A 72,089-nucleotide genomic window follows, 5' to 3' on the forward strand; every position below is an offset into this window, starting at 1 on the left:
TATTCTATCCAATAATATCTAAAAAAAATCAACTTAAAATATTTTTATCTAATAATATCTATCAACTCAAAATATTTTTACCCAATAATATTCACAAAAATTACCTCAAGATATTTCTTTTTATCTAATAATATCTACAGTTTTGAACAGACGTTTTGTCCGAAAATATGAAAAAATGTTATTACGCCATAAGACTTTAAATAACCCTCCGAGTCTAATGACACAAACTATAATACATTTTGACACTTCTAACTATCTCCAATAATCAAAAATACACTTATGATACCATAGTAAATAATAACACTAACTATATAGTTAGACAAAAACCTATACGATAAATGGAATCGTGAAAACTTATGAGGTTTTCACGAGATTCCTAAAGTTAATAGAAATTTCACAATTGAATTTCTAGCGGGCTGTTACAATCTCCCCTCCTAAAAAAAAGATTTCGTCCTCGAAATCGAATTAAATAAGAAATAGCAATTTAATGAGGAGGTGTTGCTTACCAACCTACTGTCTATCTCGTATATATTTGCCTTTGAGATTATGTCATTCCTTAACTCTCTTACTTTAATCAACAATTAGATTATACTTCTTTGCACAAGGTTGGCCAAGTCGTAACGACATACTCTCCAAACCTAAAACTTTAAGTAAATAATCTTCCGAAACTCTTCTTTAGAAAAGCATAGGTGATATACTTTAAATGTTCTTGTAAATACCATAGTTAGTAAAGAATTTATCAAAATTAAACCGTTAACCTCTCTCTTTTTAACAAAATCGGTGGCACTCTGTTTTAGACCAGACAACTCTGATCCGCGTGATTTTTATAGGTCTTCTGTAGTTGTCAGGCGCCGCATAGCTACGACACTACTTTGTTCTTCTGTAATTGTCAGGCACCGCAGCTATGATACTACATTGCTCTTGTCTCTTGTAGAGAAATGATTCACGAGAGGTGATTCGTCATAATTTTCTCTATAAAAGAATTATTCAGTTCATCTTCTTTTTCATCTCATCTTCTTCACTTTTCTGAAATTAATCTGCATTCTTACTCTGCAATCTCTTTCTGCTTACTCACTTTGCAATGGCTCAGCAATCTTCTCATTGCCAAAACATGAGGTATTCTGCACCTCGTTCCCCAGTTGTTTCTGCTTCTTCCGTAGGTGCTATTATGCAATCAAATAATGATTTGACTAATAAGTCAGAAAATGAACTTATCTACGAGCTTGTGAGTCTCGGTACTCGATACTCGTCAGCCATTGTCGCATATTCTCAGAGACTGCAATCCAGGACTGGTGGGGTTGACAAACTCCACGAGAGTATTTCTCTGCTTCAGAGGCTTCTTATGGAATCCAACATGAAGATAGAAGCAGTAAAGCGAGAGAACAGAGATTTAAAATCTTTGCTTAACTCTTCTTTTCGAGTGGCTACTCCTTTAGATAGGAGAGGCATGCAGATTTTTGAAGAGCAAGAACGTTTAAAGATTGAGGCAAAGAGTCTCAAATTTCTGTAATTTTGCTTTATGATAATAAAATAATACTTCACAAATATTCATATTTGTGTTTTTATCTTCTGGTATATGTTTTATGTACTCAATTTTATTTCTTTCAGGGATTTTCATATATATGACATGATCCAATGACTCATATAAATATGCATTTAATCATGCATATCCAAACTCTCAGTAATCTTCAAGTTAATAAAACCCTCAAGGAGTTCTACTGGTCTAGGACTAACTTACTTCTTTATAATCGCAACAATCAGTCATCTTCCTAGGTGGTACTTTGATAACTGACCAGTTAATAACTTAAACTTGAAACTTTCTCTCTTATGATTGTCATAACTCTTCTATCCATCATAAGTTATCAATTATTCTAACTCTAAATGATTTGTTCCTAATGTTCACATAAATCCTCAAGACCAAGATTTTACTCTCCATATAATAGTCTTCAAAAGAAGATCGATCTATGTATCCATAAAGATAGTGCTTTGCCAGAAATCATTTACTGGCGGCGTGGTAATACTATTATCATAAATGAATCCTACTAAGGCTAAAGCTTCTCCTAATCAAATTACTCTTCCAAACACAATTTTTATCGTATTTTTAGAATCAAAACAATTCTCCAAATATGTGGAATACCATTCATCAATCCTACATATCCTTTCTCATATTACTAAAATGTATTCTATATCTACATTGGTATGAACAATAATACTTCTAATGAAAATTGTTACTCTTACCACTAGGGTAACAATTCAACTTCCAAGCTGAATTCTCAAGCACCACAATTAATAGAAACAATGACTCGTTTGAATCAAACAATGTACAATTTACCAACCCCAATGACTTGACTTACTCCAAAATAACAATAATGCAATACTACCATCAATTACAATCAGATCAACGTTAACTATGTTTACCTCAACTAATTCTTTATCCATCGGAAAATTCTGATCCTTTTGATTGTTATCTCCCTTAAGATTCCGAGGTATTCTATCACGAGTCATGTGTCCCTTCTTGAAACACACGAGTATATATATATTAAAACCACATACTACCCTTCATACCTTAAGAAATTCAAGCCTACTGACGACTAAAATTTCAAGCCTAATGTTTGGTGCATTTCCTAAGGACATGTGGATTTACTGCCCAGAGACGTATTGCTCTGATACCACCTTGTGACGCCCCCAAATTCCGTTTGGGATTGGACGGACATTTGAAGCGTCGAGACATGCAACACAAGGTTACCTGCCCCCGTTCATGACATATAAGATGCAATAATCCTAACATGCATCTAACATTATGCAATATTCGCAGCGGATAATTTTTTTCTTTAGCAATACTATGCACCAAATTGAAAATATCCCAAATGCTTAAAACATACTTCATACATAAAAATCCATTGAACAACTAAGATCACAACACTAGTCCAAAATGGTTATGATCCAAAAAGTAGTAGAGATGCAACTCAATCGTACAACTAGTAATTTACGTTAATTACTATATCAACATTTATGTCGCACCGTCACTTAGTCAACTGTGTCTAGTTGATCAGCTCCTGATTCTTCTTCAGGTCCTGTAACAAGATCTACCATTCGGGGGGAATGGTAGTTGGGACTACCAAAGTGAGATTTGATTACAAATCTCAGTAAGTTAACAAAAAACTTCCACACAGACTAATGATGCATGGATGTCAGTAAAAGCATAAATGCATAATCAAATTCGTAAGAAATTAAAGCATAACTTGGAGTACAACATAGCATAATTGACATAACTTAAATTGAAACATGAACTGAACTTGACTTGCAACTTGACTTAGCATGAACTTGCTCTGAAACTTGAATTAACATGAAAATACATACTCCACAGTTGTTGTGGCCCCATGTATTCTACACAAACTTGAATTAACATGAAAAATACATACTCCACAGTTGTTGTGGCCCCATGTATTCTATACAAACTTGACTTAACAAAAAAAATACATACTCCACAGTTGTTGTGGCCCCATGTATTCTATGTGTAAATACATACTCCACAGTTGTTGTGGCCCCATGCATTCTACACATCACAATGCAGTTAAATACATACTCCACAGTTGTTGTGGCCCCATGTATTCTACATAAACTTGACTTAACATTAAAAATACATACTCCACAGTTGTTATGGCCCCATGTATTCTATGTGTAAATACATACTCCACAGTTGTTGTGGCCCCATGTATTTTACGCATCACATTTGTAGTTAAATACATACTCCACAGTTGTTGTGGCCCCATGTATTCTACATAAACTGAATATACTCAAGATGAAACGTGACTGGAATATGAAAGGACTGAAGCCCTGACGTAACATAACGTGACTTGAACATAATTTGAAATACATAACCAACTTGAGATAGTAACATTTCGTAACATGGCATAACATATAACAAACAACATATTTAGCATGACATATTTGTAATGTATAGTAATACATGACAGAATATATTGTGTAACAGATAAAAATTGATGACAGAATAAATTCTGTATAATAGACAATTACATGATAACTTGGCATGGCATGACATATATGATAACATACATACATACACTGTAATTCTTTTACTTAGCACACATACACAGTAGACTGCTAGTAAGTTAAAAGTTAACTTACTTCGATCTCCGCGTTTCTTATAAAACTTCAAGTGCGATCACGAGAAACTGTAATTAGTGATTCTAAAAGTTAGAACTAAATCACTAATAATTTAAAATATGGAAAATACTAACTTAAAGAGTAAAATTTTCATTTTACTCTCTACATGTGGGAAAATGACCGTTTTACCCATAACTTAAGGATTTTGCATACTAACTCCAAAAGTTTCCAAAATTTACATTCCTCATGTAAATCTTGTCCTAAACTTAAATATCAACTCAGAAAAATTTAAAACAAAACACAACTATGAAGAACACACTATGGTCGAAACATCCATAGGCCATTTCCCTTTATTTTTTATTGCAATTCCTTCCAACTTCAAAACTCATGCTTAAACCAAAATTTTGCAACAAACATCTTCCAATCCTAAGTTCAAAACCATACTTAAAACATCCATTTAGAAAAAGCTAATAATCAACACCAAACTTTTTTGTAAAAAGATCCAAGCACTTGAATCACAAGTTTTGACCTTAAATCAAAACATCTCCAAGAATTTCAAAAAATCAAATCTTACTTCTAACATATTCATAATATCATCCTAACATCAACCATGCTTTAAATCATCAAACTAAAGTCACCAAAATCACAAAATAACATTTGGAGTTTTTGGTTTTACACTTAGTCCAAAAACATAAACTTTTCTCTCAACTAGTTTTGATAAATCTCTTGATCTATGACTTATAAATATATGATCTTCAAACCAAACCATCACATGGTTTAAAAAGATGTCCTAAAACATATATAAGCTTCTAATTCAAGATCATATAGTTAGAAATTAACCAAAACATAAATTTAGCCAAGAATATCCACACTTTGACTTATTTGAATATCTCTTTGCATAAAATTTCATATCTTTGAAACTAACATCAAATATCTTCAAAATAATAATATAACATGTATATAAGATGTTTAGGATCCTCCAATAAAATTATCAAAGTCATTAGAATAGGTTTAGACCACTAAAGAGTTAAACTTTCTCAAAACAGAAACTGTTTTTCCTCTTCCAGTTTCTAAGTTTCTAAATCTAAGAACATCTTTCATCAAAACCTTTAATCATGCAAAAATCCTCAACCAATAGTCACATATACATGTTAACAATACTCCATAAAAATTTCGGACCAATATCTATCCATTAGCTTGGTCAAAAACTCCAAACTATAACATACTCTCCAGATTCACGCCCAGAATGACCTTTCCATGGTTAAAAATACTTTTGACTGACCAAATGATCATGGAATGATACGAAAAATACATCTACGGAAACTAGACTCAAAGAGGAACAACTTATATGAAGGAGACTTTATGATAAAACACTTACAAAAGCTTCGAAATGGGTGTGCAAAAGAACTCCTAAAAGCTGTCCGAGAGAGAGTGTTTGGTATTCTTTCAATGGAAAGCATAAATGAAGATAATTTCGTGGGGAGGGGTGGCTGGAGATACTTGTGGATAAGATATGGAAGAGATGAGGCTGGAGTGAGAGTTAAGTGTAGTTTTCTCCTACCCAAAAAAAATCTATAAATGATTATCTTATAATATTCTATCCAATAATATCTAAAAAAAATCAACTTAAAATATTTTTATCTAATAATATCTATCAACTCAAAATATTTTTACCCAATAATATTCACAAAAATTACCTCAAGATATTTCTTTTTATCTAATAATATCTACAGTTTTGAACAGACGTTTTGTCCGAAAATATGAAAAAATGTTATTACGCCATAAGACTTTAAATAACCCTCCGAGTCTAATGACACAAACTATAATACATTTTGACACTTCTAACTATCTCCAATAATCAAAAATACACTTATGATACCATAGTAAATAATAACACTAACTATATAGTTAGACAAAAACCTATACGATAAATGGAATCGTGAAAACTTATGAGGTTTTCACGAGATTCCTAAAGTTAATAGAAATTTCACAATTGAATTTCTAGCGGGCTGTTACACTATTAGTATAGCTATATATTAGTATTAATTATGGTGATTTAGTATAACTATATTAGTATTATAAATAGACTTAAAGTATATTACCAATAGTAATATTTTTTTGACAGAAGTTACAGCTGTGACTAATAAAACAGGAAAACCCTGATTACAAGCCAAACTAATCACCTATTTGGAGCTTCCCCGCACACAAATTCTTTGTGGCAGACATTGTTTAGAACTTCAAATAACTCTCTAGAGACAAGGTTTTCTGAGATGCGAGCCTCTATAAACAACAGATATGTACGTCCATCTCGCCTTGTCAGAGAAAACACTACCAGGACCCCACCCTACAAGGGAGAGCAGGAGAATAAAACCTCAACCTCCAAAGGAGGTGAGGGGGGAAAACCCTCCACCTCTAAAAAGAGATGACCCTCATTCTCCAAAGGAGAAAAGGGACCAGCCTACTAAGACTATTACTTTTTATTTAACCTAAACTATATTCCTATATTAAGCATAAAGCAATAAAACAAAAGATTACACGTGGGCCCGGCTAGGGTTTCTTCTCTAATACCCGCCGCCCCCTTGTTTCTTCTATATTACTGTGCAGCATAAACTGCTACGCTGCCGACCAACACCACAAGGCACAGGAAGTACCATGATGCCCAGATACGCCCGTCAAACCGTCGGCCAAAACTAGATAGAAATAAGGCCAACAGTCCATGACTCCATTGCTTGTATCGATGCTCTATTATGAAACAGAGCACCGAGCCTCTTGCCTTTGAGCCGCCCCGCTGTAGCCTCGCCGCACCTTAATCCATCGCCGTCAACCTTGTGTCAACAAAACAGGGTAGCCAACCTCTCACCCATCTAGATCCACCAATCTATTACGCCCCGCCGTAGCCTCGCCACGCATCTCCTTTGCACTAAGCCACCTCGCAGGGTTGCTCTTGGGACCTTTACAAGTGGTCCTCGCTTCAAGATGACGCTGTAACTAGGGGCCAAGGGCTAAGCCACCATAACCGCAAGAGCCAACTGAGAAACTAACGAAACAGAAGCCAAAACAACAGACTAAACTGGAATAAAAGAAGCAGAAATAAACTAAAGACAAGAAGCTAAAAGGAGGAGGGAGGGGGGGAGGAGCCGAGGCTCCCACCAACCTCTAGGGCAATTTCCGATAAGTTTTCTCTCTGCAGAGGGGGGAGAGCTTCTCTCTCCAAAAAAAAATGTCACTAATAGTAATATTGTATTAGACTATTAATATCATTATAAATATTAGTATTAATTATAGTGATTAGAATAACTATATATTAGTATTTGTTAATTGTTATAGTGAGTTTAATTTATTATAACAATATTATTGATAGACTATATTGATAGTATTAGTATTACTATATCATTATTTTATATGTGATTATTTAGTATTATGATTTATATACTAATTTATACATAGACTTTAAGTATAATACTAATAGTAATATAATATTAGATTATTAGTATTTAGTATTAGGTCATAAAATTTAAATTGTATTAATATATATATATATATAATAGACTAATAGACTACATAGTTTTTTTTTTTTTTTAAACATGGTAACTTATATTCCATAAAACCATCAAAGAAGATCATGAATACAGTGAGGATAATCCTCTATAAGAATGTTCTGCTCAGGAAATTCAAAGGCACTCTTAGCTAGACAATGAGCAACAATATTGGACTCTCTGGGCACATGACTAATAGACCACGCCGGAACTGTGTTAACAGCTTCCTAGTGTCATGAAGAAGTAAACCAGTTGAGCTCCAATCATCTTCATTGTTTCTAATAGCCTTGACTACCTGCAAAGAATCTCCCTCTAGAATGATGTTGGAAGACAGGCCCAATTCAAGGCAAAAGGAGATGGCTCTTAAGGTTGCAGCAGCGTCGCCCAAAAATGGATCGGGGAAGAGGTCACGGGAAACTCTCAAAGTGCCAATCACATTGCCTTTCTAGTCTTTGATTATCAAGCCTATACCTATCTTACAATAAGCTTTGTCGATGGTTGCATCCGAGTTGAGTTTGAAGAAGTTGATAGGAGGTTTGCACCATGGTACAGGAACTTCAACTATTGAGACTTTCCTCAAGTGCAACTGCATCTGCTTGTTCTCCTCATATAGACGTAGTTCTGAGAGACTAGAGCCTATTGAGTGGATGGCCTGCTGAGGAGAGGCAAAGTGAGACTCAAAAACCCACTTGTTCCTTCTCTGCCAAATAAATTTGATTGCATAGGCAAACTCTACACTTTCTTCTACTGACAAGGCGGAGAATATGTGATTTAAAACATCATTGAATGGTCCCTCCATAACTAAGTACTTTTGGATCTTTCTCGAGCATTCCCCCCAAATGGCTTGGGCTGCCTTGCATGACCATAAGGTGATTATTTCTGGATGAGAGAGGGAGATAGGACATTCAAAGGTTCCCAAGACTTTCTTTTGAGTAGGTTGACCTTAGTGGGAAGTATGTCTTTGGCTACTTTCCATAGAAGCGTCCTTACTAAATGAGGAATCTTGAGCTTCCAAATGTTATCCCATAAGACAGCAAGGGTTACTGGCCTGGATGATTGACCTGAGTTTAGTGCAGAGATAGAACCTTGAAGATGGTATGCAGATCTGACAAAAAACTTGCCATTTTTTTAGCACCTCTAGGACAGCTAATCTGGGCTTCTACAAAGACTAATAGGTATTTTGGTTATGGTAGCAGTCTCTGGTTCATTAAAAATTTCATTCACCAGATTTAACTTCCAAGTGAGAGTGTCCTAATCTATAAGGGAAGAGACTTTGGCCCTGGATTTAAAAGTTTTGGGGGAGATTGGACTTTGAAAGAAGAGGGTTGAGGGAGCCATTTGTCTTCCTAGATCTTAATCGATTCTTCATTTCCTACTTGCCATAAGAGACCCTTAAAAATGAGAGGCTTAGCAGCCATGATGCTTTGCCACACAAAGGAATGACCCCCTTTTAGGTTGGCTTCTGAAAAGTCAGTACATGGGTGATACTTGGTCTGTAAAACTCGAGCAGCCAAGGATGAAGGGAATTGAATTAGCCTCTACCCTTACTTTGCAAGTAAAGCTAGATTGAAGGCCTCAAATTCTCTGAAGCCAAGACCCCCAAACTTTTTTGCCATCCCTAGAGCCTTCCAACTCTTCCAATGCAATTTATCTTTTTGTTCAGTTTGTCCCCACCAATATGATTGCATAAGCTTATTGATGCTTTTGAGGATGGCCTTTGGGATCTTGAAAATTCCCATATTGTATGTGGGGAGAGCTTGAATGACTAACTTGAGAAGGACCTCCTTGCCTGCTTGAGAGAGTAAGTTAGTTTTCCAGCTACCCAACTTGGCCTTGATCCTGTCCAAGATATGATTGAAAGCTCTGGATCTATGCCTGCCAACAAAGGAAGATAAGCCAAGGTATCTGTCAAAAGGGCCTGAGGCACGTATCCTGCTATAACTAGAATTGCTTGTTGGATCTCCAGATTGGTGTTCTTACTGAAAAAAAATGGAGGTCTTCTCCAAGTTTAACCTCTGACCCGAGGCTACCTCAAAGGCCTTAAGGATACCATGCAATATGTTCCATTCAGTGGGAAGAGCCTTACAAAAAACAAGATTGTCATTGGCAAAATATAAATGGTTTAAAAGAAAAAGAACCCTTCGCAATAGGAAAACCTGTAATCTTGCCCTTTTTTCTACTTAGTTTAGAGCTTGACTAAGAATTTCAGAGCAGAGGATGAATAAGTAGGGAGAGAGGGATCTCCTTGTCTTATACCTCTAGAAGGTTTGAATGAGACTTGAGGGGAACCATTTTACAAAATAGAGTAAAAGACAGTACCAACAGATTGCATGATTAGCTCAGTCCACTCTCTATCAAAACTCATTTTACTTAACACAGCTTGAAGAAAGGACCACCTATCATAGACCTTACTCATGTCGAGTTTCAAGGCCACAAAACCTTCCTTTTGCCTTCTTAACTTGTTTTGCATTGAATGAAGGACTTCATAAGCCACTATGGTATTGTCAGAAGTCAACCTACTCGGGACAAAAGCACTTTGGGTTGGTGCAATCAGCTTAGGCAAGATGCCTTTGAGTATACATAATAAACTATTAGTATTAATACTATAAGTCTATATTAGACTATTAGTATAACTATATATTAGTATTAGTTATAGTGATTTAGTATAACTATATTAATATAAGTATAACTATAGTCTATATTAGAATAATAGTATTAATATATATGTGATTATTTTATACGTAATTATTTAGTATGGTGATCTATATACTAATTTATAAATAGACTTAAAATATATTACCAATAGTAATATTGTATTAGACTATTAGTATCATTACAAATATTAGTATTAATTATGTTGATTATAATAACTATATATTAGTATTTGTTAATGTTTAATTGTTATAGTGAGTTTAGTTTATTATCACTATATTATTGATAGACCATAGTGATTATTTTATATGTGATTATTTAGTATAGTGATTTACATACTATATAGATATTAGGATTAATTATAGTGATTAGAATAACTATATATTAATATTTTTTTAATTATTATAGTGAGTTTAGCTTATTATAACTATATTATTGATAGACTATATTGACAGTATTAGTACAGTAATTTAGTATTAGTATTAGTATATCATTATTTTATATGTGATTATTTAGTATAATGATTTATATACTAATTTATACATAGACTTAAAGTATAATACTAATAGTAAATATAGTATTAGACTATTAGTATTTAGTATTAGGTCATAAAATGTAAATTGTATTAATATAAATTATATATTAATATATATAATTTATATTTATCTACTAATATCTTATGTACTTATCAAAAAAAATATTGAGAATTTTAAGTTTATTAGGCCATCAAAATTTAGTGATAATATTTAAATGATTTTCTTTCCTTTTTGGTTCTCACTTATGATAAAATGTTATTAATAAATAATATATATTTATAATATTATATATTTACAACATATGATCAATTAAATTTTCATATTTAAGATTAAACTTTTATTTTATAAATTATAATGACATTATCTTATATATAATTATAATTTATATTAATATATATTATATAAAAATAATATTAAAATAAATAATATATATTAAACAGTACCGGTTCGGTCCGGGCCCAATATGACCGGAATCGAAATCAAACCGATTTCGGCCGGTTTTCTATGTCTGGAAACTGGTTCCAAACCAAACCAATCCAAAACTGAAACAATCGAGCAGGTCCTGGCTGGTTTTCTAGTTTGTCGGGGTTTTTTTACACCCCTACCTAGAAAGCATCTACTTGGTGAACCAACTCAAAGATATCACACACAATATGCCCGAGATATTCTCCTTCGCATCTATCAAGTGAGGCTAATACGAAAATATTTCACCCCAATCATCACAAGGCATTTTCCTTGGAAATGACCTTGGGAATCCTCAACTCGTCCATGATGATTGAAGCACGACAAGATTCACACACACCTAAAATCACTACATTACCAATCTGAATCAATCACATCTTAAATCAAGGCCTCAAAGTCATGATGTAAATATATTTATAAATATAATGAAAAAAACATTATTTATTTCACGAACAAAAAGGAGAGAAGTTACAGAATATGCAATGCAAACCCCACAAAGCTAACCTACCAGAAAATACTACAACAGCGCTGGCATTGCTCTCTGTCACACCTTTGAGGTTGCTTGCTTCCCTTGAAGGTTCTGGCTCCAAAGAAAATTCAACACTTTACGATCTCAAACGTGAGAGTTTGAATTTTTTATCTTAAGCTATTTATAGAGTGGGATCATCAGATGTCCTTATAAAATCCTTATAACTACTAATATACTTGAATATGAGTCCTTTAGTCTTAGTCGTCCATCTGCAAGATAACAAATAGACTAATTGGACAAGGCACGCACATTCTGCAACTTGCCTTGCATTCAATCTACAGTCCTTTTTTAAGTACAGGTCTCCCACGTGGCGTTAGACTATACCTTTGGGTTTAGACAATATGGCTTGTAGAGTCATAAGCTTTTTCCTGTAGAGACACTCTAGATGTGACCTTTCAAATGGAGTGTAGGCTTATATGTATGGCATTACTGCCCTTTGAGCATTTTTGTGTTATTTCGGAAAGTTCATATATCCGAATGGGTCTTGTCCTTGACCGTTGCTTACCTTAGACTCATACCTTGCCCTTCATCCGAGCTATTAGCCTCTTCAGCTCCTCTTTCTCACCTTCTGCACCAGTCTTTCCCGCCTTCAGGTTTGCTTGCTCGATAGGATGAAATGTACTTTGTTACACCATGTGTTGAGATGTGTCTGACAGGCTTTCTACATGGTGCCGATCGTCCTTTCTTTAGACTAGCTATACTCTACAAACCTTGTTTCCTCATTTTTCATCAAACCATTGAAAGAAGATCATCTTTGCCTTACACTTGCCAAAAGAAGGCTCTTTTCTTCACCTTCACTTTGTCCTTGGAAGGTGGTCTACCCATTTACATTGGTGCGATCCTCACACGTATCCTCCAGTACTAAATGTGGACTATGAGGCACCAGGAAAAATGTGAGTGACTAACACATCATGTGCTACCTCAACAAGGAAAGGGAAATTAACCGCAATATTAATCCTCCACCAATCTAAAATATCAAAATGAAGCCATTTCTTTACACACCCCTTGGATAGATACTTATCTAGCACTAATCAATCTAAAATCCACATCCTCAAGGAAGTTGTCTAACAAAATATCAAATCTACATGGGAGTGGTGCTAGCTCATTACCAATATTTGTAGAAGTAGTACTTGGCCTTTTTTGAGCCACATTAGAATTCCCCCCTCTAATCTCAAAATGTATTGTATTGCTCAATCAAACAGCCTCAAAGGAGTTTAAACTTGATCTCCATGCTATCATCCAACTCTTCCCCTTTGCACTTTTTCAACCAAAAGCTCAAAGACTTCTTATTGTATCGTGGATCAAGCATAAAAGCATCAAGTTGAACCTATCTGTGCTATATTTTTTATTTTTTTTCCTTGGTATTAATGATAATATCATCATTTATACACAAATTATTTAATACGTCTTCAATTATGGACAATTTCAGAAAATACACATTAACAATCACATATAAAGAAATAGAAATGTTCAATATAACATCATAAAAAAATATCAGCAATTTTATGAAAATTCATACATTCATTTTCTCAATCACTACAAATAAGGTTCATGTACTGAGCCTCTTCATAAACATATTGTTCAAATTCTTTTCATGTTTTTTAGTAGTACTCAACATCAAAGATGTGGAGTTCTATTTAGTACGAACATCCAATTAAATCGTCCTCCAACCAATCATTTCTTGTGCCAGACAAGGCTTGAAATTAGCAAATCTTGCAGTTGAAGAGTTCACATGTCTAACAACATTCTTAAATCTTTATACAAAATCATCCAACAATATTCCTATTTCTTGTTACAAAGTCGTAAGCATCTTTCAATCCATTAGTAATAATCAAGTACTATATATGTGTAGGACATTGCATATGATGAAATTCATTCTCAAATATTTTACAATGCTTATCATTTATCCTCTTCGTTATGTAATCAATGACAAGAACATTAGAGGGGATGTTATCAATGGTGATAGTTAAAGTTTTATTCATGCTCCATTCTTTCAATACCAAGTCTAACACCCTCCTAATAGTTTTGCACTTACGGCTAAGAATTTAGTAAAAATTAAGAATTTTCTTATCCAATCTCCAATTATAATCAATAAAATGTGTGCAATGCGTATGTAGTTTATATTTTACACCAATGTCCAAGTATTAGTGGTAAGAAAAATATTTTGACCACTCAACAACTTATTTAGCTTTATCTTCTTATTGTTTTACAACTTAACACATTTCCTTTTTGAAGCGTTTGAGGATGTCATTGTAAATTTAGACTCCAAATCAACCACATTCTATAAATTCAATGTGCTTTACAACCCTAAAAAGTAATTCACACCTAATGAAAATATAGCAGTTGACACCTTAAATTTTTCTTAATCATACTTTACAAACCCTAGTGGACTACACACTCTTCCCTCAGCATCCCTTTTAACACTCAAGGTATGGATTTTTTTCAACTCTTTCAAGTCTAAGAGGAAACCTCTCACACTCATTGTGGAGATGGTGCACCAAGGATGAAGTACCATCCTTATAGTGACAATTTAATAGTTTAGTACAATAATTGTACTAAGGTTTGAGGTTGTCATGGTCAATAAGCTCCACTCATAGCTTAATACCACCTATTAGGAGCACACTAGTGCAAGGGGATAGACCATCAATCAAGTGTGAGTTAATGTCAAACATGATAAACATTTCATTGGTTTGGTGAAAAATAAATGCAGCTGCAGCTAGTCCAGCACATGGGCAAGCAAATACTTTGTAGAAAGTTGGGCAGACACATCCCAATGCAAGGTAAACAAAGACTTTTCACCTTATAGTAGGCAAGTTAGAAAAGCCACCTAACACTTGAAGTGAAAAATAAGGAGCTAAAGAGACTGGTAGCTTGGGTGAGAAAGAGAGTTACTTGCCCAAGGCAAGTAACAATCAAAGAAGGATTTGGACATATATGAGAGCTTTTTAAAATAACACGTAAATGCTCAAAAGATAGTAGTGTCATACGCAAAAGTCCGCAATCCCTCTAAATAGTCATATCTAGAGTGAGTCTACATTAAAGATTTTGACTTAGTAGATCATATCATATAACCTAGAAATTTAGTCCAACACCATGTGGGAGATCCTCACTCAATGAGAGACTGAGGACTAGAGGTAAGGCATGCCATAAGGACCTGTGAACGATGTCCTGCTAGTCTATCTCTGTCATCCTGCAGTAGAATGATAGTCCTTTTCAAGCATGCCTAGAGTCAGAAGTACATCAGAACAACATCTAATGGTCCCACCCTATAAATGACAAAATCCCACCTTTAAGATTGCATACACCTGAGTGTCCTTGGAGTCAAATTTTTGGTGGAAACAAAAGACTTCAAATGAGACAAATAAAAGAGCAATGCAACGTCGCCGTGGTAATTTCAAGTTGTGATGTAGGTTAGCTTATAAGACAGTGCTGGATAATGTGGGATAAATGCATGAGAGTATATGAAAGAGACATATGCATACTATATAATCTCCCTCTTTCTGATCATGAAATAATAAATATTTTTGTAATTATGTATATGAATATTTTTACTTCTTGTTTTTTGAGATCTTGAATATTATTGGATTTAGATTAATTTTTTGTGATATTCGGGTGTGTGTAACTTTATTGTGTGTTGATCATCATGGACTAGTAGAGAGAGTCTTTAGACCATTTCTGCAGTGCATTGTCACGAGCTTCATATGAATAGAGAGAGTCTCCATGATGATTGGAGTGGAACAATGTCTTGTTGGCCTCACCTAATGGATGGGAAGGAGAATACCACAGACATATCACTTGCGGTGTCTTAGAGTTGATTGGCCAAGTAGATGTTTTCCAGTGCAACATGTATATCTATGTGTGAATGTCAACATGTATGGGACTGGCGAGTTGGCTTGCACGTTGGTCAGGTGGGAGTGACTCCCCCAATTTTGAATGGTGAGGTGGCTTCCTCTGTTGCCATTTCTAACAACAGATGTCTATGCGATGAAGTTTCTGTATGATGATTATTATGAGTTTTATGTGTTGAAGAAGATGTTGCTTCCTCACCTCAATGATACTTATAATTAATGGTGTTTTACACAGAGCGTAACTCCTTATAGGGTGATTCCTCACCATGCTTATATACTTATATTTTACTAAGAGAGTGATTCTCATCATGTTTATGAATATATGTGTTTATGCTTAAGACGGTGATTCCTCACCACACACCAACACATGTGCTCATTCATTTGTTACATGAAATTATTACCATGCATCTTCACGAGCATTATCTCTCATTAGTGGTTTTGTCATAGCTGTCTAACCTAGGTATGGTTTCAATATCGGAACCAAACTTTGATGCAATAAACCCAAAAGCAATACCTGAGAAGGAAGAGTCAATCTCGCCCAAACCATAGTTAGGGAGGCTTATCTTTGTTGCACACATTGTATATATTTGGAAGTTGTACATATCTTTCATTTGGACGACCACTTGTACTTGGTTTACCTCATTTTGGATGTATGAACAAAGTTTTTGGACACGTGTGTATTTATTTGAAGAAATGGAGTAACTTGTGAATGTTGCATGAATTTATAAATGGTCTAGACTTATTGTACTATAGTTTTTAGCCTTCGTAGTAAACCTCTAATTTTCCACCTCAATTCAATATCCATATCCTTACATGTGCACTTCCATATGAACGATGCACACTTGACCCAATTCAAATCTTGGGTGTTACTGACTGGCTAGCACCCTTGGAACCATGGGCACTTGACAGGTCTTTTACCAGAGAATGGGGCGCTAAACCACGATTAATTGCTAGTTTTTTTTTTTTTTTTATCATAGCTAAAGGTGGGAGGAAATAGGTAAGGATCATGCTCCTCCATATCCACTGGAATGGAAAAAGAGTCACTACCAACCCCTACTATACCCATGTGTTGCACCAATTTTCCAGCTCAAGATATCTCAAGGTATCTTCTTTAATTTGTCATTGAATAATAAATATAAAAAACTATCATATAGTAAAAAGAAGAAACATAAAACGAAAATGAAAATGATTAGTTAAGCACAAGATAATTACATAAGAAAAAACAAGCAGTACTATAATTTATGAAAACTAAAATGCTTCTCAATGGTATCTAAGGATTTGGTTTTAGTTTTGTATTGTCACCTTTCCTATTTAAGTAAATTTAGTTATCCAGAAAAATATTATGGAAACAATTTATTGTTAACATGACACACATAAGAAAATTCATGAGATTCATCAATCAAATTCTTCATGGGAAGAACTCAATGATTAGAAATTGTGACATCATTTTTTATTAACTCAATCCTCCTCTCAGACACATATTATGGAAATAGGAAAACAAACTTGATAATTTAGGTAGCCAAAAGGAGCTCGTACAGAATTATGAAGTGAAACTAGAAATACCAAGAAATATTATGAGACAGATAATGTATAATAACAAGAACAACCTTTGACTATAGTACTATTGTGATCGACGATTCAACGAATACTTGGAGGTATCTATGAAGAAAATGGTGGCAAAGGCTTGACCTTGAGAGAGAGAGAGAGAGAGAGAGAGAGAGAGAGAGAGAGAGAGAAATCTGAAGTTGAAGTGCAAAAAGGGATTGGCGTGGTGGAACTTGACATTTACAAAATAGTTTCGTTTTAAACACCAAAATGATGTATCCATTGGTATGCTACATTGACCAATGCCCTATCATTGCCTCATAATCTATAGGACTATCAATATTTCCTAGAGTTCTCATAGACTCTAAATGCATGGAGTTAAAGAGATCTAAGTATAATATATGTGTCTTGCAACCTTTCTTGCTCATTTTATCTCTCGAGCAACATAAGATGTTGTGGATCATAATCTGTGATTATTTAGATTTAAAAAAAATCCTTTGGTTCAAGGGATTGGAGATCAAAATCTCCCATATACAACTAGTATATTATTTTTAAAAAAAAAATCTATGCATGTTTTTTTATATAAATTAATTTTATTTAAAGATGCTCTGTTTATTTATGAATCAATTTTTTGTGAATATATTTTTTTTTTCTTTTCTTAGGGGTGAAACAATTTCTATCATGTCAGCTTGACCAAATAAGACAATGCACAACCTAAACATATAAATGGATCATGGCGGGGAAAAATATATATCTTTTACGGACTAATGTGACTAAACTGTTTAATTATTTAGAATGGGTTGGTGATTACTCAAAAATCATCTAAACCTAAATGATTTGTTGGGTACCAGACATGACATGACCTAATTGATAACTCCAATTTATTATTTGTCCATTTGTAGCTTTTGGTAGATTTTGCATCAAATTCAATGAAGGCATCTAGGGATGTAATCAGTCCAATTTGATTGGTCTATGGGGGAATTTTTGGACTGGACCAAAAATTTCAAACTACCATTTTCCATCTTCACACCGGACTAACTACCCTTATAGATCAAATCAGACATTATCTATTGGTCTGATTGGTCCACTCAGTTCAATTTATCCCAAGCTAGTACAAAATGGGCCAAACAAAAAATAAAAAGATCCCAAAATCACTTTTAATGTATATTTTCAGCCCAACTATACAAAAATAAAAAATAAAAATAAAATAAAATTTTTCAATTTTGAATATCAACTATTTAACTTAATTTGCCCATTTCATTTATGAGAGAATAGCCTAAAAAGAGTTGGAAAAATTATCAAATTTATCCATATCCATTCATGAGAATTAGCAATAATCATAATAAAGTTAAAGACAAAAAGTAAAGAAAAAGAATTTGAGAAATGCAATATCATCCAAATTTCTAATAAAATGAAATATATATATATATATATATATATATATAAGAAATGAAAAATATACATAAAAATTATCCATATCTATTCATGAAGGTTAGCAATCATCATAAGAAAATTTAAAAAAAAAATAGATAAAAAGAAATTTAAAAATGCAATATCATCCAAACTCCAAATAAAAGAAACAAACTAAAAAAGAAAAAGACAAAATATACGTAAAAATTATTGCAATCCAACTAGTCATAAACCACTTAATTACTCCACAACTAAAATGAGATGAAATGTATCAAACCACCTCCTAAATAACCAAAAGAAAATCAACATAATGAAATGATCACAATCATCAACTTTCCACCAGCCTCCACGAGTCCACAACTCCAACTCTCCAAAATGTGCAATAAACAATCAAATGATTTTACTACAAAAACATAACAGTCAAATGACAAATATCCTAGTTTCAAATTTCAATATTTTTTCTTGTAATCAAAATAACTAGTATGGTAGTATATTCTTCTCACTTCAACCATCTTCAACAAGTGTAGACATTGTATTCGACACCTTTGTAGAATTCTCAACCTCTCCCAAAAGTTCTATACATAAAAAACAAAACAAAACAAAATATATAAATTTACATAACAAATAAATAGTAAAAGGATATAAAAGGAAACATTTTTATTACATACCCATATCCATCTTTTCAAAATCTTCCACATCATCCATTAAAGTCTTAAGGTTAATTGGAGTAAAAGAAGAATGAAGTCAATTCTGTGCACAAATGAGACCCTCTATCATAATCAAAGAAAAATTACTTCGAAAGGGATTACGTACAAGACCTACCATCCTAAATGTAGATACAAATGCCACTGTAGATATTGACATTGCAAGAACATTACATTCAACTTTTAAAAGTACGCGATATCTAACGTAATTAACCTTTCATCAAGATAAAATGTCAAATTTCTCGTTATCTACCTTACAGTTTTTGGCTAGGTATCTAGCCTCTAACTTACTTTCCAAAGATTTCTCCAATTGCAACCATTACTTAAACTTAGCCAACCTCAGTGCCTTCCTATCGTCAAGTCTACTATCTATAGTAGTTACATCATCAGTTGGAGAACTTGTACGCTGTTGTTGTGGACCAGAATTATTCCCTTCTTTAAAGCACTTTTCACCTTCAACTTCAACTCAACCGCTTTTGAGGAATCATAAGCATACATTGTTTCCAATGGAAACTCAAGATATCGCATCTTGTAATGAGGATCAAGAATAAGCCTAACATACAAAATATTCATATCATTAAAGTTACCCCAATAATTATCAAATTGTTTCTTCATATATAGTGCTATTAATCTCACCACAAGTCCTTATTCTTCACACTCCATGTCAATTGTATATTGAATTGTAACTAGCTACATAAAAAAAGAGTTGCAAACTACATATTGACAATTCGAAATGCAAAGTTGTATCATAAAATAAATAGTTTAAGAAATCCCACAAAAATCTTCCCTTCTCCCAACCATCCTTGTTGGGAGGCTCTAACTTCTTTGGTGGTGTTCACCCAATCATCACCGTCATCATCATCACCTCCATCTCTAATACAGTTAAGAATCCCAGATCTTCTTCCTCCAACCATTTAAATGCCTCTAACAAAATTTCAGTCATTTCCAATATAAGATAGGTGGAGTTCCACCTAGTTTGTACATTCAGGCATATATGAATTTTGCAAGTAATCTTTTCAAATTGTATACACAACTTAAATGCACTCTCTTTTTATGAAGAGTATTTAACAATATATTTGAGAACACTTCTCACCTTGACAATAGAATCATCATATTCTTTGAATCCCTCATGAACAATCAAATTTAAGATGTAAGCACAACATCTCACATGTAAGATGGTATGTTTCAAAATGGTGTCTTTTCTATACTTGGTTTTCTTTTTAAGAAAGTAACTACTCCATTATTCAAATTTACATTATCAAGAGTCATTACAAGTATTTTTGGCCGCCTCCAATCAAGCAAGCACATCTCTATGGTCCTACTAAGTGTATCAGCCTTGTAATTTTCAACTAAACAAAAAAGAAAGGATCCTCCTATGTAGTGTCTAATCATCATCAATGAAATGTGTAGTAAGACACATGATTTTCCCTTGAAGAGTATTTCTCAACTCATGTTTTTCCCTCAAATATATATGACTACAATCCTCGGCAACTGTAACACAAGATGAGATCCCTACCTAAATAGCTTGAACAAGCATAAATCATTTAGAACCCTCCCCTTCGACAAATTTAAATGGCAACTCATCAAAAATAATCATTTTTCCTAGGTCTTGTCTACAAGCATCAACACTAAAGGCTATTGGAATAAGCCCCAACTACTACTTCCTTCATCCTTGACCTTCCAACCCATGGTAACTTGGGACTTTTTCGTCATATATTTCAAACAAACATCTCTTACATTGATGTTCAATGTGATACTTCATGGATTTTGTACCATTTATCTTCATATCACATGCATAATCGGCATCACAGTAATTACATGTAGCCCTAGGTTTACTGTTGAACTCAAGGTTTTAAGTTTTGTGTAATTAGATATCTACACATGGATTTTGATGATAACAAATGAATTCAAAGAATAGAGGAGTCACAAGCTCAAGTTGTCTACACAATGGAGTCAAACACATCAAGGAAACAAGCATGAGCAAGAAGAGAATAAGTTCACATTAAAGTTATAAAGTAATGTTGTAAATCTCTTAAAAATTTGAATTAGGATTAAGGTTCAAAATTAATATTTTATCATAAAGAACTAAAATACATTTTCTATATGTGCATGAATATTTTGAAAATTAAATTTGAAAATATTAAAAATGATTGATTATCATCTTTCACATGTGCATGTTTTATTTGAATATTTTCAAAAGTGATTGATACTTTTTTTGACTTATGCAAAAGGTAGATGTTTTTGTTTGAAAATTTTAAAAAGTAAAGTGTGTTCCCTTTGTCATATGCAAAAAGTAAAAAGATTAGATTTGAATTTTTTGAAAAGTAAAATGTGCTCCTTTTGTCATATGCAAAAAGTAAAAGATTATGTTTGAATTTTTTGAAAGGTAAAGTGTGCTCATTTTGTCATGCCAAAAGTAAAATATTAGATTTGAAGTATTTGAAAAATGAATGATGTTGTCTTTGACAATTGAAAAAGAAGAACCTTTTATTTGATTTTTTTTCAAAAAGTGAATGATGTTGTCTTTGACATGTGAATCTTTTTAAAATTTGAATATGAAGTCTTATATGCCTATAAATAGATCATTTAAGAGCTTCACATTTACATATCTAGAGCATACAACATTCATTCAATGCCTTCATTCTCTCTTTTCTAAGCATTGAGCCTTAATCCTTATTCATTTTGAGAGATATAGTTTGCGCTATATTGTTCTTATTTCACTCATTGAGAAGTGTTTTCTAATAACCTACCCACTATCAGCTCTTGTATCAGTAAAAGGGTATGTATAACCCTTGTGCGTGTAGAAAGTGTTCTACACAGGAAATAGTTGAATCACCACATATAAAGTGATTGCAAGTGTAGAGCGTGTTCTACATAGATCCTTTGTAGTGGTATTGTTCAAAGGTGTAATAGGTTTCTATCTCCACCTGAAGGAGGTTGAATAGTGAATTTGGGATCCTCAAGTGGTAGCTTGAGGCGAGAACGTAGGCAGTGGGGCCGAATTTCGTTAACATACTGAGTTTGCTTTTCTTTTACCCTTACTCTTTATATTTATTGCTGTTTTGTATTTTGTTTATATTTTATATTGTATATTTGATTTATAATTGTTATTTTTTTAAAATACAACTCAATTCACCCCCTCTTGTATTAGTCATCTGGGCAACATTTACTTAAATCACATTTTGGTATTCTTGTGAAGTAATCCCAAACCATTAACCTAGTGCTACACCTACCATTAGGTCCACTACTACTCGATTTAATACTTACATTGGGTGGGAGTAGAGGAATGCCTTACTCTTGTGTTGAATCTTTAGCATTATCCATGGTAGAATCTCCCATAAGCATTTCTTTTAAATTATCCATTTAGAAAATAATCAAACTTAAATTAATTAAGCAAGCATTGTAAAATAATGCTACAATTTACTAAAATAATGCTCTTTATTAAACACAAATTTCCCAAGTCAAGCCAAACTATATAATATAAGCTCAATTCTCATGAAGCTAGTGCCCTAGCTTCTTATGTAGATTAAGAGCCATTCCATGAATGAATGCATTTGGGGTTCAATTCTTGCTGGCTAAAAATATGGTATAATCTATTAATCTATAGAAGCTAGCCCATGAATGAATGCCCAAGTAGCAAAAATTAGAACTAAATGCTCAACCACCCATGTTGCACCTCAAACACCCACACAGAAGTAAGTCTCAATCATTTTTTTTTTAAAACACCCACAACCGCAAGTCTCAACTAGTGCTGCAATCGCAACGACCTAGTCCAAGGATCATTTACGAGAATTACAAAATATCCTTAATTATTTTCAACTCTCATATGTATATATCACTCACTCATTTTTATTCTTTCTATATCTTAGATATAGTGGTAACATGGGGCGTAGTTTTTTGGTGGAGCCAATGACTACAGCATCATGCTAAAGGGCTGGAAGCTTTGATGGAGGGGGGGTTGGAGAGGGAGGGAACACATCTATGCTGCTAGAGTGTCTGAATTCAACCATAAGGAACTATTAGAATAAAACAAACTTAATATGGAAGACCCAAAAAAGAAGGTGTAAAACTCACCGTTTTTTTCTTTTTCCTCTTGTTTCTTCCCCAATACCCCAAAGCCCTACTTTCTCCCTTTTTTGCAGCCCCCTCCCCCCCCCCCCCCGCGCGCCACCTTTTCTCCAACTAGTTCCTTTCTCTTCGTTGTGGTTGCCACTCAATTAGGTCATCGTTCACGCTTCCAATGTTAGGTCATCAAAATTCATCCATCTGTTTTGCTCTACAAGAACTTAGCCCATGTTGTCTTCCTTGTCATTTCGTCCTCTCCAAGTAGCAATGCCATGCCAGTCATTAACTCTCTCTCTCTCTCTCTCTCTCTCTCTCTCTCTCTCTCTCTCTCTCTCTCTCTCTCTCTCTCTCTCTCTCTCTCTCCATTGTGAGTGTTGCTATACTCCATGCCACAACACCACCAACGTAAGCCCATATTTATACCTATTTACTCTTTTGTAGTACCTCACTCAGTCTGATTTTGTGCTTTTGCCATGTGCCACCTCATCATTATCGGAGTTTTGATGTATTTTCAATATCACAAAACATCCCAAGCATCAATAGACAATGCAATCACACCATCGAACCTAACCGATTACTACTCCGAGAGTTGGAAATGTACTCTCGAGCTTTGGCCTTGTTACCATCATTAAATTAGTATCTCTTGTAATTGTGCCCATTGGAAGTTTGGGTTGCCCCATTTTATATGTGTAGTTGAATGAGTTCATGATTTATTGGCAATTAGAGGTTCCTTGTTTATGATTGTGGTGGTCAGATGAGGGAAAGAATGTATATTGTGATGTGCATTAGGGTAAAATTTCAATGAATCCGAGTTGGTGAAGTGATGCACTGGATGTTGTGCTTGGGCCTTAATAAAACCAAGACACCATGATGGACTATTTTGATTTATGGGTTGTTTATTAGGCTCAAATTGAACTATAATTTAGACTTTAGAATTTTATTTGTAGTATGACTCTATGTTAATATGAGATTCTTATATATTAGTGATATTCTGGATTAGGTTGGGATACCGGTTCTGTTCAAGCTCAAAGCTTAGATAGTATACTGCAAAAGTCATGCAAGCAATATTCTTATGCTAAATTCTGCCTAATACTGATTGAAGTTGATTTTGTGAAAACTTGCATATTTTGTTACGAAAACAACCTCAGTTATTTTTCACACTAATCTATTCTGAACTTTGACATCTAACATTTTATTATGACTAGTGTAGACATGAGCAAACTTTTACATTATGTTTCTCTATTGCATAAACTATGAATATGGAATCTGAAATAGTTTTCTGATTGTATGATATTGTCTTATTAGTATTCTATTCCATTTTGGTTACGATCCTGGTTTATAATTTTGGCTTATGATGTCTGACCTTACCATAGGTGTAAAATGGTGGCCTCCGATATCTAACCTTGCGATGGGTGTAAAACAATGGCCTTTGATGTCTGACCTCGCCACAGGTGTAAAATGGTGATCTTTGATTTTTTAGTGCAATCGCTTTTCTAACTTAGTGATTTATGTTTTGTTTGGCTATCCATAGAATGCACAACCCTACCATAGGGTAAATATGGCCTCTGTTCTATTGCTAATGTTGTTTCAATATAATTGTGCCGAAGGTCTCTTTATGCAATGTTTCTAGAAATATTTCCACTATTTTGATAATTGTATGTCTTATACATTTTGTAAATGACTCATGTTTACATATTAGTATAGGAGCGTTGTTTACTAAGTTGTTGATAATCTCATCTTTTTATCTCTAATATTTTTCAAATGACTCTGCAGTGCCAGCTAAAAATCAGAAATATGAAACATGGGTGGAACTAGTTGAGCGTAGAGTAATAAGTGCTTGAAAGGCACAAGTGGGTTACCAGTTTTGAGTATGTGCCAAAGGATACAAGAGACTATTGGAATATATCGTAAAGAGATTAATTATTTACTATGTTGGTATTTTGAGTTATTGGTGTATTATTTAAGACTTGTGAGTTGCAGTTTTTTTTTTTTTTTATGTTTACACTTTTTTTTTTATAAGAGATCTTATCTCATTAAAAAACCAGAAATATAGTGTAACAGATGACTCTATGGTACATACAAGCATAGAGTACTACAATTACATCATTTCTTGGGTTACCACTAACATAATACATGATGGACAAATTTCAATATCAAAAACATCATCTGTGCAGCCTAGTGCATCTTGTGACAACTGGTGAGCTGCCTTGTTTGCTTCATGAGGAACATGTGAAATGCTCTATCTTGCACACGAATTCAGTATTTTCCTTGCATCTTCAATAAGGCATCCTCCCATACTCCAGTCCAAACCTTGTTTTGTTGTCAAGTCCACCACTTGTTTTGAGTCTCCTTTTATGCAGACCTGTTGTATTCCTATCTCTTTGATGAACACCGCTGCTAGCAGTAAGCCATAAGCCTCTACATCAAAAGGCCTCTCCCTAAAGGATCTTTGAGCATGAACAGCACCAGCAACTTGACCTGTGTGATCTCTAATTATGACATCTATGCCAATTTTTCCTTCCCCTGATCTTACAGTCGTGTCCCAATTGACCTTGAATTGATTCTCAGCTGGCTTTTTCCACTTGTGTGATCTTCCCTAAGACTTGGAGTCTATCTTTGTATGAAGTCAGTTCTACTAGTGCTTGTTGATATACCTTGGTGGGATGCTTGAAATTCTTGACATGAAGGAGTTCATTCCTCCTGTTCTATATTCCTTTTGAAATACCAGCCACTTTCCCAAGTTCATTGGTGTCCAACACCTCCACTAGAGTAGACTAGATATCAAAAAATAGGTCACTATGGCATGTCATTTCTTGAATCTTCTTACTGATTTGGTTCCAAACATCCTGCACAGCTACACAACCCCATAATGCATGACTTGATGTCTCAAGAAACTGTTTGCAGATAGTATATGAGTTGTCTACAACTCTTCTTCTTTTCAAGTTTGCCAAGGTAGGGAGAGCCTTACTACATGCTCTCCATATAAACATCTTGATTGCTGGTGTGTTCTTGAGCTTCCATATTGTCTTCCACACTTGTTTATCTCGCACTCTACAGGATGGTTCCCCTTCTAGTTCAGCTTGCATTGACCTGTGCAAGTGGTAACAACTTTTAACTAAGAATTGACCATTATTGGTGGGTTGCCAAATCATTTTGTCTTCTCCATCCACAAGGCATATGGGGATTGCTTTGATTGCCTCTATTTCTTGTGTAGAGAATAATTCCTAGAGTAGAGAGTCCTTCCATTTTCTACATGGGGTAAGGACCTTGTTGAGGGGCAGGGATGGAATCCAACTGGCTAACCAGATGTTCACATTATGGCCATTTCCTATTCTCCACAACAGTCCTTTTCTAAGAACCTCCAGGCCTGCATGTATACCTCTCCAAGTAAAAGATGGTCTCAAGCCCAGTTGTGCTTCTAATAGGTCACCTTGTCCAAAATACTTCTGTTTGTTAACCATAGCCACCTTGTCCAAAATATCAGTAATAGGTCACCTTGTCCAAAATAATAAAAGAACAAAGAATGATTGTATTTGTTTATAAAATTGTTTGCTTTTTAGATTTTTAATCTTTACACTTTTTATTTTGTTTTTAGATTTTATAGATTTTTAAGGTATCTATTCATACTTATTTTAGCACTTTTAGTTCCATACTTTCAGTGTGCCATTTTTCTTTTTATTGAAATTTTCCTGCATATGAAATAATGCAAGGGGGAAGAAAAAGGTTAAGACCAAATTAACCCGGTTACAATCCAGATAACCGGTTTTTGCTTATAATCTAAAACCGGCTATCTGATTGGGTTGTAACCAGTTTTACCCAAACAGGTATCCACCAATTTTTAAAAAATCTTGATGGGGATGTAGATGCACAACTCTTAAGACTATTTCAATTTTAATAGTTTAAAGTTTTCTATCAAAAAAATAAAAAATTAGTTTAAAGTTTAAACCATAAAAATATATGATCATAATTTAATGGTGTGGAGTGTACTTTTGCCTTAAACAAGGGATGCATGATTATCACACTGGCCACTGTTGTTAGCTTTCAAAGTTGCAATTAGTATAAGCTTATGTGAGAGCCATTAAATCCATCAGTAGTTAGATATATTGGATAGGATTATTGATAAATAAATAGATGTTTCATAAATGATAGAGGTTGAGGTTCCTCAAATCATCTTCATATAAGGAAATGATTTGAGGAATCAAATTTACTCTGTCTGCTGTTTACTCTGATTGATATCATCAGATAGCCATTTTTATTCTATTTTTGTATTCTCCCGTACAATAGGCATGTAATTACTGATATTTGATGGTTTGCATGGCAGGACGAGGAGGAATCAAATCAGTAGTGTAAGGTGTCTATGATACCTTCCCATATAAATTTTGCATTACTCATCTAACTGATTGCGTCATATAGCAATGTGTGATTTCTCATGTATTTGCCCAGCGTACCTGCAATATGTTTTTATATGTTGCCGCTATAATTGAAGTGAAAAGAGGGAATAAGGCTTCCTGCATTTGTTTTACTATTGACAGGATTTAAAAGTTTTATCTTGAGGTTCAACTCACAAATCATCCAAATTCTTTCAATAAAAGGGCCTGCATATCAAGGACTAGCATAAGAGACTGTCCAGTGATGCGGTTCAGTTTGGCCCCTCAAAGTTTTGACCTCAAACTCAAAATTCTCATCTCATCATTACAATTTTTCCAAATTCTCATATAAAATATAACAAATAATTCAATTTTTTTTTAACTTTTTCAAATCTCAAAATAATAATAATATTAAAATATAATATTTTAATGTTTTATCTTAAAACTCAAAATTCTCATCTTACTAACAAACCATACCTGAAATCTATGAAATACATGAGCTGGAAAACTCAAGATAAATGATGTTCCGGCTTAGGTTGAGATCTGATCATTACTACCACCAGCATCATCGTCATTCCCATTAGATCGCAATCTTGTGTTCGGGCCTGTGACTATACTCGAAATCTATATGTACAAAGGCTCTCTCAACTTCAGGGAGCTGCTCTAGCTTCTCTTGCAATGTCTCACCAATATTATGTGCTTTGTTCAGAAGCATGTCTTGTGGCAAAACTATGTCAACCTCGACAAAATAATGAGAACCAAAAGTGTACGCCCTAACCGTATCAATGTGCTTGATGTCTTCATTGTGATTCCATATTAGATATGTTAACTTTGCCAAAAACTCAGGTGGTGCTGTTCTTCCGATTAGTGACCATACATTCTCAAGCACTGTCCTTGTCCAAGTATTCATTGTATATAAAGCGATCTGCACCACAGGTTCAAGAAATCATCATAAATAGACAAAGGTTTGAGTACAAGTAGCAAACCAAAAACCCATCCTTCAGCCACTTATACAGCGCCATGTAAAGGGAAGGATTGGTAATCTACTTTATTAACAAAACAGATAAAAATGGAAGCACAAATCTTTCATTATGCAGGATAGGTTATACTGATGATTGTGATGATTTAAGAAAGGAAAATAGACACTTTGAAAGTAGCTGAACCCCATTATCTACAGTAAAGGAAAAGACGGAAATAAGCCAAATGAAGGAGCTGTGTCTGAACTCACTATAATAGCTCCAGTAGGATCAATCCACCAGTAAAAATGGATAGCTAGAACAGCTGCTGCCAAACCAACTGAATTAGTAACAACATCGAATAAGTGATCTTGTGCATAGGCTCTAACAATTTCGTTCTTAAATCTTCGACAATAGACCATGAGCACAAACTTCACTACAGTTACGCAGACCATTATTCCAATCATCCATTTCTCCTTCTCGAGATCCCTTTCAGGCTGGGCCTGTAATCAAACATTAAGCGGAGATTATATTAAAACTATCAATAAATAAGTATTAGATCATTCACAAAATTCCATCAACGATTTCAGACTGGTCTTTCTAGAAACTCATACATTTGGTTACCTTGAACCTATGCCATAACTAATTCTTTATGCAAAAACTAATAACTGACACATTAGACCACTGAGATGCTAATTCTCAAAACTAACTTTGGTTAATATGTGTCCACGTCCACTGTCATCCACACCATTTAACTTATTGGAGCAGTGGCATCAAAATCACATACCTTTGAAATGAGTTGTCGAACAGACTCTATCAATATTTGTAATCCAAGAGTTGCCATTACTGATGCAAAAACAATGATGCCCTGCAAACTCAACTAAATTAGTATAGATTTCTTGCAATATGGTTCAAGTGTAGTAAAATCCAGTGCTGGCTGTATCTGCTGTAATTATTAGAATAACTTGCGTGCACAAACCCATAATTCATAGTTGGAACCTACATATTCTCAGCATTGATGCTATTTATTCTCAAGACTAGATTGTTTTACTGGTTCTCCATTTTATTCTCCATTGTTCCTATTTCATAGCTTGATGTACTGAAGCAAGCCGTGTATAGGAACTTCACCCATATCAATACAAGAAATTTCTAGTTCAATGCATTTTCTCATTAAACCACTGCTGCCAATAGGAGCTAGTTATTAATATACTCAATATTCTCTAAGCCCAATATTTAGATAAGAAATGAGGAGTCTACAGCACGAGCCTGAAAAAATTGCTACAGTTTTGTTACAGTAATTTCAAACGCAAATAGATGTTTCTTTACTGCTTTTTACCCCTAGGATTTGTACTAGTAAAAGTTGTAATAGCCAAAAGGTTTTATTTGCCCCAATGATTACAAGGAGGATTGAGGAAATAAAAATACACATACATTAATTTTGAAAGTATTTGGGGTTAACACCTTAATTCTAAGTAAAAAAATATATATTTGGGGCACACATGCTAATTAGTTAAGATGAATAATTTTCTTCATGAATTTCTGAGAAACCACGAGGCACAAATACAACACTAACCAAGCCCACATGAATTCTCATTATCAGCATCCACAACTCAAATCTACTAAAATACGCAATTGAAAAGAACTTTGGAAGATAAAATACAGGAAGCTAAAAGAGTAGTCTTTTCTTTAGAAGTAAGGTGATCGGCAAAAGGTAGATGCCTCTCAGCCAGGGGTCTTGAATTTGCACTATTGGCCAGATAGAAAAGATTTCAGTTGTGGTGCTAAAATTATCCAAAGAATTGACAGAAGCACAGAAACCAATTACAGGATTGGAGAACTTACAACTGGCTGCATCCGTTTCTTTCCAATTGGATAGTTATACTGGTTTGGTTTTCTCATGGCATGTGCAGTGAACCACAATATAAACCCAGACAAGAGATCTAAGAGTGAATCCATGGTTGAGGCAATAACCGCCAATGATCTGCTCTCAATAGAAGCATATAGCTTTGCCGCAAAGAGTACAACATTAGCTATGTTTGATACATGGATTGCCATCCTCTCACTTTTTGCAAGCTGCTTCATCTCATCCTGAGAATAACATGTTTGCAGATTAACAATAAATAAAAAAACATAATTGTTTCTGTTTAGTAGGGGTATTGGGTGGTATCCAATGCAACCTTGAACTTTCATGAACCAGAGGTTTATGGAAACAAATTGTGAATAGAAACAGTTGTCATATAGAATTATTTCTTTTATGAAATGAAACTCAGCTGTCCTCCTTTATTTATAAGAAATGCATTCAAAATACTCAAGTTGAACAAAAAAGAATATTCAATTGAAAAGAAGAATATTAACAATAAAATCCCTTAAAAAATCGCAAGACTTGTATAAAGGGAGTTCAGTTAAATAAAAAGAAAGCAGAACAACCAACCTCTGTTAGACTTTCAGGCAAACAACCATTTTCAGTCATGGTCTCCATCTCGTTGAACCCTTCAAGGAGCCTTTCTTGCTTCTTATAATAAGCAGCAACCTTGTTTCGTTTCCCTGTGGTCAAGTGTACAAGTTTGGTGTCTAGTCATCACTATAGGGGATAAAAGGTGAATGGAAGCATCCAAATTCATCATATGATGATGTTTCATTTTCCAAAAAAGTTCTGAGTAACGATGGTAATGGATAAAAGAAGACATCAAATGATTCTAATATTAGAACTACAAGCATAACAACCTAACAGAAATAGGCAACATGTGAAGTGCCTTTGCCAGAACACCTAAGGGAAACTTCAAAGTTGTCAGGTTTACTAGAGTTGCTTTTTATATGATCCCAAAAAAATGTGCAAGGAGTTATTCCACAAAGCTTCTGACTCCATCATTCAGATATCTTAAGTCTAAAACACATAGAATTCCTGAGTTGGTAATTGGAAGAGCACAATAGACATCTAACAAGACTAATTCCCTTCATACTGCAAGGGCAAAAGATCTTTTTTTTTATTTATTTATTCATACAAGAGTGGCTGTTGTAGAACTAGGAAAGAATATGGAAAGACCCCACATTTGGCCAACCTTAAATAATCAATTTGTAAGCATCAATGATTTCAGGATCATATTTGCAGGAAATGCCTTGTTGAGAGCATCACATTTGATGGAAATCCTGCTCCATTCCAGCCATGCTGGAGAACGTAAACTAGCCAAAAGTTGCAGCATTGAACTATGCTAGCTATGTTAATTACTTTCAGAAGAAATGGTTGGAATACCAATCATGGACTGTTTTCCAGGTTTTAGAACAGCTGAAGATCAGAACAGTATAGAATCCGTATAAATGCTTCTTTTACACCACCTAATATTTTTTTTATCCTAAGCAATATTTCATGCTATCATCAGAAGGGTCATTAAATTGTCTTCATACAAATAGCTGTCTGCTTTCATATGTGAATGATTTGAAGTTCTAAATGCCATAAACGAAGGTCAGTAATATCCAAAGGCTTCATCCATAACCAAACTCTAGTCCTTACAATTTCCATCCCCTTATCTCTAGCTTCCTTCTTAAACTTGAAAAGTCATGTGCAGCCATCACTCAGAATTGATAAAACATCACTAATGCAACTACTCAACTTTGATGGCAACTACAGAAGATGATCACAGCAGTTGACAAGATAACTTTTTTTTTATAAGCGCAGTTGGCAAGATAACTACTGCCTGACAATAAAATACACGTCATTTGCATCACGAATAGGGACTTCCTGTAACATCAAAGAAGCATTGTACCAGCTGAAAACTTATGCTTTAGAAAATGGGGTTTCTCAGAACCTCAACTTTAATATATTAATGTATCAGTTAAAAGCCCCACTGTAATGACTGCATTTTTTTCCCTTGTTGATCCTGGAAATCAAAAGCACAATTCTCGTGGAATCTTACAACTACCCATTAGATAAAATTGGAAAGGAAAAGGTTTGCACGAAGTTTCAACCAATCAAGTCATCAAAAGAACTGAGGATTATTATTATTATTGTTGTTGTTGTTTAAAAATGAAATGAATATCCCACCTTACCTAGGCATAGTCAAGTGGTGGAGGGAGGGGAACTGGGCCAAAAAATAGAAAAGGGACCCTCCCTGCCTCATGGTCACACCACAAGTACAGCAGAGCAAAATAAATCTAGTCACTTTTACTGGTAAGACTACAGTTATAATCCCCTTTTTTTCTTTCCTGCTAAAAGATACAAAATAAGTTTATGTATTAACAATAGGAAAATTGACCTTTCGTCTTTTCTTTTTATCAGTCAAATGTCCACAATAGACTAACGTGTTAAAGGAGTTTATTTTTAACATCTTTTGGAGGAGACGCTGCTAAGTTAGATTACAAAAAGGCACAGGTGTTTTTCATTGTTTCCTTAACACATACATACATCTATATATATATATATATATAGCATCATTTCTCCAACCTAGAGAAAGACATGGATCTTCAATCGAAACGCAATCAAAAGATTTTCCTCTTCCAAGAATTCTTTGTTCTCAACTTTCTCTTTTATATATCTGAAAGTGCATTTTGTCCAAGTCTTCATTAATAGGGGCTGAGGTAGGAAGGGCAACAGAGGACCACCCCAATTTGATTATATTTTCCTAATATCTTTAATCAAATTTGAAGCTTGTCTCATTTTTTTCTTTCATTTTATGTTGCTTAATTTGCTGATAGGCAACAGAGGACCACCCCAATGTGGTTATATTTTCCTAATATCTTCAATCAAATTTGAAACTTGTCAAATTTTTTTCTCACATTTCACATTTTTCTTAATTGGTGCATCATCATGCTTTGGTGAAATTAGGGGAGCATCTTGGGGTTTTTGCAACAAATAATGTTGACAGGTGTTATATATTACTTTGAGATATTAACTAGATTTAGGGCCTGTTTGGAATTGCGGTAGGAGGTTTAAAAAGTGCGGTAGAACGGTATAAAGTGCTTATATGACAAAATTTATCCGTTTGGTAGTTTTACATTAAAGTACTTCTAAACCAAGAAAAAGCAGAAAACTACGTTTCAACAAAAGCACCAAAGTGATGCTTTTTGTCATAAGCACTTTAGAAAAAGTAATCCCTATTTTACCGTGTTATGTACATTATGAAATGACCCTCATCATTTTAGCACATTGACAACTTTGTCAATCTATATTTTTTATTATTCCCGTATAATCTACTCAAGACTTTGCCCATCAATATTTTTTATTCTTCTCCTATCACTTATGCATCATTGAAGAAATTTCTTTTTTTTCATTATAATTATTGAAAGATCTATTAGACTATTTTATTATTATTTTATTATAATATTTTATTTTTATCAAGTATATGCCCTTTTATGTCATTTTTATGTTAAAAAGTGCTTTTTAAATTTGTTTCCAAACAAATTAGTATGTTTAAAAGTGCTATAGACATATGAATCCCAAACAATAAATAGCTTTTTAATAGTAGAGCTTATTACATTAAGCTCTAAGTTATAAGCTTTAAGTTAAAAGTAATATTTTCTACCGCAACCCCAAACATGCGCTTAAACGTAGAAGAACAAACCACACATGACACAACTCCTGCAATAATGGAAACTGAATTTGCTGAATGAATAAAATAATATTCATACAGCACCAAGGGTGGTGGCTCAATGGTTCTTGGGTTACTTCCAAGTGGTTTAGCTGTACTAGGTCATGGGTTACACCCAAGTGGACTCTCAATTAGCTGCCTAAGGATCATTGAATTCCCTAATAGGGTTGGAGTCTAAATTGTGGCTCAAACTTGACTGAGGGAGCATCTATGGCTTCCTGCCATCTAGGCCACTCCTGTCAGGTTCCCAGGAGGTAGGGTGCTACTATGGCCACTCCCAGGTAAAGAAGCCACCTCCTACCTATTTTTTTATAAACAAGTACATCCATACAATTATTTGATCCAAAGAAGCTCTCACAAATAGAATTTCAGTACCACTGAGAAAAGCTAGCTGGATAAACAACCAACCAATGTGATAGTGTCACTTCGCCAAAAATACTAAAACTTTTTATTTTAATTTGAAATATTATATAACCATCCTCCATTTAAACCAGAGTTATAAAAAAAGCTGTGTATATCTTTACTCTTGCTGAATAATAAAAGTTGAATGGTGGATGGCATTTTTGTAAGAAGTTGCAGCCAAAGTGAAAGCAACTTCTTATTTATCAAAAAAAAAAAGTGAAAGCAACTTCTTTAGTAGTACCAACTTTTGTCATGATATCCTAACAGCTGTATTTAACATTCTTAACATTCTTTTCAGCCAAAAATTCAGCCAGTCTAATTACAGAACATATTTCTAAGCAAGAAGTACCAGAACACTAGGCTTAAAATTTTACTACCCTTCCATGACATGTCAAAGGGAGCAAGACCCAAATAAAGAGGCAACCTAGAATTCTCTCAAGATATACCTAACGAGTTCTCTCTTGATATGTTTGGACGCTTACTTTCATGGCGTTTCTAGATGAGTACAAGATTAGGCCCTTTTTTTTTTTTTTTTTTGTGTTGGATGGACGAATCGAAGCAACTTATCTGTACATTAGGCCTTTTTAAATGCTTTGTATAGTTGCGGGAAATAAATAAATAGATATATGTGTGATACATAATGGGTTCTTTTTTTTTATACAACATAATGGGTAACTTGCGTGCACGTCTCTTGTTTCTGACATGATGTGGTCCTTATTTTATTCTAATATCCCAATATGGGTTCCTCTGTCATCAAAAACTTTTCACAAAAGTTGCATTCTTTTGTTTTTTCCGGGCACCAAGTTGCATTTTCAGAGCAAAATGACCCAATACTTATCATGTTCAGAGTAAAATTGATCGGATTATGGGACATTCCCTCAATGGGAAAAAAAAATTATTTTGTCTTGATAAAGTATACAAAGTTTACGATATCTCCACCTTGGGCTAAGATCAATCTCAATAGCTTTTGTATTATATAAAAAATATATATTATTTGAAAAATTATTCTTAAAAAGAGCTACATCCGATTATGTAAAATAAAATGTAAAATACATTTGGCTATGGTACTGTTCATCATTTAAATATATTTTTATTTTTTATAATTCATTTACTTTTCAATTTTCTTTTATTTCGATTTTTAATATTTAAGCAAATTCTTTTTATTATTCGGAAATATTTTTAAACCAATTTTTTCATATTTTGATTTTATTTTTAATTTTTATTTGGCTTATATATTTTTGTTTTATGTGTATAGGACTTAATTATTCTACACTGTATATAAAAACAAATTGCAAATATAAAAAAATATATGGATATTGTAAATTTATTGGGAGAAATGAAATATTTAAAAAGAATAAAAAATTTATTTAAATAATATGAAAAAAAAATAGATAAACTGATAGATGACATATTGTAAAAATCAATATTTAAAATAGAAAAAGATAAATTTTAATAATGTATTTTAAAATATTGGATGAAAAGATCTATTAAGAGTTTTATTCACCAAAGATCCTCTCACTAGTGCTGGGAAAAAAAAAAACAATATATCGCTACACATTATGCAAAACATGTCGCGGGGCCAACAGTACACTGACAGATGACAGACTCAAACAACCGAGTCACATGGATCAGTAAACTCGCTTGAGTCAGCTCAGTCAAAAACCAAATTGTTTCAAATAAATAAATAAAAAATAAAAATAAAAAACATTTTTAATCAAACCAGCTGAGCCAGGGTAAATCTTGCAAAGAAAGAACAAAATAAACAAACAAACAAAATCAAAAACTCTATTTCAATTCTAAATTGACATGTTCAGTTCCAGGCCCTACGAATATTCGTATAGATACATACATACATATTTATATGTATAAGTATTAGAGTGGCTCTACAGGATCCCGACGGGGGATCCGGCACTGCTTTTTTTTTCCCTTTTTTTCATACATTTTTTTAATGTTTTTAAATAATTTGTTAAAAAAAAAAAAAATTGCTACATCATTAAAAACTAATTTATTAATCATCAAGTAAAAATAAAAAATAAAAACTTGTCGGATCCCCTTTACGTAAGAGCAGCATTTCTCATAGGTATTAAAGGTTGCCTTTTGAAGCAGATGTGTTTTCTTAAATCAAATTTACATATATAATGCTCAAACAAATGAGAAACCACCGTGATTCGTGAAGGAGTCTTACTTGGGGTACGAAGAAGGCGGTGGAGAATGAAGGAATCTCGATCGCCATCTCTTCTCTCTGGCAGCGCCGGGAACTCCTGCAGATTGAGTCTCCACGACGATGAATCGCTTCTCGACGCCAACTCAACGTCTGGAGACAGAAGAGGCTCCCTTTTGTTAGTCCCATGCGTTGCATCAATGGCTTCGTTCCTGCTCTCTTCCATGACGCTCCTCTCTCTCTCTGTCTCTCTCTCTCTCAACAAACGAAGGGCAGGCTTTCCCTATCTAGGTTTTAAAGGATTTGTGGACTCACATGTATCCCTCATAAAGTAGACTTGCCTCTCGTAATCGTATAATGCAAAGTTTGTAACAACCACAGGGTGGTTAGTGGTTACACCTCAAGTATGGACTCTACGTAAATTCCGGACCTCTTACTTTCGCCATATATCATTATAAACACGAAACTTTCGGGAATACCTCAGTGTGTCACGTACAATATATCATTTCTGTCAACTTTCTCCTTACTATATAGTCGAGTTCTAGAAAAATAAAGAGAAGGTTAAAGTTGTCCATTCCATTCAAAATTCATTTGGAAGATATCTCCTTTTTTTTTCATAAAAATTAAAAAGAAAAAAAAAACGATATTTGTTATCTACATTACGTAAATGTCGCATAATTTTTTTAAAAAATAAATAAATATAAAATTTATATAAAAAAAATTAATTAAAAGACACTTATATAATTTATAATTATACGTAATATTATTTTAAAAAAATTTAAATTGTAAAATCTCATACTGTATAAGCGGTGTGTATTTCAGCTAAAAAATTATAATAAATAGGAGACTATATAAAAAAAAAAAAATTAAGAATAAGTTCCACTTATTTAAAGAAAAGTTTCAAGATTTGCACACTAGTAAAATGTATATAACGTTACTCTTCTCTATATAAAATATGGGATATAAGTATCAATAAAAATCTTACTCATTTATAATATGGAAATTAAACACAACTTGAGTTATTATATAATCTGAACCTTTCCATAGTTGCTGATAGACTGACATTTGAACCTATTTATTTTATAACTAAAACATTGGAAATGTATTTAATGTGCGTGTGAAGTTGTAAGTGATCGATATGTATGCACGTGACAGTACTGTTTGGATTTTAACTTCAATATTAAATATATTTTTGTCCTTTTATGTATGCATTCACACGACAAGGGTATTTATTGCCCTCCCTTGAACAAGTTGACAGGCATGGTTCGATTACAAACTATACTATAATAATTATTTTAATGCATGTTACGTGCTTTGGCCTTACAAAATTAGAAACTCGCAAATTAGTCACATCTCTAGGTTTAGAATTGCTCGTATGAAATGATATGAGATATTTTGTTGAAAGTTAAATAAAATATTATTATAATATAATTTTTTAATATTAATTTTATTTTAATATTTTAAAAAATTAAATTATTTATTATATTTTATATTAAAATTTAAAAAAATTATAATAATTATATAACATAAAATAAAATAATTTAATTTTATGTAATCGAACCGGTCCTTAAAAGCAGATGGGTGGCTGTAATTCAAAGTTAGAGATTCACAAATTATATTTTGATTTCAACGTCTCTTTTTAAAATATAAACCCACATTTTCCTTTAATCCAACTACAATTAGCCTATTTCAATGGATTGAAATTTGTCCAAGTTTATTTCGAGACTCTAATATCTAAATTAGAAAGAAACAGAAACTAAATTAATGAGACGAAATACTTATGGCTATTCTTGGAATATAATTAAATAGTCAACAAATACTTGAAAATCTACTTCATGTTCTTATCTCTCCTACGCTCTAAACCTTAAAATTACTTAATTTGTAAAGTAATATTTATATAATAGAAAGTCCAATTACTCAAACCAAAGAAAAAAGAAATTTTAAAAGGGATTTGAAAAATTATTTACAAATTAATAAAAAAATTAATAAAAAATTATAAGAAATTAAAATAATAAAAAGATTATAATTCGAAGAATAATCTGTAACATTTTCTGGACAAAAAAAAAACCTGAAAGGACGGGGATAAGGGATACGCTTGGAAGAGAGCTAGGTCAAGGTGTACCACTCAAGATTCATGCGCAAAAGCAATACTTGGAGTTGCGACCTAAAAGTGTCTTACCTAACGTTGCTTTTTCTGGCCCATTTCTCACTCTCTCTATCTACTATCTATCAAACTTCCATTGGAGAATGGAATATATGTTTTACTGCTTATGCCATCGTGATATCTTATAGACATTTGGATTCCCTCAACAACATTATCATGGAAATCACCGCGAAGTTTCCAAGGAGTGCGCATGCAAAGTTTGCAATAACACCACCCTGCCTTCTCAGCAATTGACGGTATTTACCTAACTTTTATCCTCATCCGGTTACAAAAGATAGAGATGAAAAATTTATAAATAAGAGGGAAAAAATTAATCTTATGACAAAAATCTTAGTTAAATGATTTAAATTAATATGTCTTATAGAATTTTGAAAAAGAATAAAAAAAAAGTTAAATAAAAATATTATACAGTTAAAATATTATTATAATCTTAATTTTTTTTAAGATTTGACAATGTTGAATTATTTTTTATATTTTGTTCGGAAGTTTATAAAATTTGTAATGATTAAGAAATGATTAAATGAAAAATTTTAAAATTTAAAATTGAAAAGTAATATTTATCTTTAAATAATATTCAGATATTAAAATGAGATGAGTTGAGATTATTGTGCTTATATATTTTTACCATATTTTTCACAATTAATTTGGGAAGCTAGAAAGAGATAATTATAATATGTGGATCTTACAGTGTAATTAATATTCTTCACGATCAAATAACTTACAAATAATTACAATAGATTTTCACATATTAATATATATACATATAAATGATATTTGCAGTCATGGTTATGCAAGTGCTGCGCATTCTCTTTGAAAAAAGTGAAGTAATACGAGATCTACATGAAAAAAATAACTAACTTTTTAATCGTGAATCTCACTTTTTTCAAAGTAATTGCGTGATGTTTGTACATTCTATGACTGTATATAACATTACTCATAACTTTACAAAACTTGGTTTCAGTACTAATTAATATAAAGCAAATTCAGCGATTGAATCCAAAAAATGGACGTTGTTTGGTGAGAAATTCAATGATTAGGCATCCCACAATACCATCTTCGATCTCCTTTTATGGTAGGGGTGGTCGGGATTAGTCACCTTCTTTTAAACAAGATAATGTTAATTAACATTCATGATATGTCCCAATTTCCCAAAGTACCCCAAGTTCAAAGGCCACCTTATATATAATAAATATCTAAACAACTTTTGTGGCCATCACAGAAAAGCTTAACTCAATCTAGGTATAAATTTACATTTCAAGATGACTTTTATTTTGTCACAATCCCAAATTGTTATTAATTAAAAGCTTATCTTTCATAAATAATAAGGGATCTTTAAGTTATTTATCTTTGAGATTAAACTCAATTTGGTTTACCAAGAAGTGGCTTTGCTTTCAATAGTAACAACTCCAAATAAGTCCAAACTATGTAGGCTTATATTCTAATATTAATCATTGTTAAGAAGGTGTTTTACACTATCCATAGCACGGATAACCTGTAACGAAATGAGGATAAAAGTTTGGTGCTCAGTGGAACTTGGATTCCTAAGTTAGAGAAGTGATCTCAAAACAAGTGTATGAATGAATAAACGTGTTACCATTATATATTATATATAGAGGTGAGTCATGACCTCCACAGTCTATCTTGAAACTCTCCGTATTAATTAGAGAAATCACCTTCCCGATCAATTGGAGGCATTATCTATCTCATTATCTATAATGTATATGTAAGACCAAATTGACCAATCATTAGTCTCGTACTTGGCCACTTGGCTTTCATTAGACTTAGGCTCATTAATACATGAGGACTAAATATCCATTCTAACTACTCTGCTAATTTCCAAACGTGGATATGGATATCCTAACCGGGTCCGAATAGCCGCACCATTTCAATTTTAATAGTTTAGAGTTTAAACTATAAGAGTTTCTTATCATAATTTAATGGTACCTTTAACAAGGGATACATAATTATCTCACTGGCCACTGTCGTTAGCTTTCAAAGTTGCAATTAGTATAAGCTTATGTAAGAGCCATTAAATCCATAAGTAGTTACATATATTGGATAGGATTTTTGATAAATAAATAGACGTTTCATGAATGATTAAATAGACGTTTCATGAATGATAAGGAGGCTGAGGTTCCTGAAATCATCATGATGATTTGATGAATCAAATTTACCGTCTGCTGTTTACTCTGATTGATATCATCATCAGATAGCCATTTTTATTCTATTTTTGTATTCTCCCTTACAACAGGCATGTAATTACTGATATTTGATGGTTTGCATGGCAGGACAACGAGGAATCAAATACAGTGTAGCTCCAATGGACTAGTGTAAGGTGTCTATGACTATTGACAGGATTTAAAAGCTTTATCTTGAAGTTCCAACTCACAAATCATCCAAATTCTTTCAATAAAAGGGCTTGCATATCAAGGACTAGCATAAGAGACTGTCCAGTGATGCTCAATCTATTAAATACATGCGCTGGAAAACTCAAGATAAATGATGTTCTGGCATAGGTTGAGATCTAATCATTACTACCACCATCGTTGTCATTCCCATTAGATCGCGATCTTGTGTTCGGGCCTGTGACTATACTCGAAATCTATATGTACAAAGGCTCTCTCAACATTAGGGAGCTGCTCAAGCTTCTCTTGCAACGTCTCACCAATATTATGTGCTTTGTTTAGAAGCATGTCTTGTGGCAAAACTATGTCAACCTCCACAAAATAATGAGAACCAAAAGTGTACGCTCTAACCGTATCAATGTGCTTGATGTCTTCATTGTGATTCCATATTAGATATGTTAACTTTGCCAAAAACTCAGGTGGTGCTGTTCTTCCAATTAGTGACCATACATTCTCAATCACTGTCCTTGTCCAAGTAGCCATTGTATATACAGCGATCTGCATCACAGGTTCAAGAAATCATCATAAATAGACAAAGTTTTGAGTACAAGTAGCAAACCAAAAACCCATCCTCATGCCACTTATACAGAGCCATGTAAAGGGAAGGATTGGTAATCTACTTTATTAACAAAATAGATAAAATGGAAGTACAAATCTTTCATTATGCAGGATAGGTTATACTGATGATTGTGATGATTTAAGAAAGGAAAATAGAAACTTTGAAAGTAGCTGAACCCCATTATCTACAGTAAAGGAAAAGAAGGAAAGAAGCCAAATAAATGAGCTGTGTATGAACTCACTAGAATAGCTCCAGTAGGATCAATCCACCAGTAAAAATGGATAGCCAGAACAGCGGCTGCCAAACCAACTGAATTAGTAACAACGTCGAATAAATGATCTTGTGCATAGGCTCTAACAATTTCGTTCTCAAATCTTCGACAATAGACCATGAGCACAAACTTCACTACAGTTACGCAGACCATTATTCCAATCATCCATTTCTCCTTCTCGGGATCCCTTTCAGGCTGGGCCTGTAATCAAAACATTAAATGGAGATTATTTTAAAACTATCAATAAATAAGTTTTAGATCATTCACAAAATTCCATCAACAATTTCAGACTGGTCTTTCTAGAAACTCATACGTTTGGTTACCTTGAAACTATGCCATAACTAGTTCTTTATGCAAAAACCAATAACTGACACATTAGACCACGGAGATGCTAATTCTCAAAACTAACTTTAGTTAATATGTGTCCATGTCCACTGTCATCTACACCCTTTTAACTTATTGGAGCAGTGGCATCAAAATCACATACCTTTGAAATAAGTTGTCGAACAGACTCTATCAGTATTTGTAATCCAAGAGTTGCCATTACTGATGCAAAAACAATGATGCCCTGCAAACTCAAACTAAATTAGTATAGATATCTTGCAATATGGTGCAAGTGTAGTAAAATCCAGTGCTGGCTGTATCTGCCATAATTATTAGAATAACTTGGGTGCACAAACCCATAATTCATAGTTGGAACCTACATATTCTGCGCATTGATGCTATTTATTCCAAAGACTAGATTGTTTTACTGGTTCTCCATTTTATTCCCAACACTCAATTGTTCCTGTTTCATTGCTTGATGTACTGAAACGAGCTGTGTATGGGAAGTTCATCAATATCAATACAAGAAATTTCTTGTTCAATGCATTTTCTCATTAAAACACTTCAGACAATAGGAGCTAGTTATTAATATACTCAATATTCTCTAAGCCCAATATTTAGATAAGAAATGAGGAGTCTACAGCATGAGCCTTAAAAAAAGCGCTTCACTTTTGTTACAGTAAGTTCAAACACAAATACATGTCTTTTTATTGCTTTTCACCCCTAGGATTTGTACTAGTAAAGGTTAAAATAGCCACAAGGTTTTATTTGCTTCATTGATTACAAGAAGGATCAAGGATATAAAAAACACATACATTAATCTTGAAAGTATTTGGGGTTAACACCTTAATTCTACCAAAAAAAAAGGTATTTGGGGTTAACATGCTAATTAGTTTAAGATGAATACTTTTCTTCATGAATTGCTGAGAAACCACGAGGCACAAATGCAACACTAACCAAGCCCACATGAATTCTCATTATCAGCATCCACAACTCAAATCTACTGAAATACGCAAAATTGAAAAGAACTTTGGAAAAGAAAATACAGGAAGCTAAAAGAGTAGTCTTTTCTTTAGAAGTAAGGTGCTCGGCATAAGATAGATGCCTCTCAGCCAGGGGGCTTGAATTTGCACTATTGGCCAGATGGAAAACATTTCAGTTGTGGTGCTAAAATTATCCAAAGAATTGACAGAAGCACAGAAACCAATTATAGGATCAGAGAACTTACAACTGGCTGCATCCGTTTCTTTCCAATTGGATAGTGATACTGGTTTGGTTTTCTCATGGCATGTGCAGTGAACCACAATATAAACCCAGACAAGAGATCTAAGAGTGAATCCATGGTTGAGGCAATAACTGCCAATGATCTGCTCTGAACAGAAGCATATAGCTTTGCCGCAAAGAGTACAACATTAGCTATATTTGATGCATGGATTGCTATCCTCTCACTTTTTGCAAGCTGCTTCACCTCATCCTGAGAATAACATGTTTGCAGATTAACAATAAAAAAAAATAAAAATAAAATTAAAATTAAAAAATTAAAAAAAAAAAAAAAAGGCATAATGGTTTCTGTTTACTAGGGGTATTGGGTGGTATCCGTGCAACCTTGAACTTTCATGAACCATGTTCATGGAAACAAATTGCGAATAGAAACAGTTGTCATATAGAATTATTTTTTTTATGCAATTAAACTCAGCTGCCCTCCTTTATTTATAAGAAATGCATTCAAAATACTCAAGTTGAACAAAAAAGAATATTCAATTAAAAAGAAGAATATTAACAATAAAATCCCTTAAAAATCGCAAGATTTATATAAAGGGAGTTCAATTAAAAAAAAGCAAGCAGAACAACCAACCTCTGTTGGACTATCGGGCAAATAACCATTTTCAGTCATGGTCTCCATCTCGTTGTAACCTTCAAGGAGCCTTTCTTGCTTCTTATAATAATCAGCAACCTTGTTTCGTTTCCCTGTGGTCAAGTGTACAAGTTTCATGCCAAGTCATCACTATAGGGGATCAAAGGTGAATGGAAGCATCCAAATTCATCATTTGATGATGTTTCATTTTCCAAAAAAGTTCTTAGTAACTATGGTAATGGATAAGAAGACATCAAATGATTCTAATATTAGAACTACATGCATAACAACCTAACAGAAATAGGCAATATGTGAAGTGCCTTTGCCAGAACACCTAAGGGCAACTTCAAAGTTGTCAGGTTTACTAGAGTCGCTTACTATATGATCCCAAAAAAATGTGCAAGGAGTTATTCCACAAAGCTTCTGACTCCATCATTCAGATATCTAAAACACATAGAATGCCTGAGTTGGTAAATGGAAGTGCACAATAGACATCTAACAAGAATAATTCTCTTCATACTGCAAGGGCAAAAGATATTCTTTCTTTTTATTTATTTATTCATACAAGAGTAGCTGTTGTAGAACTAGTAACGAATATGGGAAGACCCTACATTTGGCCAACCTTAAATAATCAATTTGTAAGCGTCAATGATTTCAGGATCATATTTGCAGGAAATGCCTTGTTGAAAGCATCACATTTGATAGAAATCCTGCTCCATTCCAGCCAAACAGGAGGACATAAACTAGCCAAAAGTTGCATCATTGAACTATGCTAGCTATCTTAATTACTTTCAGGAGAAATGGGATGGAATACCAATCATGGACTGTTTTCAAGGTTTTAGAACAGCTGAAGATCAGAACAGGATAGAATCCGTATAAATGCTTCTTTTATACCATCTAATATTTTTTTATCCTAAGCAATATTTCATGCCATCGTCAGAAGGGTCATTAAATTGTCTTCATACAAACAGCTGTCTGCTTTCATATGTGAATGATTTGAAGTTCTAAATGCCATAAACGAAGGTCAGTAATATCCAAAGGCTTCATCCATAACCAAACTCTAGTCCTTACAATTTCCATCCCCTTATCTCTAGCTTCCTTCTTAAACTTGAAAAGTCATGTGCAGCCATCACTCGGAATTGATAAAACATCACTAAGGCAACCACTCAACTTTGATGGCAACTACAGAAGATGATCAAAGCAGTTGACAAGATAACTTGTTTTTTTATAAGTGCAGTTGACAAGATAACTACTGCCTGACAATAAAATACACGTCATTTGCAACACGAATAGCGACTTCCTGTAACATCAAAGAAGCATTGTACCAGCTGAAAACTTATGCTTTACAAAATGGGGTTTCTTAGAACCTCAACTTTATTATATAAATGTATCAGTTAAAGGCCCCACTGTAATGACTGCATTTTTTTCCCTTGTTGATCCTGGAAATCAAAAGCACAATTCTCGTGGAATCTTACAACTACCCATTAGATAAAACTGGAAAAGAAAAGGTTGCACAAAGTTTCTACCAATCGAGTCATCAAAAGAACTGAGGATTCTTATTATTATTGTTTTAGTTGTCGTTGTTTAAAAATGAAATGAATCTCCCACCTTACCTAGGCCTAGTCAAGTGGTGGTGGGAGGGGACCTGGGCCAAAAAATAGAAAAGGGACCCCCCTCCCTCGTGATCACACCACAATTACAGCAGAGCAAAATAAATCTAGTAAATTTTACTGGTAAGACTACAGTTATAATCCTTCTTCTTTTTTTTTCCTTTCCTGCTAAAAGATACAAAATAATTTTAGGCCAAACTTGACTGAGAGCTCCTTCCCTAATAGGGTTGGAGTCTAAATTGTGGCTCAAACTTGACTGAGGGAGCATCTGTGGCTTCCTGCCATCTAGGCCACTCCTGTCAGGTTCCCAGTAGATAGGGTGCTACTATGGGCACGCCCAGGTAAGGAAGCCACCTCCTACCTATTTTATTATAAACAAGTATATCCATACAATTATTTGATCCGAATGAGCTCTCACAAATAGAATTTCAGTACCACTGAGAAAAGCTAGCTGGATAAACAACCAACCAATGTGATAGTGTCACCTCACCAAAAATACTAAAACTTTTCTGAATAATAAAAGTTGAATGGTGGATGGCATTTTTGTAAGAAGGTGCAGCCAAAGTGAAAGCAACTTCTGTAGTAGTACCAACTTTTTTCATGATATTCAAGGAACTGTATTTAACATTCTTAAGATTCTTTTTTTAGTAAGTACTAGGGGGAGTTAAGGTCTGGCTAGTGTTTGTGGGGTTTGTGTGTGGTTTTCTTAGGGAAAGAAGGAAGATGTAACATTCTTAAAATTCTTTCCAGCCAAAAATTCAGCCAGTATAATTACAGAACATATTTCAAAGCAAGAAGTACCAGAACACTAGGCTTAAAATTTTACTACCCTTAAGAGGATGGAGCGTGTTTGCACCTCTCTTCTCTTCTTTAGGAAGAGAGATTGTTTAGCTTTGTTTTAACAGAGCGCTTTCTCTATTGACTGTTATCAAGAAAGAGTTTATAGAAGTTAAGACAATTTTCACCACAAAGAAATTTGTGGGCGGGGGAGCCCCTAAGAGAGAGTTAAGGTCTGGCTAGTGTTTGTGGGGTTTGTGTGTGGTTTTCTGAGGGGAAGGAAGATGTAACATTCTTAAAATTCTTTTCAGCCAAAAATTCAGCCAGTATAATTACAGAACATATTTCAAAGCAAGAAGTACCAGAACACTAGGCTTAAAATTTTACTATCCTTGGGAGGACAGAGCGTGTTTGTACCTCTTTTCTTTTGGAAGAGAGGTCGTTTAGCTCTGTTCTAACAGAGCGCTTTCTCTATTGACTGTTGTCAAGAAAGAGTTTATAGAAGTTAAGACAATTTCCACCACAAAGAAATTTGTGGGCGGGGGAGCCCCTAAGAGAGAGTTAAGGTCTGGCTAGTGCTTGTGGGGTTTGTGTGTGGTTTTCTTAGGGAAAGAAGGAAGATGTAACATTCTTAAAATTCTTTCCAGCCAAAAATTCAGCCAGTATAATTACAGAACATATTTCAAAGCAAGAAGTACCAGAACACTAGGCTTAAAATTTTACTACCCTTGAGAGGACGGAGCGTGTTTGCACCTCTCTTCTCTTCTTTGGGAAGAGAGGTCGTTTAGCTCTGTTTTAACAGAGCGCTTTCTCTATTGACTGTTGTCAAGAAAGAGTTTATAGAAGTTAAGACAATTTCCACCACAAAGAAATTTGTAGGCGGGGGAGCCCCTAAAAGAGAGTTAAGGTCTGGCTAGTGTTTGTGGGGTTTGTGTGTGGTTTTTTGAGGGGAAGGAAGATGTAACATTCTTAAAATTCTTTTCAGCCAAAAATTCAGCCAGTATAATTACAGAATATATTTCAAAGCAAGAAGTACCAGAAAACTAGGCTTAAAATTTTACTATCCTTGGGAGGACAGAGCGTGTTTGTACCTCTTTTCTTTTGAAAGAGAGGTCGTTTAGCTATGTTTTAACAGAACGCTTTCTCTGTTGACTGTTGTCAAGAAAGAGTTTATAGAAGTTAAGACAATTTCCACCACAAAGAAATTTGTGGGCGGGGGAGCCCCTAAGAGAGAGTTAAGGTCTGGCTAGTGTTTGTGGGGTTTGTGTGTGATTTTCTGAGGGAAAGAAGGAAGATGTAACATTCTTAAAATTCTTTCCAGCCAAAAATTCAGCCAGTATAATTACAGAACATATTTCAAAGCAAGAAGTACCAGAACACTAGGCTTAAAATTTTACTACCCTTGAAAGGACGGAGCGTGTTTGCACCTATCTTCTCTTCTTTGGGAAGAGAGGTCGTTTAGCTCTGTTTTAACAGAGCGCTTTCTCTATTGACTGTTGTCAAGAAAGAGTTTATAGAAGTTAAGACAATTTCCACCACAAAGAAATTTGTGGGCGGGGGAGCCACTAAGAGAGAGTTAAGGTCTGGCTAGTGTTTGTGGGGTTTGTGTGTGGTTTTCTGAGGGGAAGGAAGATTTAACATTCTTAAAATTCTTTTCAGCCAAAAATTCAGCCAGTATAATTACAGAACATATTTCAAAGCAAGAAGTACCAGAACACTAGGCTTAAAATTTTACTATCCTTGGGAGAACAGAGCGTGTTTGTACCTCTTTTCTTTTGGAAGAGAGGTCATTTAGCTCTATTTTAACAGAGCGCTTTCTCTATTGACTGTTGTCAAGAGAGAGTTTATAGAAGTTAAGACAATGTCCACCATAAAGAAATTTATGGATAGGGGAGCCCTAACAGATGAGCAATTTGGCTGGTAATCTAAGTTTTTTCCTGTATTGATTAGTTACAGATATAACTTCGATTTCATTGAATGAAATGAAGTTTATTTAAAAAAAAATAGAGCAAGACCTAAGTATAGAGGCAACCTAGAATTCTCTCTTGATGTACTTATCAAAAAACGAGTAATCTCTTGATATGTACGAACGCTTACTTTCATGGCATTTCTAGATGAGTACAAGATTAGGCCTTTTTAAATGCTTTGTATAGTTACGGAAAATAACTAAATAGATATACTTGTGGTACATAATGGTAACTTTTTTTTTCCTCAAATAGCATAATGGGTAACTCGCGTGCACATATCTTGTTTCTTTTATATTTGGTTGTTTTGTTTTTTGGTGTTTTTTATGTTGGGGGGGGGGGGCTGGGAGATTGTGGTTTCTTACTTGTTCCTCTGTTATCAACAACTTTTCACGGAGTTGCATTCTTTTGTCTTTTCCGGGCACCAAGTTGCATTTTTCATCGGATTATGGGACTTGATAAAGTATATACAAAGTTTACGATATCTCTACCTCAGGCTAAGCACCAAAGCTCCTCCCACTAGTGCTGGAAGGAACCAAAAAAAAAATCGCTACCCATTACGAAAAACGTGTCACGTGGCCAACAGTACACTTACAGATGCCAGACGCAAACAACCGAGTCACATGGATCAGTAACTCGCTTGAGTCAGCTCAGTGGTCAAGAAAAGAGCGTTGCTACGTCCACTAAGGATTACAGAAATCCTCTACCGAAGGCTTTTCTTTTTTTCTTTTTTTTTTACCTTTTTCCCCTATGTAAATATTTTTTAAAAATAAAAACAAATCACATATTCATTTAAAAACTCTTACTTAATGGTAAAAAATAAAAATTAAAAAAAATTCGGTTTGATGCTCTGTGAAAGTAGAGTTTTCCTCAAGAAAAACCAAATTGCATCAAATAAAGAAATAAGAAAAACATTTTAGTCGTGTCACGTGGCCAACAGTACACTGACAGATACCAGACGCAAACAACCGAGTCACATGGATCAGTAACTCGCTTGAGTCAGCTCAGCGGTCAAGAAAAGGGCGTTGCTACGTCCACAAAGGATTAGAGAAATCCTCTACCGAAGGTTTATTTATTTATTTATTATTATTTTTTTTTTTTACCTTTTTTTCCCTGTGTAGAATTTTCCTCAAGAAAAACCAAATTGCATCAAATAAAGAAATAAGGAAAACATTTTTAATCAAACCAGCTGAGCGATAAATCTTGCAAAGAAAGAACAAAAGAAACAAACAAACAAAATAAAAAAACTATTTCAATTCTAAATTGACATATTCAGGGCCCAACGAATATTCGTATAGATACAGACATACATACATATTTATATGTAAAGGTATTAGAGTGGCTCTATAGCCACAAATGGGATCCCGACGGGGATCCGGCCGGTGCTTTTTGTTTGTTTGTTTGTTTTTTTTTTTTTTTTTTTTTTTCCATCCTTTTTTTCATACATTTTTTTAATACTTTTAAATAATTATTTTAAAAAAAATTAAAAATTAAAAATTCACAAGATCATTTGAATATACTTTCTTAATCGTTAAGTACAAAAAATTAAAATTGTCGGGATCCCCTTTATGTAAGAGCAGCAATTCTCATAGGTATTAAAGATTGCCTTTTGAAGCAGATGTGTTGTTTTAAATCAAATTTACATATATAATGCTCAAACAAATGAGAAACCATCGTGATTCGTGAAGGAGTCTTACTTGGGGTGCGAAGAAGGCGGTGGAGACCGAAGGAACCTCGATTGCCATCTCCTCTCTCTGGCAGCGCCGGGAACTCCTGCAGATTGAGTCTCCACGACGATGGATCGCTTCTCGACGCCAACTCAACGTCTGGAAACAGAAGAGGCTCCCTTTTGTTAGTCCCATGCGTTGCATCAATGGCTTCGTTCCTGCTCTCTTCCATGGCGCTTCTCTCTCTCTCTCTCTCTCTCTCTCTCGCTTGCAGCAAACGGAGGGCTGGCTTTCCCTTTCTACGTGTTTAAGGGTACTGCTACATTTCTCGAGATGTTGCCCAAATAGTCGAATGCTCATTCCATGAGGGGAAAAAAAAAAAAAAATTAATATTCTTAAATATTTTTTTAAAAATAAAAAAAATACACCATCCTTATAAAAATAATTATTTAATTACTAAATAAAAAAATAAAAAATAAAAATAAAAAAACATTCGGTACACTTTTTGAGACCCGAATTTAGGATTAAAATAATTTCTCTCCGTAGAATCACAAGTATCTCTAGAAAAGTAGGCTTGTCTCTCGTAATCTTATAAAATTTATATAGGAAATCTTTGCATAAAAATTCTATTTCAATGAATTCTTTATTCAAACCTGAAACATCTACGGTTAACACACCTTTAGAAACTGAAAATGTAAATCAAGAAGATTATAGCATTATAGACATAGAAAGAAATTTACAAGATTGGACAATTCCTAATGTACCTAAAAACCAAATATATAAATATTCAACTTTTTCTTCAAAATTATCATTCCTCACAAATTATACAATTAAAACAGTAGAAAAGACTATTAGCCTAAATAATGATTATGAATCATTACAACTATTAACAAAAGAAGCCATTAAACACCATAAGGAACAGAAATATTCATTTATACATATTGGATTAGTACAAGTGGCTGTAAAACCACTTACCAGAAATGGACTAAATGCTTCAGTATTACTCTGTTTAAGAGATGGAAGACATTATAATTTCCATGATTCATTACTTGGCATGGTTGAATCTAGTTTATTCCAAGGCCCAGTATATTTTAACTGTTATCCTAATTATTCACTCTCATTATTTGACTCTAATATTCTACATGCCTTAACATTAAATATTAAAACAAATAGCTATCATATGATGAAAGGATCACATCCTTTAACTGTAGTATATAGAATCCATTATAAATTAATGAAAACAACATTAGAGCCACAAGCTCTCATTACTAGTCCAAAGGGCTATACATTATTATTACAATCTAGTACACCAAATTCTAGTATACAAATTCCTAAACAAATTCATTGGAATCAGGTTACTCTTCCTAATGAATGGCAATTAGAAAATATTATTCCATTACCGAATGTAGAAAATAATTCTAAAGATGATTTAGATTATATAGATCAAAACCAGGACGGAACAGTCCAAATTGCCTTCCAACCTTTTAGGAGATCATTTTCTCATTATTCTTCTCCAGCATCCTCCAGTTACCATACACCACGATCTACAATTAGTAGGAATAGATCTCAAAATTTTGACAATAGATCTGCAATGACTTCAGTCTCTAGAAATAAAATACAAAATCTAGATACACAAGTCCGGGGAGTTATTCCTGGAAATATTATTGATACACCTGTATATTCAGTCAATCACCCTGATTCAGCATCCTCTTCTAATCCTCATCAGAATAAAGAACCTGAACCTTCTTCTCCAACCTATTCACAGGTAGTTGGAGATGATTCCCAAATATTTACCCTGAGTAAAGAAGAATTCAAAATCAATAAAGAATTTCTTAAACAAGATTATATGAAAGAAGAAAATAAGCAGAAAAGACTTTTGTTTTTCTCTACTTTCTCACAACTAGAAAGAGATTATATCCAAATAAAATACTATGAATATTTAGAAAGCATAAAAATTAATATACCTTTCTTCATATGGTTTGAAATATATAAATCAAATCAGTTGTCGACTATAAATAGGACCACTAATCAATGGGTTAAAGTAGAAAATAATCAAATTATTTATGAAGAATACCCTCCTTTTGAGGCTATTAAATATAATCAAAAAAATACACAAATATTAGCATCACCAATAAAGAGATTAACTTCTCCAGAAACTAAAAATACTGATAATATAATCCAACAAAATAATTATACTAATTTATATTTAAAAACCATGAGTAAACAATTAGAAAGAATTGAAAACTTAATATCTCCTATTAAAACTCCTGTTAAAGAAGCTAAAGAAATTCCTTTGTTTATTCCCCATGAAATACCTGCTCACTTAAAATCTAGTTTTTCCAAGACTAAAGAAGATTTACTAGAACAGATCTCTAGCAAATTAGAAAAATTAAATATTGATAATAATGCATCCACTTCAAGACAATCTCATATTAATGTATTAAGTAAGACAGATTCACCTGATCTATCTGATTCTGAAATTAATAATCTTGAAAATCAATTTAAAGAATTACAGATAAACAAAATTAAAGGAAATCATAGTGGGCAATTTTATCCTAGGGAATCAGCAACGCATACTTTTACTACTCGAAATTGGTATCCAAGGCCTACCCCTCCGGATATACAATTCGAGGAAAGAGAACATATAGTGAGATCTGCTTTTGCATCAGATGCATTATATGAATGGAATATAGATGGATTATCTGAATATGAAATATTAAATCATTTTCAAGAAATGATTATGGTAGCTAATGTTTATAAAGCCAGTAGAAGATCAGATCATCAAGTAGCACATGTTCTAGTTACAGGATTCACTGGCCAATTAAAAGGCTGGTGGGATCATTATCTTACACAAGAACAAAGAATAAGAATATTAAGTGCCTATAAGCATGATGAAAATCTGCAGGAGATTAAGACAGAAGATGGTCAACCTATAGAAGATGCTGTTAATACTCTAATATTTATATTAACAAAACATTTTGTAGGTGATCCTTCCCAATTTAAAGAAAGAACTAGTGATTTATTAATCAATTTAAGATGTCCTAGATTATCTGATTTTAGATGGTATAAAGATGTCTTTCTAACTAAAGTTATGATCAGAGATGATTGCCAACAACCATACTGGAAGGAAAAGTTCATAGCCGGACTTCCATATTACTTCGCCCAAAAGGTACGAGAATCTTTAGTAAAATCAGATGGTACTATTGATTTTATTAATCTTACGTATGGAGATATAATATCTTCTATTAATAGAACTGGTCTGACTATGTGTAATGATATAAGATTAAAAAAGCAAATGGAAAAAGAAAAGAAATTTGCTACAAAAGAATTAGGTACCTTTTGTGAACAGTTTGGTTATTCTCCATTATTAGCTCCTTCTACAAGACACAAAAAAGGAAAAAGAATTTATAAAACTTATCCAACTAAGAAAAGAAATTATAAGAAACCTTATAAAAAACCCAATGAAAAATCCGTATATAAGAAACCAGTAAAGAATACAAAAAAGTTTAATAAAAAGAAAAAACAAATTGTATGTTATAAATGTGGAAAGGTTGGACATTATGCATCAAATTGTAAGGTTAAAAAAGAAATTAATGAATTAGATATACCTGAAGAAGTAAAAGAAAAATTATTAAATATCTTTATACAATCAAGTGAAGAAGATGAAATTTCTTCAGAAGAAGATGAAATTTACCAATTAAAAGAATCAAGTTTTTCAGAACAATCTTCTGATAACAAGTCAGAAGAAGATGAAATTCATGTTTGTAATTGTTTAGATAGAAATAATTGTATCTGTAATAAAACTATTAACGTATTATCGTCACATGAAAATATTATATTAGAATTAATAGATAAAATTAATAATCCACAAGAAAGAAAAGAATATTTAGAAAAATTAAAAGATACTTTTAGTAATCCCAAGACTTTTGAACTCAATTCAACCCCCTCATCATATGATTTTATGGAAATAGTAAATAGATTTCAATCAGAAAAACAAAATATTACTTTAAAAGATTTACATCAAGAAATTAATGAAATAAAGAAAGAAATTAGAAATTTGAAAGCTTCTAACACCAAACTTGAAGTTTCTAATGAACAATTATTACAAGAAATTATACTATTAAAAATAGATAAAAATAATGACACTCATAAAAAAGAGCAAGGAGAAAGCTCAGTAAAAATTACAAAAGAAGAATCAGATAATTTTATAAACATACTTAATAAAATGAATTTTCAAAAATGGTATACTGAAGTAACTATTTCCATTAATGAAGAATTCTCTTTTTCTGCAATAGCCTTATTAGATACAGGTGCAGATTTAAACTGCATACAAGAAGGAATAATACCCTCTAAATATTTTGAAAAAACAAAAGAGACATTATCTCAAGCTAATGGAGCAAAATTAAATATAAATTATAAATTATCAAATGCGCATATATGTAATAATAGAATTTGCTTTAAAACAACATTCATTCTAGTAAAAAATATCAATACCAAAGTAATATTAGGAAACCCATTTCTTGCTTTACTTTACCCTTTCTCTGTAACAGAAGAAGGAATTTCTACTAAAATATTAGGAAAAGAAATTCAATTTAAATTTTTATTCCCTCCAGTCTCAAGAGAGATTAATTCCTTAAAAGAAGCATCATTGACTAAAGAAATTAATTTTTTAACAAAAGTCAAAATCAAAAGAAAAGAAAAACAAATAAATTTCTTAAAACAAGAATTAAAATACAAAAGAATTGAAGAACAATTAAAAGATCCTTTATTAATCCAAAAAATTAATAATTTCAAAAATATAATTGAAAACGAAGTATGCTCTAATTTACCTAATGCTTTTTGGAGTAGAAAACAACATATAGTCGAATTACCTTATGAAAAAGAATTTTCTGAAAAGAATATTCCTACTAAGGCCAGACCCATTCAAATGAATAAAGAATTATTAGAATTCTGTAAACAAGAAATTAATGATCTATTAACTAAAGGACTTATTAGAAAGAGCAAATCACCATGGAGCTGTGCTGCTTTTTATGTACAAAAACAAGCAGAATTAGAAAGAGGTGTTCCTAGATTAGTTATAAATTATAAGCCTTTAAATAAAGTTTTACAATGGATTAGATACCCTATTCCTAATAAAAAAGATTTATTATCCCGACTTTATGCTGCTACTATATTTTCAAAATTTGACATGAAAAGCGGATTTTGGCAAATCCAGATTGCTGAAAAAGATAGATACAAAACTGCATTTACAGTCCCTTTTGGACATTATGAATGGAATGTTATGCCTTTCGGATTAAAAAATGCTCCTAGTGAATTTCAAAATATTATGAACGAAATATTTACACCTTTCACCCATTTTTCTATAGTTTATATAGATGATGTATTAATATTCTCTTCATCAATTGAACAACATTGGAAACATTTAAATACCTTTGTTCAAATCATTAAACAAAATGGATTAGTAGTTTCATCATCTAAAGTCAAATTATTCCAAGACAAGATTAGATTTCTTGGACATGATATTTATCAAGGAACTATTACCCCAATAAGTAGGGCCATAGAATTTGCTAATAAATTCCCTGATGAAATAAAAGATAAGCAACAACTACAAAGATTTCTAGGAAGTTTAAATTATGTTGCTGATTTTTATCAAGCACTTAGACCTTTATATGAACCATTATTCAAGAGATTAAAAAAGAATCCACCTCCATGGACAGATGAACATACAAATATTATAAAACAAATAAAGGCCCATGTTAAGAAATTACCATGCTTAGGACTCCCATCACCTGATGCCTTTAAAATTGTTGAAACAGATGCCTCTGATCTTGGTTATGGAGGAATTTTGAAACAAAAATTATCAGATGGAAAAGAACAGATTACTCGATTTCATTCAGGATGCTGGAATCCTGCTCAAAAGAATTACAGTACTATTAAAAAAGAAATTTTAGCTATTGTATTATGCATTTCTAAATTTCAAGATGATCAAAAGTTTTTACTTAGAATTGATTGCAAATCAGCCAAGGAAGTTTTAGTAAAAGATGTTAAAAACTTGGTTGCTAAACAAATTTTTGCAAGATGGCAAGCTATTTTAAGTATTTTTGATTTTGATATTGAGCATATTAAAGGAGATTCTAATTCTCTTCCTGATTTTCTATCCTGAGAATTCTTACAGGGAAAATCATGTCTTCCTCAAAGTCCTGAGTGAAAACCAAATCCTCCTATGCCAAATCACCTTCTCCTCCTTATCCTTCACCCTGTCCTTCCGTCACACCAAAACCCTATACAGTACTAGGGACATTACCACAAAACATTAGGCCATCCTATAATCCATTTTCACCATTATCCTCTTCAAAATTACCCACATACTCAAAAGCTGTTTCTTCTACTAGTTCTTCTCCTTCTCAAATTATTAATCCTCCACCTTTATCTCAGCCCTCTGTAACTCCTATTATCTTTAAATCCCATTGGCATCCAGTCTTTCCTATTGAATCAGAATTACAGCATCTATCTGAACCTCAAAAATTACTTGACGCTTTTCTATTACCAGATTGGCATTATGTTCCCCAGAACATTACCAAGACTCAGAACTTTTATGAATTTATTTTAGTAGACACTGATTCTATTATTATCTCTGAAATCCCCTGCTCTTTACAATCTCAACCTTCTCCACCTGCAACTCCGATCATTGCATTCCACAAAGTTACTATTAAACAGGTTCTTACCTTAGAACAGTGGGGAAAAAGCCCGTACTTGACGAGAAGATTTTCTCAGCCATATGATCCTCCTTATTTCGATTACTACGATTATCAACAAGCATGGAACAAAACGTTCTTACGACAGAATAAGAATTTGCGCCATTCCTGGTTTCTCCATTTTGATAAATTACAGGAAATTAAGACTCTACCGCGATGGTTCCTATTATGGTGGGATCAATTTGGACCAGAATCTCTCATTCTTCCTCCACCTCTCCAGGAGAGTCTTCAGGCTTTCACATTACAGAATGATTGTCCACCTTCATTATCACACTGTTCACCACTTCTCCTTTTCTTTCTTAAAACAAAATTAAATTGGATCATGAAGTGGGAATATGTCATCAAACCTCATCCTTCTCTCAAAAATATTATGTTCTTGGCCCGCCAAGTCTCTGTAAAATGGTGGAAAAAGTATAATTATGATCATGTTGTAAAAATGTTCTCAAAAATTACCAAGGCTCCTGAGGTTCTTGTTCAGAGAAGCAGATTCCAAGCTCAATTAGCAACAATTACCAATAAAAAAGACTTGAAAAAATTAGCAGAAGCAATGTCACAAGTATCAGACAGTGATGAAGAAGAAGACCATCAAGTCAGATTATCTCCAGCACAGCAGACAACATCATCGCCACTACAGCAGGCCTCTCCATCCCAACAGGCCTCTCATTCTCATGACAACTCACCATATTATCCCTCACAGATGATGGATTCTCAAGATCCGTATGAATTGGAACTGGCAAATTATGACCCTCAGATTATGTAATTCCAAAAGATTATCGTCCTTTTCTTCCATTATCAGAACACTGTTTAAGATGCTCGTCACTGTTCAAGATGCCCATCAGTCAAGAATCATCCAGCTGTCTAGTTACTGTTTAGCCGCCCATGTTTAATAAATGTAGCCGCCTATTTACTGTGTATGAGTCACTGTACATGTCAGTAATATTATTGTAAGGTACTGTTTTGGAGTCTATAAATAGGCAGTTTGTAAGTGAGGAAAGGCATTCAGAAATTCTCATCTGAAGCCAATCCTAGTCCCTCGTCACTCTCAAAACTTCTCTCTTGTAAACTCCTTTCCATGTCTCCTGCCTTTCAAACTTCTGAGAATTAATCTCCTTGTAAGTATTATGTTTTCAATAAAATTGAGTTTATCTTATTTTGATCTTTACTTTTATTCATGCCTTTACTTCCTGCACTTCATTTATTTGTTTATTATTATATATTCTATAATCTATTAATATATCTATTATATTAGCTTTTATATAAATTTTATATTTTATTTATTTTTTTTAAATAATTATACAACTATTACATAATTTATAATTATAAATATCTTTTTTTGTGTTATAGTAAACACGAAAATTTCTGGAATACCTCAGTGTGTCACGTACAATATATCAATTCTGTCAACTTTCTTCTAACTATATAGTCGAGTTCTCGAAAAATAAATAGCAGGTTAAACTTGTCTATTCTATTCAAATTGATATTTTCTCTTTTAAAAAAATAAAAAATGATATTTACAGTTGCATAAAATGCTTAAATATTGTGTAATTTTTTTGAAAAAAAATAAATAAATATAGAATTTACTTTTAAAAAAAATAAATTTTTTAATAGTAAATTTATTCTTTTGAACCTATTTAATTTATGACTAAAACATTGGAAATGTATACGTGCGTGTGAAGGTGTGAGAGATATGTATGCACGTGACAGTACTGTTTGGATTTTAACTTCAATATTAAATATATTTTTGTCCTTATATGTATACATTCAAATGTCCAGGACAAGGGTATTTATTGCACTTCCTTGATCAAGTTCAGCGGCATAGTTCGGTTACAAACTATACTATAATAATTATTTTAATGCATGTGACGTGCTTTGGCCTTACAAAATTAGAAACTCACGAATCTGTGACATCTCTAGAGTCTAGAAGTCTTAAGAATGAGGCCTCCCGTCACACTTAGACCTATTTAATTATGCAGTTTAAATGAAATAAAATATTATTATAATATAATTTTTTAATATTAATTTTATTTTGATATTTAAAAAATTAATTAATTTATTATATTTTATATAAAAATTTTAAAATATTATAATAATTATATAAAATAAGATGAAATAATTTAATTTGATATAATCAAATTAACCCTTAAAAGCATATGGGTGGCTGTAAATTCAAAGTTAGAGACTCACAAATTGTATTTTGATTTCAACGTCTCTTTTTAAAAGCTAAACCCACCTTTTCAATGGATTGAAATTTGTCCAAGTTTATTTTGAGACTATAAGATCTAAATTAGAAAGAAACAGAAACTAAATTAATGAGACGAAATTTTTATAGCTATTCTTAGAATATAATTAAATACTCAACGTTCTTATCTCCCCTACGTTTTAAGGTCTCGTTTGATTACAAAGATCAGATGAGATGTTTTAAATAGTAATAAATAAAATATTATTATAATATAATTTTTTAATATTAATTTTGTATTGAGATTTAAAAAAATTAAATTATTTATTATATTTTGTATTAAAATTTAAAAAAATTGTAATGATGAGTTGAAATAAGATGAATTTTTTTATTTTGGTTAACCAAACAAAGCCTAAACTTCAAAATTACTTAATTTGTAAAGTGATATTTATATAATAGAAAGTCCAAATTATTCAAATTTCAAACCCAAGAAAAAAGATATTTTAAAAAAGGATTTGAAAAAATCAATCTCGCCTTCCCGTAATACTTATAAATAATTATATTTAAAAATTTTTACACTACACATAAAATAATTAATTTAAAAGTTTGAACAGCTTATTATATATAGCATTACTTTCGAAGAGCTTGCCATTCATATTTTAATATTTTATAATTTTCCTTTTAAAAAATCTTAATTTTGTATGGTTTAGCGTAAAATTGGTGGAATATTTAAATATTATCAACAAATATGAAATGAAAAAAATTAGTATTTAAAAAATATTTTTATAAATAATCAATTGCCAGGCTGTTTATGAAAAATACTATTTTATTTCTTAAAAGTGACCGCCTTGGTTTAATTAATTATTAATTTTTTTTTTATTTTTTCTAATAGTAATTTTTAACATATTAATGTATTTTTTTATTTTTAAAATATATTTAAAAAAATTAAAAAAAAAATTACTAACGGTCAAAAGCGCTGATATTTTATAGATATTTTGGATTCCCTCGTCAATATCATGGAAATCACCACGAAGTTTCCGAGGATTATGCGTGCAACTACGCCACCGGCCTGCCGCTCTGCCAAAAAAGAATAATAACAAAATTTGCTAGTGGTCAAAAGCGCTCTTTAATGCCTATGCCAGCATGATATTTTATAGATAGAAAAAGTTACTTTGCTTCTTAATGTATATTGTTCAAGTATACTGTTCGTTTAATTTTTTTAAAAAATTTAAGAATTAAAAAATTAATTTTAAGTGTATTAATATATTTTTTATTTTTTAAAAATATTTAAATAAATTATAAAAATTAAAAAAATAAAAATAAAATATCATTCAAATATTGCTACTCAAGAGACAGAGTAGTCTATCCCATAGATTATAGATATTTGGGATTCCCTCAACAGCAATATCATTAGGGGTATAAAAAAAATCGATGAACTAGTAAATCAAATCGAATCGGACCAAATTGGTAGGATTGGTCCGATTCTGAATTTGGTTTGATCCTGATTTTACAGTTTTATTTTTCTTAAAATTTGTCAAAATTGATCGCATTCTGATTTTTTTGTCAAAAATTGAATTGAACCGGTTTATATATATTTTTTAATTTTTTCTATTGTATATAATTTTTATATATAATATATAATTATATATAAAATAATTTTGTATTATACAATAAATTATTAATTAATATAATATTAAATTTTAAAATCTTGTATCATTTTTTTTATTATATTAATGGTTATACTAACATTATATAATACATATTAATAATTATATTAATATTATATCACTATATATTATAATTTATAATAATATATCACTATATTATATATTATAATATATTTTTATTATAATATTATATATTTATAATATATTAAGAGAAAAAATCGATAAAATTAGAATACTGATTTAAACAAATAACGAATACATAATCGATTTTAAAAAATTAAAATAAGAGAAATACTTTTTACAGTCGGCGTGCAGTCGTGGAGAAAAAAGTAAATTAATACGGGACATATATGAAAAAAAAAAATTATTTTTATAACTTTTTTTTATTCATATAGGTCTCCCTGAATATAAAATAATTTTTTTTATAATTTTTTTTATTCATTCTATACAGCCGACTGCATGCCAATTGCATTTCCCGACTGTATCTAATAAAGCTCAAATTCAGTTTGAATCCGACCGGTTACACATCATGAAAATCACCACCAAGTTTCCGAGGAGTACGCGTGCAACAACACCGCCACTCTGCCTTCTCAGCAATTTACTAAACTTTTATCCTCAGCAGGTTAAGAAATTTATAAATAATATCGAGATAATTTATAAGTTTCCCTCTTCTTACGCACACGGTATTCCCATTATTCCATAATTTTAATGAAAAAGGGTTGCTCAGGCACCTCTAAATATCTTCAAGTTCATGTATATCTTTCATATCCATCTCAATCTTCAACAGATATTATTTTTGTCGATAGTGGCGAACAGTATCCTAATATCCTAAAGCAATATTATTTTTCTGTGTACAACTGGTTATCTACTGAAGTTCAATCATTTTTTTTATAAGCAAAATAAAATTTATTTCACTAATATATAGAAGGTTGATATTATATATATTTTTAAAAATAATACTTATAATTATGAGTATATAAATATCATATAATTATTTTTTTAAAAAGTAAATAAATATAAAACTTATATAAATAAATAAATAAATTTTTTTAAATAATAGATCATATTTTATTTCAAAAATAATTATATGACATTTGTGTACTTCATAACTATATATAACATTATTTATAAGGCAAATCTCCACTAGTTACTAGATCAAGATATAGATTCATGGGTTTAATTGCATGGGCATGGTGGCTGATAAACATCAGTTGGGGCCAAGTGGTAGTGACTGATGGAGAATTGACAAGTTGCATCCATTACTAAAGAAAACAGGATATCTTCTCATATCCATGGGCAAGTGATTACCAATGTCATAACATTATTCATTTCTCCATTTACACACATGAAATGTATATTATTGTAACGGCCGGTGACTACATAATCTGTACTTATGGTTTTCGAGGTAACTTTATAAATTGCCAAAATGATGTGGGTTAAGTATGAAAATTATCAATGTGTTATTAAAATGAATAATTAAATAATTAGTATTATTTCTGTAGAGTAATAAAAAAACTAGTTTAAATATTGAGTCACGTGATGTCAATATAATAATATGTACAAAATAGTCAATTTGATACTTATTCATTTTAACATTATATAGAACTTTTCATATCTCATATATATATATATATAGGTTCATCGTAATCAAATTTCTATTTTCAAATCTCATCTTTGATTCTATGCATAGTGCCCTTTGTTTCATCTTACATCCTCCAAGTAAGTAGAGATATAACTGGTCTGGTTCGGTTTGGTTTTAGACAAAATCTAAGACTGAATTGGTAGGCACCGGTTTTACATTTTTTAAAACCGATTACGCACCGGTTACCCTCCTAAACCGGTATTCCGGTCAAGTTTGGTCTGATTTTCTGGTTTTAATAAAATACATACTTATCATAACAAATTTGTTTAAAAAAAAAAAAACTGATATGTCAAAAAATTATGCTATAAAAAAAACTGTTATATAAAAAAACTACTATGTAAAAAGAAAAATATGCTATGTAAAAAAATTATGCTATTAGTATAGCTTTAGTATAGCTTTATATAAATTAAATGCTAATATATATAATTTATATTTATCTACTAATGTCTTATGTACTTATAATATAAAGAGTTTTAAGTGTATTAGGCCATCAAAATTTAGTAATAATATTTGAGTAATTTTCTTTCTTTTTTAATTCTTACTTCTTATGAATCTATATTATTAATAAATAATATATATTTATAATATTATATATTTAAAGTATATGATCAATTAAATTTTCATGTTTAAAATTAAACTTTTATTTTATAAATTATAATAACATTATCTTATATATAATTATAATTTATATTATTATATATAAAAATTATATATAATATATAACATCAAATAAATAAATAAATAAAAATATATTAAATAGTACCTGTCTGGTTTAAAAATGACCAGAACCTAAATCGGACCGGTTCCGACCGGTTTTCTATTTTATGAAATTGGTTCCGGATCGGGTTTGTCCAAAACCGATACAACTGGTCCGGTCCGATCTGGGCCGGTTTTCCGGTTAAAATTTACATCCCTACAAGTAAGTTTAATTTTGCATCTTGTAGTACTAACTCTTATGGCGTAGGACTGCTTATCACAGGTCGTGAATTAGCAACTCTTGTCACGGAATATGCACCTGTCTTTTTCTTTTTTTAATCATTAAAAGGGATTTCATTGAACTAATCAACTTGTTACAAGAATTTGTCCACCCATACGATCTGTTGTAAGAACTTTGGGCAGAATTCCCACCAACATGTAATGTCATCTACATGCCAAGCATTTTTAGTTAGTTTATGAGCTGCTTCATTCCCTATACATCTAACATGTTTGATTGTACAGCACCTGAATTTTGCCATGAGCAATTTGGTTTCCTTGATGATGTTCCCCAACAAAGACCATGACTCTTCGTCATCTTTCAGTTGAGTTACCATTAAGAGTGAGTCACTCTCTAGTACGAGTTCCTCAATCCCAAAGGGAGGCACAGTTGTAGGCCTCTCAACGTTGCCAGTTGTTCTACTTCTACTTGGTCATTGACTTCATGTTCCTTCTTACTGGCAGCCAACAGAACTTCTCCTTCTGCATCCCTTAGCATGATGCCCATCCTTGCCCTATGTTGGTCTTGGAAGATTACTCCATCAACATTGAGTTTCAGCAGTCTTGGTGGTGGTCTCTCCCATCCAAGTGGAGATTTTGCTTTCTTCTTAGGTTTTGCTTTCAAGTGTTGGTGCAACTTAAGTAGAGAGATGGCATGCTCCAATGCCTGTGCTGGGTCTAGGGTCTTATCCTCATGTACCATCTAATTCCTTCGATACCAAAAACTTCACGCCATGATCACAAACATTTCCAAATCCTCCTTTTGACCCTATTCACATATCCAAGAGATAATGTCCATAAAACTCATATTTCTCACAGTTGTATTGACATAGCTAACCAATGGGGAGCTATTCCAACATCCTTGTAGCTGCTGACATAGTACTAAAGCATGTGAGGCATCTTCGGGTTCATGGTGACAGAACTCACAAAGGTGGTCTAGCAACACCTTGCTATGCTTCAGGTTGGTTTTGGTAGGTAGGCTTTCCTTGCATGCTCTCCAAGCAAAACTATTTACTCTGTGGGGCACATGCATCTTCCATACCCCTTTATGCCTTGCTTCCATAAAGTTTTCCCCTACATTATCCTTCTTGCCCCTTTCTTTAAATAGCCTATAGGAACTTCTCACACTGTATTTGCCATCTTTTGCTTCACCCCTAACCAATTTATCTGCATGTTCTCCTATTCCAAGTCCAATCTTGAAAATCTCTACTGCTACTTGTGGTTGAAAGAGCCTTCTGATTTTTTCCAAGTCCCACCACTTGGTGGTTTGGTCAATGAGGTATTAAACTATGGCCCCTATAAGGGTTGATGGACTAAAGCCTGTTTTCTGATCATATGTTAATTGAATTCCCATTGCTCACCCTCCAGATACAACGTTGGTTCAGCTTATCTTTTGCCTTCCATATGCCTCTCAATGCAAATGAAGGGTGTTGTTCAAGGCATGCATCTAGGAAATGACCATGGGGAAAGTATCTAGCTTTATAGATTTTGTGTAGTAGGGATGATTCCTCCTGCATGATGCACCATCCTTGCTTGGCTAGAAGGGCTAGATTAAGAGTATTAAGGTCCTTGAAGCCCAAACCCTCTTCTAACTTGGATGCAGACATCTTAGACCAACTGACCCAATGAATTTTGCGCTCATTCCTTCTTTGACCCCACCATAAGCTAGCCATTAATTGCTTGAGCTTAGTGCACGAAGTGTGAGGTATCTTGAAGCAACTCATGGAGTAGGTGGGTATGGGTAAGGCAACTGCCTTGATAAGGATCTCCTTTCCCCCATGTGATAACATTTTCTCTTTCCAGTTCTGTAATTTCTGCCAAACTTTGTACTTTATATCCGAGAAAGCCTCTCTTTTGTCTCTACCTCCCATTCAAACCCAAGTATTTCTCATGTTGAAGGGCCCTTTGAATACCCCAGTAGGCTAGGATGCTCTTTTGCCGGTCAGTACTAACGTTCTTGCTGAAGACCATTGCTTTTTTATCCTTATTGATCTTCTGGCCTGATGCTTTCTCATAGCTCTCCAGCAGCTTATGAATGTTGGCATTTTCTTGCATTGTAGCCTTGCAAACAACACACCATCATCTACAAATAGTAAGTGGTTAATGTGTGGGGCTCTTCTACATATCTTAATGCCTGTGATAAGTTTGTTAGCTCCAATCTTCTGTAGTATGGAGATGAGGCTTTCAGTACATAGGAGGAAAATGTAAGGTGATAATGGGTCACCTTGCCTTAGTCCTCTCGAAGGTATGATAGGGCCTTTGGGATCCCCATTTACGAGGATTGAAAAGGACATTGTAGAGACACATCTCATGATCATGCTCACCCACTTAGCATGGAATCCCATCTTCTGCATGGTTCTTTCAAGGAAGCCCCGCTCTATTCTATTGTAAGCTTTGTTCATGTCTAGCTCGATTGACATGAAACCTGTTTTTCCCCCTCTTCTATTTCAAGAAATGCACTACATCGTGAGCCACTAGAACATTGTCTTTTATTAGATGCCGTGGGACAAAGGCACTTTGAGAGTCTGATATGAGGTGAGGTAGGACCAATTTAAGTCTGTTTGCTAGGACCTTGTCCATGATTTTATATGCCACATTGCAAAGGCTTATGCGATGGTAGTCAACAACCTTTTTAGGCCTCTTCTTTTTAGGAATCAAAGTTACAAAAATATGGTTAAGAGAGCTAGGGAACATACCAGTATTTAGAGCATTCAAGACAACAGAGTTTACTGCCTTCCCCAGAGTTTTCCAATACGATTGGTAGAAGATAGGTGACATCCCATCCAAGCCAGGTGCTTTTGTGGGGTGCATCTGGTTTAAGGCTTTGCTGACTTCCTCCTCCTTGAAATCTTGGGAGCAATTGGTTCATGTCCTCGGTCACTTTACCCTCTAGGCCTTCCAAGTAGGTCATTTCCGAAATATGAACTTGTCTAAGAGTACATACTTCCCATATTGATCGTATTGTACTATCCAATTATAAATTGGTATAGTAAGCAAATGAATAATAAAACGAAAATTAGGAAATCATGAAACCAAAATGTAAGTAAAATTTAGAATTTGGGCTTGTTTGAAAATATATCTCATCTCAAAATTTTCATCTCATCCTATCTCCTTCCTAAACATAATTCTAATACAAAAATTTCAAACTAATCATTACAACTTTATCAAACTAATTATTACAATTTTTTCAAACTTTCAAACAAAAAATAAAAAATAATTTAAATTTTTCTAATGCTCAAACAAAAATAATATTATAAAACTATATTATAATAATATTTTAATTTTATAATATTTTTTATTTAATTTTTTTCTCTCATTTCCTAAAATTCAAAAATTAATCAATTCAAATTATCTCACAACTATTCACAAACTATCTAATTACTATTCATAAAATTTTCATCTCATTTCACTTATCAAACGAGCCTGCCTCAATTGTATATAACAACGATTTTTTGGAACATATTTTGTCCCTTCTCAACATCCTATCAAGTTTTGATAAGATTGTTCCCAAGTATAATGAAGCTCTCAAATTCGTTGTTTTAAATTAACACTTTTTTTTATAACATCTCAAAATACTAGCTAGTTTCTTGAGAATAATGAAATAGAGATATATTTTGGGAAAACTCGTCTGTTCTAAATTTAAATATTGAACAGAGATAAGTTATATGGCCACCCTAAATTAATTGCCACCATAAATTATAACGTAATGACCTAAAATCTTTCATGATGATCATCAAAGAACCCACTTATTGCCGATCATAACTTGCATCATAATGTCTTATTTTAAATTCAAATTTTAAAAGTCTGTTAATTATGAAGCAGTCCAATAGCTAGAACAGATGTAGACAACACTTAAAAACTAAGTACTCGCCAAGATTTTATTGTTCGTCATTCTCGCCCACAATTCAGGCGATCTGATTGTCTGCCATGCATAGATTTATTTTCTGGACCACTTAAAATATGAGGCTCCAAAAAAACTCCAAGGACGGGATAAATCTGGATGCACAATTATAACAGAGCCTAGCTTTGCCACTGAAGATTTGTGCGCAAAGCAATACTTGGGACCAAAAACTTTCTTACCTAACGTAGCTTTCCTGTTCCATCTCTCGCTTTCTCTCTCTCTCCTTATCTCTCTATCAAACTTTCATTCGAATCTATGCCTTAAGGCTGTGTTTAATTGGTTGTTAGAGTGAACTCAACTCATTTTAAACCAATTATTAATATTTAATAAGACTTATTATTTTTTCAATTCTTTATAAAAAAAATTAAACTTATCTCAATCTATTTTATAGCTTTAAACATATATATCAACTTATTTATATTTAAACACATTTTAATAAAAATTACAAAATATTACTATTTACAGATCAACTGAGATCATTTGATATCGCCTCAACCTCTAAACGCAGCCTTAATACCCTTCCTCTCTCTCTATTAAATTTTCGTTGGAATATATGCTTTAATATTGCCTATGTCATGATAGATATACGGGATTCCCCTAACAACTATGGAAATCACCACGAAGTTTCCCAGGAGTACATGCAACAACACCACTCTGCCTTTTCTACAATTTACCAAACTATTTTACCGTCTGCCTTTGTGCTTATATATTTCTACCAACTTTTTCACAATTAATTTTTAAAGGTTGTAAAGAGATATTATAATACGTGGATCTTGCAATGTTAAATATTCTTTGCGAATGATTTATAAAGAGAGTGATTTAGTCAAAAAGATATTTTATAAAAATAAATTCACAAATTAACATATCTTGATATGGTACGTTAAATTTGATAAGAAATTCAATGATTAGGCATCTCACAATCTTCGATCTCCCTTTTTATGGTGGGGGTGGTAGGATTAAGCACCTTCTTTTAATCATGCTAATTTCTTGAAAGGAAAACCTAAATCTTAAATATATTCGAACTTTAATCCTCGTATACTTGGGATCTCAAACCTAATTAGCTTGCCAACCACAAAGAGGCCTCTCCCCTTGGATGTTTCCCTCTTCTTAGCCACGTACGTGGTATTCCCATTATTCCATAATTTTAATGATAGAGGGTTGCTAGCTCAAGGACCTCTAAATATCTTCAAGTTCATGCATGTATATCTTTCATATCCATCTCATCTTCAACAGATATTTTTTTCGATAGTGGAGAACAGTAAATTAACGTAGCATTATATCTTCCTTTTTCTACCATTCAGTCTCCGAATATAATTAATTTCCGACCACCATGCAGCCTAGTACGTGTCGCGTGCTATATTGTAAAACAAAGAATACATACAATAGAAAATCAAATCTTTTATGCTAATTTAGGATGCCATGTGGCGGCATATCACATGCAGCAAATATTTTAAAAAGCTAAAATCTTAAATTAAAGCACATATCATTGGCTCAATTCTAAACAGCTCGAGGCGATCAACTGCAATATAATTAAAGAGTACTTATGAGGGGCCAATGCAATCAATCCCAAATATCATAAAATATGTTATAAGAAAAATGAATGTAATTAATATAACGAAAAGATTATTTATAATTAAATTTAATTATAAATAATCTTTTCGTTATAATAAATTAATTACAAAAGTCTATTTTTTTATAATAATAGTATTATTTTTCTGTGTACAAGTGGTTATCTACTGAAGTTTAATCATTTTTTTTATAAGGAAAATAAAATTTATTTCACTAATCGAAGTTGATATTATTTTCTTAACTTTTGCTATATATACATATACAGTTATTTTTGCACATTCATTATGCATTTTACTGATGCGAGTGATCAAAATAATTATTTTATATTAACAAATGATGTAGCTAATTATTACATTAGTGAAGTGTATAAAAAATATGCAAAAATAATTACACATAAGATTTTTATATTTTCTTACAAGAAATAAAGTTGGAAACTTTTTATAGAAAAATTATTAGAAGTTTATGGGAATGTCATGAGTCCCGTCCTTACCTTTAAAGGGACCTTGCGTGGAGTCATTGTGACGTGAGATAAGAGGATTGTGGATCTTATATATAGAAGAATATATTAAAAAAATATTCAGTGGCTTGTTTTTCAAGAATATATTATATTAGGGGCGATCTCCACTAGGTACTAGATCAAGATATAGATTCATGGGTTTAATTGCATGGGCATGGTGGCTGATAAACATCAGTTGGGGCCAAGTGGTACAGATTGATGGAGAACTTTACAAGTTGCATCCATTACTATAAGAAAACAGGATATCTTCTCATATCCATGGGCAAGTGATTACCCATGTCATAACATTATTCATTTCTCCATTTGCCCACATGAAATGATCAATTATTATTAATGTAACAGTGACTACATAAACTGTACTTATGGCCGTTTACGAGGGTACGTAACTTTATAAATTCCCAAAATGATGTGAGTTAATTAGTATGATAAAATTAGCACCAAATTATCAATGTGTTATTAAAATGAAAAATTAAATAATTAGTAATTATTTTTGTAGAGTAATAAAAAGACTCGTTTATTTATTTATTTGATATATGGGGAGGGAGAATTCCTTGGTTCTCTTATTGAGAAATCAATGTATTGCCAATTGATCTAAAAGACCTTGATATATATATATATATATATATATATATATATATATAAGAGGCTAATATTGAGTCACGTGATGTCAATATAATAATTAATATGTACAAAATATTCAATTTGATACTTATCCATTTTAACATATAGATCGAACTTGTCATATCATAGGTTCATCATAATCAAATTTCTATTTTCAAATCTCATCTTTGATTCCATATATATATATAGTGCCCTTCGTTTTGTCTTACATGCTCCTCCAAGTGAGTTTTGCATCTTGTACTAGCTATAGCTCTTATGGCGTAGGATTGCATGCCTTATCAGAGGCCGTGAATTAGCAACTCTAGTCACAGAATATCACAGGAGTACATACTTTCCATATTGATCAGCGTATTGCACTATCCAATTGTCACGAAGCCAAAACATAGGTAACATTTGGACTCCAAGGCTCAATTGTATATATCAACCATTTTTTTGGAACATATTTTGTCTCTTCTCAACGTCCTAGAGTTTTGATAAGATTATTATTAAGATACAATGAAGCCCTTAAATTCATTATTTTAAGTTAACACTTTTTTATAACAACTCAAAATGTTATTTTCTTGAGAATAACGAGATACAGATATCTTTTGAGAAAACTCTTGTCTAAATTGAAATATTGAACGGATAAGTTATATGGTCACTCTAAATTAATTGTCACCATAAATTATAAATTAACGTAATGACCTAAAATCTTTTATGATGGTCATCTAAGGACCCACATATTGTAGATCATAACTTACATCATAATGTCTCATTTTAAATTCAAATTTTAAAAGTATGTTAATTATGAAGCAGTCCAACAACAAGAACAGATGTAGACAAACGTAGACAACACTTGATGTTTTTAAAACCAAGTGCTTGCCAAGATTTTATTGTTCTTCATGCTCGCCCACTTCAAGCGATCTGATTGCCTACCATGCATGTTTCTCGGGACGAGCATCATTGCTCGCATGAGACCACGCTATAATTTGCTCAGGACGAGCTTCAATACTTGCTCGAGAATCTCCATTAGTGGGCAGGCTAAGTGTCCGGCTTGTTCATTCCTCAAGGTGATCTTTATTGCTTATTCCTCAGGATTCCTGTATACACTTTATTTGATCAATTTGTAACTAACTTTTTCTCCATATATCTCAAATGAGTGACCCTCTTCATCAATACTTAAGATGCTATATATACGGAAATAAGTATATTACGTATATTATATTATTATTTGAAATACCCAAAATAGTGTATTTTCTTTATTTAATAAATTCTAATAGTACTTGTAGCGCCCTCATCCCTTAGTAAGGTGCTTGACGAGGATCTGAACTGTCAAGGGTGCCAGCTGGTCGGCAACACCCCAGATCTTTACTTAGGACTAGGTGTGTGATCTCGATAGAATACACGTCAAACTTTATGACTTCTTATATGAGCCAACCCCTTTCCATAGTTATATTATAAGTACTTAACTATATAGAAATTTATTTTAATCTATCTGCTAGGGGATTTTCCCTTGGGCCCAAAGGCCAAAACCAATACCCAAGCACCCATACCAGCTAAGCTGTCTGTCAACCTGACTAAAAGGCTCTCGACCTAGGTAGCCAGATCCGGGGCCTCGGAGAAGAGGTTAGGCTACAACCTAAGAAAAGTGGGAAATCCACCTTGATGAAAATGGAGGAGAAACACGCCGTTTTGATGGGACTGAACCCTAGGATGAAACAGAAGGTCACGCTGCATTAAATGTGCCCCTAGAGGGCCACGTCTCGTTAAATGGGCATTGCGGAAGGGACTTCAAAAAGATATTCCCACCC

At 32.9% G+C, this 72,089-nt stretch overlaps 2 protein-coding genes across 4 annotated transcripts; both read right to left on the reverse strand.

Annotated features, from left to right (window-relative positions):
• Positions 1 to 28,174: 28,174 nt before the first annotated feature.
• On the reverse strand, positions 28,175 to 50,797 carry LOC122281088 (metal tolerance protein 10-like). Of its 3 annotated transcripts, XM_043092349.1 has the most exons (7): positions 50,738 to 50,796; positions 36,908 to 37,143; positions 31,170 to 31,282; positions 30,581 to 30,826; positions 29,526 to 29,606; positions 29,011 to 29,241; positions 28,175 to 28,707 (listed from the first exon to the last, which is right to left on the reverse strand). In XM_043092349.1, the coding sequence occupies exons 2-7, from the start codon at positions 37,107 to 37,109 to the stop codon at positions 28,363 to 28,365; spliced, it is 1,218 nt and encodes a 405-aa protein (XP_042948283.1). In that variant the 5' UTR covers positions 37,110 to 37,143; positions 50,738 to 50,796; the 3' UTR covers positions 28,175 to 28,362. The 3 variants fall into 3 exon arrangements, with proteins under 3 accessions (XP_042948283.1, XP_042948282.1, XP_042948285.1); XM_043092348.1 differs by lacking the exon at positions 29,526 to 29,606 and having other exon boundaries at positions 50,736 to 50,797; XM_043092351.1 differs by lacking the exon at positions 50,738 to 50,796 and having other exon boundaries at positions 36,908 to 37,305.
• LOC122281089 (metal tolerance protein 10-like) lies at positions 41,374 to 50,809 on the reverse strand. The gene is made up of 6 exons (XM_043092352.1): positions 50,510 to 50,809; positions 44,462 to 44,574; positions 43,835 to 44,080; positions 42,770 to 42,850; positions 42,253 to 42,483; positions 41,374 to 41,950 (listed from the first exon to the last, which is right to left on the reverse strand). Exons 1-6 carry the CDS (start codon positions 50,709 to 50,711, stop codon positions 41,606 to 41,608), a joined length of 1,218 nt encoding a protein of 405 aa, XP_042948286.1. The 5' UTR covers positions 50,712 to 50,809; the 3' UTR covers positions 41,374 to 41,605.
• Between the last annotated feature and the right edge of the window lie 21,280 nt (positions 50,810 to 72,089).

Source organism: Carya illinoinensis, chromosome 11 (genome assembly GCF_018687715.1).
Source record: "Carya illinoinensis cultivar Pawnee chromosome 11, C.illinoinensisPawnee_v1, whole genome shotgun sequence".
NCBI lineage: Eukaryota > Viridiplantae > Streptophyta > Magnoliopsida > Fagales > Juglandaceae > Carya > Carya illinoinensis.

Coding starts and splice junctions, on each gene's coding strand:
- LOC122281088 (XM_043092349.1), bottom strand. CDS start 37,109: ATGGAAGAGAGCAGGAACGAAGCCATTGATGCAACGCATGGGACTAAC. Junction 29,607..30,580: donor AGAAACGGATGCAGCCAGTT/GTAAGTTCTCCA, acceptor TTGAGTTTGCAG/GGCATCATTGTTTTTGCATC. Junction 29,242..29,525: donor TTCGACAACTCATTTCAAAG/GTATGTGATTTT, acceptor GTTTGATTACAG/GCCCAGCCTGAAAGGGATCT.
- LOC122281089 (XM_043092352.1), bottom strand. CDS start 50,711: ATGGAAGAGAGCAGGAACGAAGCCATTGATGCAACGCATGGGACTAAC. Junction 44,575..50,509: donor CCGCCTTCTTCGCACCCCAA/GTAAGACTCCTT, acceptor ACTTGACCACAG/GGAAACGAAACAAGGTTGCT. Junction 42,851..43,834: donor AGAAACGGATGCAGCCAGTT/GTAAGTTCTCTG, acceptor TTGAGTTTGCAG/GGCATCATTGTTTTTGCATC.